We start from the raw sequence: 61,540 nt of genomic DNA on the forward strand, positions 1-61,540 counted from the left end.
ATGTGAAGTGTTCACCACAGGCTCATGGGTTAGGCTTGGTCCTCAGCTGGTGGCACCATTGAGAGGTAACTAGATCCCAAGTCTGCTAACTTCATTGATGAATTAATCCATTGGTGAGTTCATAGCTAAATGGGCTCTTAGGAGGTACAGTGTGATTGGAAGCAATAAGTCACTGCAGGGGACAGCCTGTCTTTGAAACATAACATCTTGCTTCTTGTCCCTCATGACTGGCTCTCTCTGTTGCCTGGTTGTCATGAGGTGAGCAACTTTCCTCCTCCATGCCTTCTGCCATGATGTTCTGTCTCACTGGAGGCTTCAGAGCCATGAAGGCAGTCAACCATGAATCACAATAAGTCCTTCCTCTTTTTAAGATATTCTATCACAATGACAGAATATGGATGAATACACTTCCTGACACCCAACCACCCCAAGAGCAAACCTTCTTACCCATTCAAGGAGGAAGATGGCTTTACTCGCATGTACTCATCAGCTCTGTTCCCTATGACTTCAACACTGCAGAAGGAAGTTCATGACCACACAGTAAATCAATGTCCTAGTTAAGTGTACATAGCACAGCCGGAGAAGAGAACATACAGCAGATGTCACCATTGTCTTCCAGACCTTTTTGAAGTGCCTGATGTGTATGAGCTGGTCATTCCAGAAACAGTTCTTTCTTGCCCACTGCTTGGAACTGAAGACTGAATAACCTGTGTGTAAGCCATTATAAAAGCAATTCAATGCTCAATTCCACAGCTAGAAGCTAAACATGAAGGCCTTTGTGCATAGGTAACAGCTCTTTCAGCAGGGGAAAAGATCTTCTGTCTATATTTTCACTGTAGGCTAGGGGTGACTGGAAAGGCCAGCTTCAGTGACCAGTTCCACAGAGGCTAATTTGTACAGTCATCGCCCACACTTGGAAGGCACACAGTGGAACATGGCTACATGGTCTTCCATTGCATTCAATCTTAATATCCTCATCCGTGAGCCAGCAGTTGCACTGAAGCTTGGCTGAAAAAAAATATAAAAGCTGGCGGCAGGGGAGTGGGGGTTGAGGGGGGACAGGAAAACCCCACACACATTCTTTCAATTTCTAAAGGGAAATTTGACTCGAGCTACAGAACAAAGGATGAAGAAATAGAAGTAAAAGGAAAATCAAAGAAAAAAAGTGATTTGGATTCAAGGGGATCAGATGTTTCATTTATTGCAGGTTGGAGACCTTCAATCAGTCAAATGAAAGGAACATTTGTATTAAAATGCCTAGGAGACAGAGAGAAAGCCTTGATCGAGTGGGAAGAGTTAAGTTACAGCAATCTTGCTGAGAGATATGAACCCACCTCCCAGCCTATCTGTTCCCAATATTGAAGGTTTTCTGTGTTTCAAACCTGAGATGAAAGGTAGTTGTTTTGACGTCTGGGTCTGGCAGCCAGACTCTGAAATTAGCAGCACTCTCGAAGTGCATGGAGCAGGGAAGTGGAGCCCAGGATGGGGTGAAAATGTCGTCGCTTTCTTAAAATGAAAAGATGCTAACAGAACATTGAGGGCCCAGGTTACTCATGCTGGTGGCAGTGGGAGGGTGGGGAGTGGGATGTGTTTATAAAAACTTCTTCTGCCAGATGGAAAGGAACAAGTGTAGGGCATTGCACTGGGGGTGGAAAGCGGGGCGGGGGACCCACAGTCCTTCTGCCCTTGCAATGGGAGCCTCCTGTTTGCTGGGGTTGTCCGTGTTTGGCTCATGCCACTACATTTGGTTCATAGAAGAAGTGTTCAATAGATAGAAGTTACAAGAGAGCGTTGATGAATAGTTGGGTGTACCCTTCTCTGTGGGACTCCACTTTATAAAATAAGGAGGTTAAAAGAGTTAGCCAGAGATCGAATGAGGACCGCGAATAGTTGGGCACCAAAGGGATAGAATTTGGTGACATGTAAGAATGTGGCATTATGTATTTACATTAAGCTGGCTGTGGGTGGCTCACATCTGTAATCCTAGCTACTCAGGAGGCTAAGGTCCGAGGATCACAGATTGAAGTTGGCCCGGGCAGAAAAGTCCATGGGTCTCTTATCTTCAATTCACCACCAAAAAGCCAGAAGTAGAATTGTGACTCAAGTGGTAAAGCACTAGCCCTGAGCAAAAAAGCTCAGGAACAGAGCCTAGACCCTGAATGATGGCAAAATAAATAATAATAATAATAACAACAACAATAAATATTTCAAGGGAGAAAGGAATCACTTGGAATCTCTTTTTAGCCTCTGCTTCCTTAAAGAGAAAGTCTCAGTGTAGTGCTAATGTGTCTTTTGTGCCTTTCCAGTATGTATTTCCAACGTTCTCTTTATAATGGTGAAGGAGGAGGCAGGCAGGCTTGTATCCTTCAGCAGGCAACAGAATCTGACTCAATTTCATGCCTGGTTTCTTTATTTCCTGTTTATTTTCATACTGACCTTCCTATTCAGAGAAAGTAATATTAGTTTTTTTGTTTGTAGAACTGATTCTGATAAGATGTCTTGGCCAGATAAATGTATACTGTAAAATGAGAATTGACCTGGAGAACCTATTAGCTAAGCAAGAGTTCCAAGATGAACTCCAAGGTCTCTGCTAGAAACCTTGACCATCTGAGGGTTTGCAGCTCTGGTTTGGGCAAACAGAACTGCAGTCACCAGCAGAGAACAAGCTGCTGCCCGAACCTAGGAAGAGATGGACTTGCTCATGCATTTGTTCTCCATAGTCTTTCCATAAATATTTGGAGATGCTCACTGATGTCACAGGTATGGCATAGAGTTCAGGCATCCAATGGAGTCTTGGGTCTTCCCATTGGATAAGGTGGGCTACTGCACTGGGAGAGTAAGGAAGGAGATTGGAGAAAATCAGTGTGTGTGTGTGTGTGTGTGTGTGTGTGTGTGGTGAAACCAGAGTTATTTATACCATAAAGACAGCACATAGGCCCCGGGAGTGTGGAGCATGTGTGAAGCCCCATGTTCAATCCCTAATACCCCCTAAAATGAAGTAAAATAACAAAAGAAAGATGGCACATAAGAATCACTATTACTTTCATAAAGAAATATGCCCTTGCTCATTCTTCTCCAAATACCAGACCAATCCGGCCTCATTGGGATGCCATGTTTCTTAAAGCCATGACCACACACTAACCCTCCTCCACAGAAGACCAGTAGAGCACATGTCATACTACCTAGCGACTGTCTTCTCACCTGGGGAGGGGGGGGTGGAAGAAGCTTGGGGAGTTGAGGAATGTGTATCAGAGCTGGAAGAGGAGTCCGTCCAATGACTTCAGATCTTCCGGCTCTCAAAAGAAGCAAGGACCTCAGTTCTACTCTTGAAATCTCCCAGCTTCCATGCGAACTGGAATTGATAACGAACTACATGGGGGGGAAATGCATGCTTTGGAAAAATGAGACGTGAGTCTGTTGGAAAATTCCAAGCTGGAGAGATGCCCTTAAAAGGGATCTGGTTTAAGGTTGTTGCGTGATCTGAGAAGAGCCTGTGAATTTCCCTGTGCTTTTATCTCTGCCAGTGAGAGTATAGAAGCAATATTATGTACTTTTCTTCAGCATATTAAACAATGGGTCAGTTGGGTGATATAAAGATTAAATCAGTGTGCCTGTCATAAAGGGAAAAGCGAAAGGGGTGGGGGAGAGAAAGAGAGAACATTAATGTTGAACTCGAGGTCCACAGAACAGGGGCTGCTAAGAGACAAGAATATGAAGAAAGGGATGGCAGAGAAGTTAGTAGCGCTGGATGGATAAGATGCCATTCCAGCCAGACCTCAAAAGACAGTAGGATATAGTTCTTCTTGGATGCCAAAGCACACTTGTACCCAATGCTCAGCACATCAGTCACATAAATTTTTTTGAGGGGGTCCGGTCATGGGGCCTGAACTCTGGGCCTGGGCGCTGTCCCTCAGCTCATCAGCTCAAGGCTAGCACTCTACCACTTGAGCCACAGTGCCACTTCCGGCTTTTTTCTTTTTTGCTTATGTGGTGCTAAGGACTCAAACCCAGGGCCTCATGCATGCAAGGCAATCGCTCTACCACTGAGCCACCTTCCCAGCCCCACATAAATCTTTATTGTCTATGGGCTGTACAAAGAGATCCTGGGAGAGCCAATACTGCATCTCTGTTTTGCATATTAGTGACATATCGACATATACACCCACACTCATCCATTTTCCCCATTTTTCCTCCTCCACTATCTGACTACCCAGGATACCTGATATTTTGGTGACAACTCGAACTCCACCTCTTCTTCATGCTACACATGGATTCACAGAAGTGAATCCAAGTCAGCTTTTTGCCCACTGCTCTAGCCTGCCACCCCCGACTCCGTTCAGCCTTTTCATCCACCAGGTGGACTTTGTCTTCTTTCTGTTCCTCTTCTCTCCCCTCTTCCAAATGGATCAATTGCTACTGGCAAAATTGACATCTGATGCCGTCATTCTCTGGTATTAGTCCTCCAGTGGTTTTCACTGACATGGGGGCAAAGTGGAGCTGGGTAATCACAGCCCATGAGCCCTGGGCCATCTGTCCTTCCTCCCTCTCCACCATTCACCAACACTCCCCGACAAACACGCTCACAGGCATGGCATATTGGCGACCACCAGGAACAGACTCGCCCTCCCTACCTCTGCAGCTGCCCCAGCTTTCTATCTCCCTTGCCACTTTTTTTTTTTTAGCTGTAAAACTCTGATCCAGCCTCTGGAAGCCTTCTCTGAATGTGCCCCTCTGACCCCTCAGGTAGGGGATGAGGGGGTCCATATGACACAGCAAGCATGAAAATGAGCTAGCTAGGTAGAGTCTGGAAAGTTCCAGAGGGAAAATCCCTTCTGCAAAGTCATTTTGCAAAGTCAAAACCCTTTCACCAGCACAGAGCATGGAGACTCCCTGAAAGGAAGAAAGGGAAAGCCATGTCACACATGGGAAAAAGGCCCAGGGCAGCAGAGAGGGAAAAGCCACAGTCGGCAGTAGGTGCTACGAGGTTCTGCAGGAAACTTGGATCAACTGGGAGGCTGGGCGTTTCTGGGAAGCATGTGGGCTGCAGCCCTGGCTGCCTGACTCTTGCTTCAGAAGGGCCAGGCAGCTACTTCCACCAAGGCTCAGCCAGCCACCCATCAGGCCTTGTGCCCAGCCAAGGTCAGGTTGGTTGATGTTTAGGGGTCCATACTGGTCACCTAAGATAGCAGTCCTTCCAGTAGGGTCACCTTCTTGTCTGCCTCAGACACCCAGACATCTTTCCAGTAGAACAAAGCCTCCAAGCATAGAAATCTATGTTTTTCTACAGACAAAGGGGTATTACAAATATCACCAGGAAGCTTGCTATTAACTATCCATTGTTATTTTAAAAAAATCACATTGTACCAAATAAACAAGACCATACATATATCTTTGACATATATGGATTCAAATCTAGCTCAATAATTTGAGACAAGAATATATGGCTCTTAAGTTCACACAGCTCTGCTCCTGTGTGTGTGTGTGTGTGTGTGTGTGTGTGTGTGTGTGTGTGTGTGTGTGTGTGTGTGTTTGTGTGTATGTTGATACTGTAGCGCCTAGGTGCTGTCCTTTAGCTTTCTTGCTCAAGGATGGCGTTCTACCACTTGAGCCACAGTTCCACTTCCAGCTTGTTGGTTGTTGGTTGGAGATATGAGTCTCACAAACTTTCCTTCCTGTAATGTCTTTGAATCATGATCCTCAGATCTCAGCCTCGAGAATATCTAGGATGACAGGTGTGAGTGAGCCTCTGGCACCCAGCAGCTCTGTCTCTGGCTGCCAGTGGTTCCTATGTGTCTAGTTAGATGGCCCTGTAGAAAAGGGCTTCAAGGGGCAATCACATTCCCAAATATTTCTCTCTGCATTCCTTTTCCATCTGCATTTTTTTAATAGAAGAGCAGCATCAATATTATCATGATTTCTTAGACATCAGCAAGGCTTGACTGCCCTGCACAATTGCACAGTCCAGGAAATGAAGTCCCAGAATGGAGATGACCTGTTCAGGGTCACAAGACAAGTCAGAATTCCCATCACCACCTCACGTGCTTTTGAATCTCACGCACACCCATGAGGGTATCTGTGTTTGTGTTTTCTCTGCTCAGTAAGCCAAATCCCACCAGGTTGCCAGATGTGCTGAGCTCAAGACAGCCGGAGGAAGTGGTTTAGGGCGATGAGAAGCAGCCGAGGCTGGACTGCAATCTGGTCTCCCATCAGCCTTGCCTTTCCGCCCACAGGAGATAAGAGGCCAGTGCAGAGGAAGCTGACGCACAGTCACGCGCCACAGGAATGATGGTCTTTGGCCTTTGTATCTGTGGGCTTGGCATGCCTCTCCCTCCCCTGGAGGGCATGTTAGGAGACTTGGGATCCCCATTCAGCTGTGTGTGAGGGAGAAGCTTCTCCCTGTGGTAAGTCCTGTCCCTCGCCCCCATCTCCCTTTCCATCTAGGAATATCCATTGAAAGAAGGCCCTGCATGCACTATGCACTTCTGCTCTGCGTCCACTCATCTCTGCACAGATGTGACTTGTGCATCTTTGGGGAAGCCATGGAAAGAGAGATCAATGCCTGACTCAAAGGCATAAAGCTCCATTGGTGCAATTATAGGCTGCTCAACTGGAGGGTCTCTTTGGTAAATGTCAGGTGACACTCTCTTGTGTCGGGAGGAGGGCTGACTACAGCTTCTGGTGAGGTTGGTTGAAGCACAAGAGGATTCCAGCTACCTGTTACTTGCTTGTCTCAAAAGTACCATTTATTGTTGTGTGATAAATGTCCCATGGACTTACGTCATTGCACACCTTTCCCCATTTTTACTTAAAAAAAAGCCACATTCACACACGTGTACTCTTATATAGATAGGATAGAGGAGGAGAAGGACGTTAGCTTCCTCCCAACACCAGCCACACCTCAAGATACACTTCATTGTCCCCATTTTTCAGATGAGGAAACCAAGGCTCCTCTCCATCACCGGCTTGCACTTTCTTGCTCTCCTGCCCATTCTTTTCCGGTGTCAGTGACACTTTCACAGCATCAGGATTGCTCCACTGTTTCCTGGCTGCACCGTGTGGCTGGGTGGATACCAGGGAGGGGCTGAAGGGCGATGCTTAGAGGAATATGAGGACTGTATCCCCTGGTAAGCCCTGGAAATTGGACAGGGCCACAGGGACCAGGCCTTGGAGCTAGTCCCTGGAGAGATGCAGCTTCCTCCTGCCGAACCAACCTGAACAGCTGCAGCATGTAGCAGGTTAGACAACTATCCTTGAATTGAAGGTCTTAGCTCAGTGTATGTCATGGGGCTCTCATGTGAGGCCTGTGAACTCCTTTATAGAGTAGCATGCATGATTTTCCAGCATTGTATGGAAACGTCCAAATGGTTCCCACGGACTTCTGAACATTGTGATAACACACACATGACCTAAAATTTGCCATCTCAGCTATTGCAAAATGCACAGTTCCAGGGCCGGAAGAAATCCACAGTGCCATGTGGCTGCCGTTACCATTCATCTCCAGAACTCTCGGGATTTTTTTTTTGGCCTCTGGAAAATTGGAGCTCTGACCTCATTCAACAGTGGCTCATGATTTCCTGCCATAACCCATCCACTCAGGAGGCTGAGATCTGAGGATCACGGTTGGAAGCTGGCCCAGGCAGAAAAGTCTATAAGACTAACTAGCAAAAAGTCAAAAGTAGAGGTGTGGCTCCAGAGGAAAATCACCATCCTTGAGTGACAAAGGCCAAGGGCATGCAAGCTAAGTTGAGTGTACAAGGCCCTGAGTTTAAGCCCCAGCACTGATACAAAAATAAATAAATAGATGAATGAACAAATAAAAAAAACACTGATCTAAATTGTTTAAATGGATAGAGTGGCATATGTGCTTTATTAAATAACCAGATATAGAGATAAGCCTAGTAGTCATTATAATTTCTAGATAGTAATGAGTCGGTTTTAATATATCATATTATAGCTAGAATGTGATATGAAAACATCTGGGATTTCTGTTGATACAGATGTTCCATGTCATGCTGAGAAACTTTAGATATGCTGCTAATATTCAGAATGGAAGTTAGCAAAAATCATGCGTATATATGAATATACATGTTCTTCTTATAGAATTCTTTCTATAAACTCTCTGGGAGTTTCTGCTCTGTGCAACCCAAGTTAAGAACCAGCTCCAGAGAAAGATTATTTCTGTTCTCCACCAAATTATTTCTTTCTTGGTGTAAAGGTGAGAGAAAGGCCAGATTCTCCCAGCTTCTACCTGGTCCCAGGTACTGACCCAGTAGCGAGGATCCTGCATTGATATGGGAATCCTCAACACCCTCCTCTCAGCCCGCACCCCAGCACTGCGTTTGGGCAGCAGCCTGTGAGAGGGAGTGATTAAAATAGAAGACAGGGCCTCTTTTGCTCTGAAAGCTATTTCAGCTATTCTGCTTGGTCTCACAGCTCATTTGTATTTGTTGTGCAACAAAGCACAGCCTGAAACACAGGAAACCGTCAACATGTCTCCACAGACAGCGAGAGCATAAGTAACAGGGGCAAAAGGCTCTCTTGCTCATAGTAGTTGCTTAATTTTTCTCATTTGCAAACAGGCTTTGGATGGCCAACCTGTAATTAAGATGCAGTTTTCCTTTCAAAAGCAATGTGTTGTAATAAATGCCATCTGGGCAAGGTTTGGGGTGCTCTAGAAATTACCACTGCAGCTGGAAAGCCAGGGAACTTGCAGCAGGCTAACCATGAAGACCTTCGGGAAGAGAATGGTTTCCACGTGCGCTGAGAGGAGGTCATGCTTCATGGACTATGTTTCTCCAGCTTCAAAGCCAAGCCACAAGACCAGTGCCCTGGTGTTGCCTTTTGGGGTGGAGAGAGGATAGACAGAGGGGAAAAAGTGAGCCAGGGAGCTTGGCTGAGATAACATCACATTCTAGCAGTCTATGGCTTTCGAATCAAGAAGCTACTGAGGTCGGATATTGGCTTTGAAAAAGGGGATCATAGAAAATAAAGTGTTTCCACAGATCAAAATTGTTTATTTTTATTATTTATTAACTGTTTGTAATGAGGCTTGAACTCTATCCCTGAGGTCTTTTGTGCAAGGCTAGCAGGCTACCACTTTGAGCCACAATGCCCCTTCCTGGTTTTCTGGTGGTTAATTGGACATAAGAGTCTCATAGACTTTCCTGTCTAGGATAGTTTTGAATTGTCCTCAGATCTCAGCCTCCTGAGTAGCTAGGATTACAGGTGTGAACCACCAGTGCCCAGCAAAATGTCTTGGTATTTTATGTGCTTTAGTAGTCCTTAATATTCTCCTTGGGGTTGCTGGATAAAACTACAAGATGTCCAGTGATATTAGAACAATGAATAATTTTTATATGAGTATGTCCCATGGAGTATGCTAAACACACATTTATTATTTGTTGTTTATCTGAAGTTCAAATGTGAATGTTTTATTTTTGTTTTATTTGAGGGTTCTCTTTAGTGGTACTGGGGATTGAACTCAGAGCCTCATGCTTGTTAGGCAGATACTCTGCCACTTAAGCCATACCTCCAGCCGTCTGAATGTCTTGTATGGTTATGTGTTAAATCTGGGACCTTGCCTCCCCATCTCCCTGACCCCCTCCCCCCATCAGTCAAAGTGGATTCTGGCATCTGTAGTCATCATAGCTTGGTAAAGAAGTGCTGTGCCAGCCTGGGATCTATGGAGGCAACATCACAGTCAGAATAATGTTAAAAAAAACATGAACTTTGGAGATGTAAAGTGACTTCCCACTCAGGCCTGCCTGAAGGCCTTTTTTGGAAAATTGACCTGGAAAAAGTTACTTGACTTTCCAGAGAGCCTTAGTTATGGTTCTCTGCAGAATGGAGTGACTGAAAACCGGAGCTAATACTCAGACATATCTGATGATACGTGCTGTATGGTCATTGTAAAAAAGAAAGCATTTCCCAGGCCAGTTAATAGATAGTTTCCCAGGTCCATTCCAGCAGCCACCTGCATCCCCTAGTCCTTCCCCCTCCCCACTCCAGTCCTTCACATTTCCACATTCAATGTGAATACTTGGCCCAGCCAAGGGCATTCAGGATGCTGTTCTAGTGGTTTGTCCATGTTCTTTCTGATCGGCTCAGTTCCTGTGTTTTATGTAATGCTTTAGAGAAATGTACAAAATTGTGTGGCACAGGATCTGCCCCACCTCTCACCCCCCGTACACACACAGAATAAATGGATGAATGTACAGGTATGCCATTTACAAGGAAGAGTCTAGGTACACAGCAAAGCTCTCTATCTTTCCTACCATTTTCCACTTCCCTTATAAGTTACAAACACTAATTTACAGGTTTTTAAGAATCCTGAAGACTGTCCTCCTTGTGGAGGAAACTGAAATCTGGTATAATTTACTGACTTATCTAAACAAGGCCATCTCCATGTACTGTGGCTTTGAGGGGCTACTAGAAGGATTATTTTTTCCCCAAAAGCATCCCTTTCATCCAATTGCCTGTGTACTAGTTGGAAGATGCTTGGTAAGGACTAACTAGCTGCTGGTAGAAACCAAACCATTTCCCTCCCAAGCATAATAAAATACAATATCCCACAATTTGATTGGCTTACTTTGGAAGATCAATGGCTAAGAAAATGAAGAAGGAAGCTGCTAGAAAAACAAGGGTTAAAATTCTTCCTCCCCCCCCCAACTATCAATAGTTATGATTTATTAATCACCAATTCTGGATCACCAAACAAGGAAAGAGTTTTCTCCTCAGATTCTAATTAGTTTCATTGTCATTTTTCCCCCTGAAATCTATTGTATTCAGCTCTACCCATCAACTGTCTGTTTTAATTACTTTTGCACCACATTCAAAGGTTTTGCATTTGTGCCTCTCTCTGTTTGATTTCAATTCCTTTTTTTGCAAATAAATAAATAACTATCAAAGCTAATGAGGCTCTGAAGATTTGAGATGTAAATATCATATGCAGATTCCTTTTTTTCAGGGAAGGGTGGTCCCAGTTCAACAGAAGGCCAAAAATAACACTTGAAAGTTTGATTAAGAAATCTCAGGCTCTCTCTGCCAGCCTTTCCTGTAGATAATCTTCCTGCTGGACATGTTGGTCACTTAATAATATAAAGAGCAAGGCCTGTTCCAAGAATAGATCCAAGGAGCATAAGGTAATGTCGGACTGCTGGTTAAGATGTCTCCAGTGGAGTGATTCAAACCTGTCTTCATCTTCCACATCGGTCTGTGCAAACATGCACAGACACTTTCCCACTCCCCGACTCACACACAAATGCACTCATATTCCTAGACACATACTCTCACAGGTACACATCCTATCAGACACCCAAACACAACTTGCAACCCAAGCCTTTTCACCCCATTCATATACAACCTCACAGATGCCCTACACGTGTTCATACGCATGCACCCATTTGCACATAGATTTGTGCACACATGCACGCACACACACATTCTTCCACATACTTAATGTATGCATGATGCTTTGGCCAGTCAGGATTTGCAGTGGTTTAAAATCTATGTCACATCCATCACATTCTCCAACATCCCCCCTCCCAAAGAGATCCCTGTAAGAAATCCTAGGACACCTCCCAACTCCCGTTCCTGGTGGGTGTATCAGAGGCTGTTATTAAACTGTATCCAAAGAGCTCTTGAATTGTGCAATCTGCTTTTGCTGGAGATCTTTGTATCCCTTACTGAGAAAGTCTGATTCATTTCCCAGAAATGTTCATCTGCTATTAATCTTTCAGGATATAGTTAGTGTTGTGATATTTTCAGATATTGTTTTTATGGGGGGGAAGGTGGGGAGGGGGATTGGGGGAGGGCGGATTTCAAGTGACTGTCCCCTGGCAGTTTCGGAGATTGCTCAGTGCTTATAAGCAGCTCAGAGCCCTGTGACAGCATTTCTATGCAAGGGACTTACAATCATGTTTCATTAATTCGACGTGAATGAAGCCTCATTTCTGGCCTTGAGGAGCTTAAGATTTATGTGAAATTAATAACAGAACAGATGTCTTCACAATTTGGTTCCTCTGGAAGGAAAAAAAAGAAAGAAAGAGAAAGAGAGAGGGGGAAAAAAAGGGAACCTGATTACTTTGAAAACTTCAATGCTTTAAAATGCAGACCAGGGGAGTTTTCACTCCAGGGTAAAAGAGTTATGCCTTGATATGGTCCACATCTCAGAACGAAGTGGAATTTAAATGTCAGATTTATATTAAATAGTCATATTCCCCATTATGACATATAATAAACAACCGCTTATTACTTTCATTAATAAGATGTGTTGGACATTTAAACTAAAGCTTCGAAGATAATGCCTGTACCTCGTGTGCAGGAAGTGCCAAGGGGGACACGGGGGAGACATGAGGGGGAAAATATGCAGGAAGCCTGCTTTTGAGCTTGGGTTCTGATAATTTAATCATGGAAGCCTCATAGGAAAACCAAATGCATCTGCTCACACAAAGCCCGCTACTTTATGAAGAAGTTGAGTCGGGTATGCCAGGGGCCCACATCCTCTCTTATTTTGCAGGACCTTTTAAATCTTATGTGTTTATTTGTTTGTTTACTTATTTCCACTTTTAACTCTTGCCTGAAACCCCAGATCTTTTTTTATCTAGGATTCTGTCCCTCTCATTATCTCTCTGGTGACAGTTTAACCCTCTCTCTGGCCCAAACACGACCCCCTGACACACACATAGTAGGGCTGATATTTTACTTGTCCAATTCCAAGAGGGGAAATGAGGTGGTAAGAGTGTCCAAGGAAGGTTGTGGAGGGCCGGGGAGGGAGCCCCCTCGAGTGGAACCTGAACTTCCCTCTCTCTGGCTATGCAAGAGGCTGCAGTAGACCCAGGGAAGGGATGGTAAATTAAGGCCCAAGGTTAACATACCAGCTCCCAGGTTTGATACCCCAAACCACTGTCATAACCTCTTTTCCCCTTTGGGCCTACTGTGTGTCTGGACCCTGCGCCCTGTTTCTTCTAACGGTGGGATTCCTGGATGCTCGATCTCTTCCTTTTATCCCTCTCCACCTGCCTCCTCTCATAACTGGATTGGTCAGGGGTTACCTGGCTTATTCACCAGGAGTTCTGCCCAGCCCAGTTCTTCATAAGAATGTGGCCCTGAGTGAGACCCAGGGCATGTTGGACCCTCTGATTCTTCATCTGGAAAGGGATAGAGCATCCTCTTCTAGGGCTTTTGTGGGAAGGGTAGGAGCTTGGCAGCTACTGTGAGTACAGTGGGCCCTGTGTCTCTGTGGGTTCCACATCCAGACTCAGCCAACCATGGATTGAAAACATTAGCTAACAACGGCATCAGGAATGATTGCACATGGGCAGTTTTTCTCTTGTCACGATTCCCTCAACAATATAGATAGCAAGTGTTCACATTGCATTAGGCATGATAAGCAATCCGGAGATGAAGGGGCAAAGTACAAGAGAGGATGTGCATAGGTAACGTGCAATAGAATTTTCTAGAAGGAACTTGCGCATCCACAGACTGTGGCATCAGAAGGAAGCCCTGGGACCACCCCTGCCAACAGAGACCAAGGGAAATGTGTTCACAGGTGGGAGATGATGAACAGTAGGTCAGAGAGAGACAGAGATACCACCTTGAATGCCAATACTAAGGTGGCCCTAGCTGGTCACCGCCCTGTCATCTTGTGTAGAAAGGCCTGACAACGTCCCTCTTCTTTTGGCTGATGCAGAAAGACAAGTCAATTTCAGGGGGGACCAGACCAGATGCAGAGGGTAGGTCCCGTCAGAGGTGGAGACAGCTTAGTGGATGGCTGGTCACCTCAGAGAGGCATAGGAACAACTCTGTGCAGCTAGACCAGGCCTTGGACTCTTGCAGAAAACCAGAGATGTAGCATTTTGCATCTCATCAAACAGGCTTTGAGCAAAAACTACTACAAGTCTGCAAAGCTTAATCTAGAACCCTGGGGAGTTAGATGAACTTCAGTATTAAGAAATTCTCTGATTTAAGAAAATGATAAGTGGGGTGCTGGTGGCTCACACCTGTAATCCTAGCTACTCAAGAGGCTGAGATCTGAGGATGGCAGTTTAAAACCAGCCGGGGGGAAGGAAAGTCTGTGAGACTCTTATCTCCAAGCTAATCAGGATTACTTAGATCGAAGTACTCTGCCAGCACCCCCAAGATTTAGTTTCTTTGTCCTGCTGCTTTTGGCTGTGTTGGTCTCATCCTCAGACAGATGATTGTCTCATGGTAACAAAAAGGCTGCCAGGAATTTCATCAGCCCTCATGTTTCTAGGACAGATCCCAGGGGAAATGTCTTCTCTTCTGGCCCAAAGGTCTCAATGGAGCCTCTCATGGGGTCCCCTTCCCATCCTGGAGCCACTCACAGCGTTCAAGGGTACATGCCCACTTGGGACCATGGAGTCTTCTTGAGCCCAACCTACCTGGACCTGATTTTAAAGGAGATGATTGAAGGAGGGTAAAACCACAGGTGTCTGCCACCCTGGTGAGTCAGAAGGGCTGATGGGAGAAGGAAGAGAGGAAGTGGGGCCTGGCAAAGTCACACAGCATGTCTCTGCCACACCACAGCTGCCATCAACTTGCTTGTCTGAAGTGACTACCCCATCCCCAGACAAGCCTTCCTTTACTGAGACTAGTGTAGAATTGGAAGTCAATACCGGCCATTGCTGTTATTGCTATGAGTTTAGTACTGTGCTGGATAGAGCATGTGAATGGTCAATAAAAGCACCAAGGTATTGGCTCTGTGTGTGTGTGTGGTGTGTGTGTGTGTGTGTACCAGTTCTAGGGGTTGAATTCGGGGCCTCTCACTCACTCGGCTTCTTGTTCATCTGGTACTCTACTCCTGGAACCACACCTCCAGCCCAGTTTTTTGCTAGTTAATTGGTGGTAGAGTTTTATGAACTTATTTTGCTGGTTTCACACTTGAATCCTCCAGACCTCAGCCTCCCTAGTAGGTATGATTACAGTATAGTAATTACAGTTATAGTAGGACTACAAGCATGAGCCACCCATGCCGGATTGAATTGGAATTTCTTTTTTTTTTTTTTGGGGTCCGGTCGTGGGACCTGAACTCTGGGCCTGGGCACTGTCCCTCAGCTCTTCAGCTCAAGGCTAGCGCTTTACCACCTGAGCCACAGCACCACTTCTGGCTTTTTTCTTTTTGCTTATGTGGTGCTGAGGAATCGAACCCAGGGCCTCATGCATGCAAGGCAAGTGCTCTGCCACTGAGCCACATTCCCAGCCACTGAATTGGAATTTCTAAGCAAGAACCAAATCCTGAATTCAACAAACCCTGATAGTTACTAATATTAATGTGCTCATTCTGACTCATATGACTTTCTCATCCTTTGCTGCCTCATTTACTTCTTTAAAAGTAAAGCAAACAAGAAACCCTTGAGTGTAATGAGGAGGAAAAAATTCTCATTTACAGATGAGAACACCGAGTCCCACTCCCTCCTCCATCACCAGAGAAACATCTATCAGAGATATATCAGAGGCGGTACAAACTATAGACGAGATAGAACCCGAGGCCTCGTTTGAAATTTTACTGATAAATGTTCATATATATGTATGCCACACACATGACTGGATCTGACAGCTTAGGAGGGAAAACCAGAGAGGCCTCAGGTCACCCAGCCCCCAGGATATGTCACGAGCACCCAGGCCACCACTCTTTAAACAATGTACAGACCAAGCTCTACTCTTTACCCATCTGCTGTGGGTTGCTCATGGCTTCCACTTCCTCCCCCTCCTCAAGGTTTGTGTATCAGAAGTTTGGTCTCCAGTGTAGAAGGTATTATGAGGCTGGGGAACTGGTATCTATACACAATGGAATTCTATGCCTCCATCAGACATTGCCCCATTTGTTAGGAAATGGAAAGACCTGGAAAAATTATATTAAGTGAAGGAAGCCAGGCCCAAAGAAACATAGGTCCCATGGTTTCCCTTATTTGCAATAACTAGTATATGTCTGAGACAAGCAGAAATGGTCAGATAAATTGATGTTAAGCAAAATGAACCCCAAGATAAGGATTCAAATGTTTTTGCTTTCTTGCAATTGTTTCTAACTTATTTATAAGATATTTCCTTGTTGCTTTGTATGTCCCCCCCCCACATTATAATCCCTGTTTTCACTGTATTTGATGCTGTTATAATTTGTGGAGAGAAAGGGAAAAAAACAAATCGTGTAAATAGGGATACAGGTGGACCCACTGCAACAATGAGATGTACAAGATGTTATGTCGAAAAACAAACTTTACAGCTTTGGTGCAGGGGGGAGGGGAGAGAGAGGGGGGGATGGAGGAGGGGAAAATGGGAAGGGATGGTAAGGGGAAACAAAGGAGGAGGCAACAATGCTTGATAAGAAATGTACTCATTACCTTGCCCATGTAATTGTAACCCCTCTGTACGGTATTTTCACAATAAAATTTTAAAAAAGAGAGAGAGAGAGAGATGAGAACTAGTGGGAGGTGCCAGTGATCCCTTGGGAAGGATCTGATGCTGGGGTCCAGGGATGAGCTTGTTTCCTCCAATGGGACTGTTATGAAAGATAGAGCCTTATCCCTAAATCTGGCTTCCTGCCCCACCATGTAACACCTCCCTCCCTCAGTTCCCATGGTATTGTTGTGAAATGATGAAAATGATGAGCTGCGTAAGCTCTTTTTTTAAAAAATAAGCACCAGCTGTGTCTTGTTACAGCAACTGGAAATGAACTAATACACACACCTCTAATATTTCTTTTTTTTTTTTTTTTTGGGTCCGGTCGTGGGACCTGAACTCTGGGCCTGGGCGCTGTCCCTCAGCTCTTAAGCTCAAGGCTAGTGCCCTACCACTTGAGCCACAGGGCCACTTCCGGATTTTTTCTTTTGCTTATGTGGTGCTGAGGAATCGAACCCAGGGCCTCAGGCATGCAAGGCAAGTGCTCTACCACTGAGCCACCTTCCCAGCCCACCTCTAATATTTCTATTCCCAGTTCTTCCTTCTTCCTTCATCCCCAATGCTATCATTCCACCACTAGCAACCTCTTCTCCTGCCCTCCACTTCCATCAGTCTCTCTTGTGAACAAGAGTTCTCTCTTCCATTCAATGAGTACGTACCCATCTCTTAGAAGGGACCTATCATGACTTTTATTTTACTGACCAGGAAACAGAGACTCAAAGAATCTAAGGAGCTGGTCCAAAAGTAGATGGCTAGGTCTAACCATCTCCTGCTGCCCTCTGGCCCAAATGGCTCATCCTTGTACACTCTTTCTGAAATCAGGAAGACTAGACTTCCAGCGTCTACTCTTGACAAAGGCAGTCAGAAGTGGTTCTTCCTGATTCCCCTTCAGGTTGAGTCCCATGCATTCATTCATTCTTTCATTCTTTCATTCATTCACTCAACACTATTTATTGAGCTACTACCATGTGTTAGTTTTCTTAGGCCAGAGTTTGTGAGGCGCTTGGAGGGCAGAGGAGAAAAGAAAAAGGAGAATAGTTCTTGTTAATTTAAGTATATTTATTCCAAAAGTATTGGCTCTTGGACTAGTAACAAAGGACTAACCACCACTGATGATAAAAATTAAGTTCAAGAATATCACTCCTAAATGCAATCTCTTGTCCAACTGTGATATTTACCAAGCAGATCAATAAAAACACTATGTCACTTTCCATGAATTACCTGTCCATAGTCTGAGCACATTTTTCTGCTTCATTTTATTATTGATTTACAGGAACTCTTTACATATTTAGTAACTTCGCCATTGGAGGGTATGAGCTACAAATATTTCCCACCTTTAATTAGCCTTTAGCATTGATATTTGGTAGGGGGGGCTATACAGTTTAATGAAGATTTTATTTATGGTAAAAAATGTACTCATTACCTGCCTTGTGTAACTGTAACCATTCTGTACATCATCTTTATAATACCAAAATAATTTTTAAAGAATTATTTGTGGCGATATTGACTTCTGGTATTTCATTCATAATTTGAAAAGTTCCATTCTGAGATTATTTTCAAGTGTCTCCATATTTTTTTAAATTCTTTTGTAATGTTTGGACACAGGGAAACATTGATCCATTTAGAAATTGATTTTGGTGGAAGTAGTTTCTCCAGACGAATACCCACTTTCCCCAAAATGTTTATCCAATGGGTCTTCTCTTCCCCAGATCATGGCGGCACCTCCTTTAGGTATTTCCTTACGTGGAAGTGATATAATGACTGCACACTGATCAGATCACTTGAGTCATTTTGGGCCAAGTTGAGATGATACAGATAGAAGATGTTGTTAAATAACAAGAATCACACACACACACACACACACACACACACACACACACACACACACACACACACACACACACACACACACACACACACCAGAAAAGAACGTCAAACAGAAAATAATGAATGTAGAGTATGGTGAGAATATTTCACACGGTGTACTTCTTGACTATCTTCAGTATTCAGATTCTAAGAAAAGAGAAATACAATGGAATAACAAAACAAGACCTGCCCGCCTTGTAAGCACAAGCTTGTGTCGTAAGAGTTGAAGTTTTCACGTGGAATAGAGTTCCTCGTATGCCCAGATGCAGCTCAGTACATCCTCCAAGGTGGAGGCCAGGCTAGCAGCAGCAAACTCTCACCTCACTCTCCTCCAGAGCTCACCTCGCCCCTGCAAGCAGCCATCCCCACTTCTGGATCTGCTTTATAAGATCAAGGTATTCTGGGGACCCTGGTCCCCACAGGCCAAGGCCTGGGTGCTCTGTAATCTTCTTACAGCAAAATCCTCTGAGCAAAATTATAATTTGATATGGCTGCATTTAGCCAGTAGAAACTCCTAAAACCGTCTTAACCGTCGTAATGCGTTGTGAACGGGCATCGCTAAGAACCGGGGCACAGAGGAGAAACTCAGGCTTCCATTCATCCCCAGCTTTATACTAGGGCAGCATATTAAAGTGATTTCCACGGCACAGCACCGGTCCCCAAAGAGGGTTCCAGTCTTAATTAAAATGTCAATGAAATACAAAAGTGCAGGGGGACATTCCCCCCGAAAGCAGTTCCTCCTCACTTCCAGAAGGCTGGCTGCTGCTTCCTTTCCAGCTGCCTGTGGGATCCCTCAGAAGAGACACCCCAGCCCCCTTCTCTTCTGCCCGCCAGAGCTCCTGTCCAGGCTATGGACCAGACCCCTGCCTCCCCAGGAAATCTGGAGGGAGTAGGCTGCAAAAACCTGTGAAGGCCTCTCTGTCTCCAGCTCAGGCTGGAGGGAGACTGAGGCATAGCCTGGAGCTGCCAACAGGTGGGGTAGAAGGATGGAGGGGTGAAAAACACCAGCCTCAGGTGAGCCTAGCACAGAATGCTGAGTAACTAGAGAGGCCACGGTTTTCTTCAGCTCTGCAGTGGTAAACGCAAAGGCCTCCAGGGCCAGACAGGAGATCTAACTGTGGGTGAAGGGAGGCCTTGGAGGGGCTCGGCTTCAACAGGGTTTACATGTGGAAGGTGAGCTCATGTCTCCTGACTTTTTCCAAAAAGAACCAGAAATCTGCATTTTTAAGCTGTAAGGTCTGTCGAGTTTGTAACTGGTGACACAGTAAATGTTAAAAACTTTCCCTGGGTTAACCCTATGATAACAGAAGTGACGCCGGTATGTGCGTGAACTCTAGCCTCAGTCCTGCTAAGGGGCTGTCAAGCCTTGTCCTGTCTTCTATTTCAATATCTGTCTCTCAATCCACACATGCATGTGTTCATCCATCCACCCATCATCCACCCACCTACCAGCCATCCATTCCTCCAGTATCCATTCAACCAGTATCCATCCGTTCATCCACCCACCAGCTATCCATTCATCCACCTTCTAGCCATCCATTTACCTACCCACCTACCATCCATCCTTTCATCTATCACTCAACCATCATCCGTCTATCTATCCATCCATCCATCCACCATCCATCCATCCATCCATCTATCCACCATCCATCCATCTGCTAATCTACCCACCTACCAGCCATTTATTCCTCCATTTATTCACCATACAACCACCCATTCATCCATCCATCCATCCGTCCATCCATCCATCTGCCTATCCATCCTTCTCTCCATTCTTGTATTTACTCATCCAGCCTCTCATCTACATGTTTATCGGTGCACTCATCCATCGATTGCATATTCATCAATGCCTCCAGGTGCAAAATAATGTGATAGGGACAGATATAAATCTAATACCGCATCTAACCTCTTGTCCAGCTTTATTTTTGTTCCTATTCTTGTCTTCAGACTGGGGAAAAGATCGTTTAAAATAACATTATGTGGATATTTTTAAAACACAGGCCATTGATCAGAGTTAAGTTGTTTAGACATACCTTAGCCTCTAACCTGCATGTGATCCTGAGCATTAACCCTCCCTTCTTCCCACACCATGGGCTGCAGAGTCTTTATCAGGCGGTAGTCCACCACAGTGATCATCTCTTCTCTTCTTCCTCCTACTTTGTGTGTGTGACAATACTGGGGATTGAACTCAGGATCTCCAACTTGTGAGCACTTTGCCACGTACAACACGCACCTAGTCCTTTTGGCTTTATTTTTCAAACAGGTTGCTGGGGTTTTTGTTTGTTTTGTTTTGTTTTGCTTTGTTTTCTTGGTTTGGTTTTGATTTGGTTTCAATTTGGTTTTTGGTTTTGGCCTCGTCCAATCCAGATCCTCCTACCTATCCCTCCTGGGTAGCTGGGATGGTAGCTGGGATGGCAGGCAGGAATCACCATACCACACATAGCTTGCTTATAGAAGTGGAGTCTCACTCCCTTTTTGCCCAAAGGGCCTCATGGCATGATCCTCCCACTTTCTGCCTCTCAAGTGGATGACAGATATGATCTACTGTGCCTGGTCCTTGTGTTTGACTTCTCATTCAAGTTTCCCCTTTCAGGTCATAGAAACTCCAATTTCCTGGGCCTCAGGACAAGGAACAAATCTGGAAGAGCATTCTTGCTGAGGGTGGCATGGGGGGTCAGCGTCTTCTCTACCATTCTAGAAATCTCATCTGTGAGGAAGCATTCACTTTTTGAGGCCTAAGTCAAGAACACACTCACTCATGAGTGCACCCAGCCTCAACCGTGGGCTAAGCAATGAAGAATTAGCTTGTGTGTGTGTCTAGAGTTTGCAAAGATCACAATACAACTCTTTAGTTCTGTACCCAGAACTCAGAATGCTGCTGAGAGGCCACAAATGCCTGCTTCCTCTGTGTCTGGCTCTGATTTCAAGGTTCCCCTAGACTCTGGATACATCTCCTTCCTTGGCCTCTAAGACTGCGCATATGTGCATACCTTGTGCATGGTTTAGTGATGTGGGGCCTTTTAGGATCTTGTTTTCTGATCACCCAGCCAGGGCCTTCAGTCAACTGCTCTGTGTAATTTATGACTCTGTGTGTCATCTCCAGCAGATAATTCAACCATAATTTGACATTTGTGTCTTTTCAAGTAATTGAACATTCGCCTTTCAGGTGGTAATTGGGGGAGGCAGGAGTGTTCCCTTTCAGGGGAGGAGGAGAAACACAAGGCATGTCTGGCTTTGCTCGGCCTTGGTTTAAGCCCACTGCTGAGAAATAGCATGCATTTCCTTCATCCTAGCTTCTGATCAATTGTGGAAGATATGTTTCTTATCCCCAAACTAACCAAACGTATTCAACAGATTATACAGTACTGTTACCATCACAGCATTGCCCGGATAGATAATCCACAAAACAAGCTTCAGATTTCTTCCTTTTAAAAAAAAAATGAGAATTTAATTAGAAGGAGTAATGTGTGCTGGAGAATTTTAATTATGAAAAGTTATGTTCTGTGGGTCTGAAAAGAGGAATTATATTTCAAAGGCTTACTGCGATGGGATTAAAGGGCCCAATTTATTAGTTGTAGATGTATGACTACCGCTTCTCTGCTTGAAACACACACACACACACACACACACACACACTCACCTCCTAGTCTAGCTGGATTTAGTACGTATAATCCTTTCGACAAGAACCGTTATTTTGCACGGAAAGCTAACCGCTCCATTAATTTGTTTGTGAGACAGAGACAGGCAACTAATCTCTGTCTGCTGATCCCTGAACGGCGATCATTTCAGGTAGTACTTTGTGGGCAGGTTTGAAACCTTCTCTCCCATTCCTGCAACAAGATTCAGAAGCGGGAATGAACGAAGCATACAATTATCATTGTCTCCTGAAGAGGGTGCTGTGGCGCTCTCCCCTCTGAGCTAGCTTTGTCCAGGCGGGCAGTACTTGCTGGACATCTGGTGTTGGTGATGGCTCCCTACTAAGAATGTTCTATGCATTGCCTCACCAGAGTCTCTCATAACAATGTCTTAGTGGAGATATCTATCTGGGGAAACTGAGGCACTCCTTTCCAGCTGGCCTCCAGGACAGGCTCTCCTGCTAGACCAAGCCCCAGCAGGTTGACCTTGGCCTTGCCATTTGTGGCTCTTACAGGTAAAAGGATGGCTGGTGGCTGCTTCCTTCCCCTGGTCTTCTAAGACCATCTCCTTTCTCTCCCTTGCAGGCCACAATGGAACCAGATCCACAATTCCACCCCCAGGCATCGCAAGAGGGACATGGAGGGACCACTGGGGGGACTGGGAGGTGGCTGGGGTGGGCCTGGGCAGACGGATGCATGAGAGGCACAGACAAGCTATAGAGGGACAAGAGCCATGCAGGCTGCCCAGAAACGAGGGCAAAAGGGCAGAGAGCAGCCTGGGTGGCCTGGTCCTGGGTCCTGGACATCTCCCCCCTCAGTCCTTCCCTCTGGCTGATCCAGTGGTGGCTTCTTCCCCTCCCCTAACAGAGGCTGCTCCCCACCCTCCTGCTGAGGGCTCTGTACCCCCCCCCCCCGGGAAGCTGGGGCCATGCTGGGCTCCTGCCTCACTGTTACTATGTCTCCACGCAAGAGCCCAGCCAGTAAGGCTGTGGAGCCCCATATGGGGCATTTCCTCAAACCTGGCTTCCCTTATCCAAGACCCAAAAGGCTAAGAGTTACCTTAGTGCCTTCTGCGGCTGCCTCATAGCAGAGGCTTACGCCAAGACACACAGACTCTGCCTAGGATGGCCTGGCTCCTTACCAAGATTCTTCTAGAAGCTGTTCCCTCATGCAGTCTGTAAGATGAAGGCCTCAGTTCAAACCCCAGCTCTCACCTTGAGTCACGTGGCAGCTGTGACATTGCATGTGCTATTTGTCGCCACGTGCTATTTGCTGCCACGTGCCTCAGTTTCCTCATCTGTCAAACAGGGAAGATAACCTGACCTGACATAGCAAGTGTCCTTTGAATGGATGAAGGGATATACTTATTAAAGGCTAACACCCAGCAGCATTCTGGTGGCTCACGCCTGTAATCTTAGCAACTCAGGAGCTGAGATCTGAGGATCATGGGTCAAAGCCAGCCCAGGCAGGAGAGTCCATGAAACTCCTATCTCCAAGAAACCACCAAAAAAGCCAGAAGTGAAACTGTGATTCACATGGTAAAGTGCTAACCTTGAGCAATAGAAACAAAAACAAAAAAAACCTAAGGGATAGTGTCCAGGCCTTGCGTGTGCTTGCATGCGCGCACACAACACACACACACACACACACACACACACACACACACACACACACAGTCAACGCCCCATCAGGATACCAATGGTTTTACGTTTATAAGTTTCTCAGGAACCAAGTTTGGAACCAGCCTCAGCAGACAAATCCATGAGACTCTTATCTCCAAATAACCAGCAAAAGTGCTGGATTGGAGGGATGGCTCAAGTGGTAGAGCACCAAAGATGAGAGCAAAAAAAGCAAGCAAGATCTCCGAGCCCTTGAGGGCCTGAGCTCAGGCCCTGGCATGAGCACCAGGCACACGTGGCACGGCCAGGCAGGGAAAGGATCAGCCGGTACTTACAGGAAGAGATTGACAGATTCTTAGAAAATCAGGACCCAGTGCTTGTTGCTGGGTGCAGGGATTGGGGTCACCAGCTGGCTCTGGTGTTTCTGATGCTTCTGAATCCAAGAAGAGGCACTTGGTGACCCCGGCTGGGCTTGACCCCTAGCTGCCCCCCCCCCACAGATGCCCTGACTGCCCCCTCCTTCCTTCACATTGATTCTTTAGGCAGATTGCATGGGGGGTGGGAACAAAGGCTCAGGGACAGAAAACCACCTCCATGGCCTGCTGGAGGAGCCCAGGGAGGCCAAGGTTCTTGCCAGCAGCCAGGCCTGCCTCAGTGCACCTGCTGACCTGCTGCCCATCCCAAATGCATCACCTTTCACCTCTCTGGGGCCTTGGGATGTTAGGGCCCCAGAAGCCAACTCAGGCTATCTAAGCCAAAGGGGGCTGATGGGAAGAATGTCAAGGCCGGTGGCAAAGCCAGACAGTTGGGACAGACACCCCGGTGGGAACACAAGGCTGGGAGATCCATCTATACGTATGTCAGTCAAGACCCTGCAAGCTCCCACTGGCTGAGCTTGGGTTATAGCCCCGCCCTTGCAGGGTAACAGGGCGAAGGAAGGCTAAGACCTCAAGGACCCACAAGGTTTCAGAAGAGGGCAGTTTTGGAGGGGCCATGCTAGGTGACCCACAGACGCCTCCACCCACCCGGCTTCTGCCACAATGGCTTTCGCTCCCGTCCTCAACGACAGTGGGGCTGCTCCCACCTCAGGGCCTTTACACTTGCTGTTCTCTTCATGTGGAACTCCTTCCCTGCCCCCTCCCGGGTTCTGCACGTGTGTGATTCCCTTTCTTCCCTTTCTTCCGTGTCTCAGATCTAAAGTCGCCTCCTCCAAGAAGCCCTCCTCAATCACGAATTCTCAATTTCCCCCCATCAGATAATCTCGGTGCATTCTCCATGGATCTTCCATCTAAAACCATCCCATTTGTTCCATTTATGGGTAGAGCCTGCCTCTTCCTATTGACAGGTAAGCACCACGAGAGAACAAACCACACTCACGGCTCCATTTCCTGTGCCCTGTACAAGGCTTCCAAAACATCTACCAACAAATAAACAGGGAGAGAGGGGGGGAGAGAGAGAGGGGAGATAGAGAGAGGGGGAGGGAGAGACAGAGACAGAGAGACAGAAACAGACAGACAGAGAGAGAGAGAGAGAGAGAGAGAGAGAGAGCCCGTGCCTTGGCCAAGGATGCCCAGAGAGACAGCCGATGAGCCCTGCATGCTTGGTTCACGAGGCTGACCCCAGGCAGATTTCCTAGATCACTCATTGTGCAGCCTCGGGTGAGTTTCTTCACCTCTCTGTGCCTCACTTGCCTAATATGTAAAGGGAGAACTGTGCAAACTCCTTCTCAGGGTATGTTTGGAGGATCTGAGGGACCAGCACATATGAAGTGCTTTGAGGAGAACCTGACAATATCATAGCAAATTCAAACTGTTATTACGGTAAACTTGTCAGGTGTGATTGACAGGTGAGCACCCGATCCTACCTTCACTGCAGCCCAAAGGAAAGGCGGGCGTCAGCTATAACAGACAAATAGGAACGCTGAGTGACCCACAGCCAGCAGGTCCCATGCCGAGGACCCCCTTTCTCTTTAAATCAGAAAAGAGAGCTCAATCTGAAGTGCCTCCGTTCATGAGAAGAGGGTTCATTTGTCCTGGAGCTACCTGGGACATGCGTCCCAAAATACAAACTTCCCCAGAGTGAAGACTGTGCGTTTGGAATTAAATTCTAAGGATGCAAACTGACTCTTGCTCTAAGGTGGAGTCCAACCTGGCAGAGTGTGAGTGTGCACTTCCACCACTAGATGGAGCTACGAGGCCGGAGAAACGTCGGACCCAGGTTGTTCCGAGCCCCAGGGTTGCTGCTCCATCAGTGGCCACCAGATGGTGCAGCCTGCCTGTGTCTTAGAGAATTGGTGCTGAGGATGCACTCCTGTGGATCTCCACTTGTTTCTAAGACCCCTGGAAGAAGCTTTGTCGCCAAGGCGAGTGGTGGACATCAACCCCACACCCACAGAGCTCCATATGGCTGTGGGCTTGGCACCTGCTCCCGGTGAGAGGCCTTGCACCCAGTAGGTGTTCACACACTGGACTGATGGGTAATGCATCATCAGTTACTGAGTGTTGACTGTATGCATGTCAGACATGGTGTTGTGTGTTTAGGCACGGATATAACCGGGTGGCCTGACTCCTGGGGTCATCTGACACAATAACCACATCAGAAGTCACACCAAATCACACTGGAAGTCACAGTGGGAGATGCATCAAGGGCTCTGAATCAAGGAGGGCTTTCAGGTGGCGAATTTTGAGCCCTGGATTGGCCACTGGGCCCAGAGAAGCCTACAGGCCATGAGGGGCAGCAGGATACTGGGCTGCAGGGAGGCAGAAGGCAGAGAGGCCAAGGGAGCTGGGAGGACAGAAGATCCAGCAGCCAATGATTTAGCAGCATCTTTAAGGAAAAGAACCCAGTCCTGGCCCCACACTGGTGGCTCCCGCCTACAATCCTAGCTACTCAGGAGGCTGAGATCTAAGGATCATGCTTCAGAGTCAACCCAGGCCAGAAAGTCTGTGAGACTCTTATCTTCAATTAACCACCAGAAAACCAGAAGTGGGGCTGTGGCTTTAAGTGGTAGTGTACTAGCCTTGAGAGAAAAAGCTCAGGGACAGTACCCAGGCCCCAAGTTCAAGCCCCATGACTGATTAAATAAGAGAAAGAACCGAGCACTGTACTGATTTGCTGTGTCCTTAGTGAAGCAGCTTAACCTCTCTGAGCTCACTTCTTCTAGGCTCACTTCTAGTATCCCCAGGTTCATTGGGAGGAATGGGGGAGGGGGGCGGGGGAAGTACTGCCCCAGGTTCTGGCTCTAAAGCAACCTCTTGAGATATCTTTCCCTTACTGCCTGGCCCAGGCTCTGGTCCTCTGTGCCTCAGTTTCCCCATCTCACTAGGATGACTTTGGAGGGCAGAGTGCAAGGACTGTAGAACCAGAGAACCCCATGAATCTGGTGCTGAGGGAAGTCCATGGCCTCAAGCGGGTCAGTCTCCCCACCGCTGACTCCTCAACCAGGAAGCAGCATGCTGGGGCCACGCCCTCTTCAGAGAATCCCCTGGGAACAGCTCCCAGCCCCGGCCTGGTGCAGTGCTTGCAGTCCGTCTCCCTTCCAGCATGAATGTTATGCCACAGGGGGGCAGCACTGGCCACTGGTGCTGACTGGTCTTTGGTTTGTGGCCTCCACTTGCCTGAGCATCTCACCTTGGGCCTGGACTCTCATCCTCCACCACATGTGGCCTCCCATACTACAAGAAGGTCAGCCTGAAGAATCCCGACCAGTGGCACCTGCTGCCCCATGGAGCCCATGCTCACTTTGACACCGCGCTGCCTGCCTCGTGAGGCCCAGGGAGGAAGCTCAACCCCGAGGAGAACAGGAAATGGGTTCTCTGCCTGGCTTGGTGGCAACTCTCTACTCTTGCCCTTCCAGGGGGCGTGCAGGGGTGACCTGTCCTGGACATCCCACCAATGATGCAGGCACCTTGATGTACCTCTGGTGAAACTGTTTTTTAAGGAAAAGCTCACTAAGCTGGAAAATCCAAGGCTGGGTTTGTTTCAGGCATGGCTGGATCCAGGGTCTCCAAGATGCTGTCTTCTGCTTACCTCACCATGAACTCATACATAGAGACTGCCATGGGCTCCCATGCCCATTCCCTGAGATTCTTCCTTCCACCCTGGGGACTACCCTGCCTTCAACACCTCCAGTTACTAGGCTGGTCCTTCCATCTCCCCACGTTTAGAGGAGAATCATTCATTAACTCAACCATTTATTGAGCTAACAAATACTTAATGAGCACCTTTGACTGGTGAAACTCAATTCTTGGTACTGGGGACACAGGTGACATTCATTCTAGCATGAGAGTCAATAAAGAAGTAAGGAATTAAAGTAACGAGATCGTTTTTGAAATAACTATAGCTACCAGAAATGAAATAACACACGAGCAAATCCTTTGTGGGGATGGACAATCAAAAAGGATTTCAAGGAGACAGCAGCATTTAAGCAATTCTTTCTTAAAGAGAAGGCCCCACAGATGCCAGGTGAGATGGCTCACCATTGTAATCCTAGCTTCTCAGGAGGCTGAGATCTGAGGATCTCAGATCTTTGATGCCAGCCCTGGCAAGAAAGTCAGTGAGATTCTTACCTCCAATTAACCACCAAAAAGCCAGAAGTGAAGCTGTGGCTCAAGTGATAGAGAGCTAGCCTTGAGCAAAAGAGCTCAGTGATAGCACCCAGGCCTTGAGTTCAAGCACAAGAAGAAGGAGAAGGAGAAATAGAAGGAGAAGGAGAAGGAGAAGAAGAGAAAGAAGACCCAGAGAGCACCTCCAAACCACACAGGGAAGGGCAGAGAGGCCCAGGCTTAACGAGCCATGGGGGTTGGGGTGCTGGGAGAGGAGGAGTCCTCCAGGCGGTGTCTGCCCCCAGATGCTTCCCTATCTCCCTTCCTTAGTATGTCCAGCCAGTGGCTTGGAGCTGGGGTCAGCCCACTGGTAGCCCGCAGGAGATCAGAGAGGGAGGAGCAGAATGGAGTCTCTCTGGCTGCTGCCTTGAAGCCCAGCTCTGCACAATCCTCGTGCCTCTGACCCTGGCTCCCCAGCACTCTTGACTTTGCCAGGGTGCCACCATGTGCCTTGTCAGTGAGTGCTTTTCCACCCTTCCTCCTGCTGGAGGGAGGGAAGGAGAGAGGTCACCCCTCACCCTGGGCTCCTGACCAGAGGAGAGCACCACCGGTGGGGTCTCAGAGGCCTTCAGCCATTGCTGATGGCTGAGTTCCACCCTAGGAGCCAGCATTTGGCAGTGCCTCTAGAGGCTGCAACTCCTGACTTGGGAGGACCAGGGCTGGGATCCAGGCTAGAAACCCTCATCTACCTAGGACACCCCAGCCCTGGGGAAGGCCTGGCCACCACTCCCAGAGAGCAGCATGCCTGGCACCCTTCGGGACCCCTGCAAGGGCTCTTCCAATGAACCTGGGATCAGAAGAAAGGAGGGCAGGGCCTGAGGCAAAAGGTCAGACCTGCCCTGGCTCCTCTGGGCATCCCACTGGGTCAGGTAGGACTCAAGTGGCAAGTGACAGAAACTTAATCTAAACAAGCTGCAGCAAAAGTTTAGGCTGGGGCTTCCCCTCCCTTTACACACACACACACACACACACACACACACACACACACATACACACACACTTTGGTTGCTTTATTTTCTTTGTTTGACTCTAAGCTTAGGCATCCTCTGGCCTCCAGAGTTTCCACTCTACCTCAGGCCAAGCTCATTCCCAGGGAGAAGGGCAGGTGCCCCTGGGTGGCCCCAGGCAAAGCCTCCAGAAGGAGCTCTCTTCTGCTTCTCAGTCCCCCACCACCAGGGGATTTAGACCTGTTTTTCATTCAGGTGTGGGTCAGCAGCCATGGTGGGGCCAGGAGGCAGGCCACAGACCCAGAGTTGTGGACAGTTGATTCCCCATGGGTAAACCAAGGCACAGCTACTGAAAGCAGGTCCGGGTCTGGGGAAGACCTCCCCAAGCCCTGACTTCTCTGTGTAGGGGATTGCACTGCCATTTTGAACAAGAGCCCTGTATGGTCTTAACACCACATTGTCTCTCTGGCCTGCTTTTTCTACTCCTTCCCAGCTTTGGTCAGACTCTAAGCACAGCAAGCACTGAAGGCTGCCTCTAGAACCAGATGGAAGCCTGCCGCTCTACAGGGAGCAAGCTGCCCCCCACCCCCAGCAAGGGGAGCCCCCCTGCTGAACTAGGCCCCAGACACTATCAGCCAGACCATGGTTTCTCCAAGACAGCATGACTGTGGATGTTCCAGTACTGGCTTTTCTTCCATCCTTGTAAAATCCTGACATTCTTATCAGCACCCTAAGGACCCGGCTTAGGGTGTGAGTCCTAAGGATTTGTTTTCTCTGCTCATTAAATAATTGAAAGGCAGGAAAGCAGTCCATATAGAGTTAATTTATTGCAAAGGAAAGGAAAGCTGTCTGCCAGAGAGAGGCCCAAAGAGGAGTCCAATGGAGTCCTGACAGAGAACAGCATTTATAGTCTGGGCCTTTCCCATAGCTCCTCCCCTAAGCTCTGCACTGTTTGGTTGATGGCTGGTGCATGTCTCACCTGGCTCTTTTCATTGGTTGAGTGGACACCCAAGGCATCATGGGAAGAAGCATTTTAGTGGGAATGCACAGCATTATGGGAAGCATTTGAGCAGAAGCCTGAGGCATTATTGGAGCAAGAAGCACCATGTTATCTGTTACTTGTTTTGTTTACCACTTTTGAATCCCTATCTACCTAACAGTCACCCCTTCTCTCTCTCATTCATGTCACACTATAATTTTTTTTCTTTTGGCCTAGTCCCTGTATCTCCTCAGTGGACTCTTGAGGTGGCAAGTGGTTGACTCAGTCTTGTGGCCTCTGGTCTAGGACTCAGATAACAACTCTGTCTTCTGAACAATATGAACTCTACGCTAATTCTCTTGAAGCCCAGGACCCTGAAAAATGCTCAATAAAGTATTCCTAAATTGGGCAGTGGTGGTTCTTGCTTATAATCCTAGCTACTCAGGAGGGTGAGAGCTAGGGGATTGTGGTTTTGAGGCAAGGTCAATTAGGAAAAATGAGACATGATAAACAGCTGCCAGGATTTCAAAAATTCAATCTTAAAGAAAATACAGGAAATATTTGTAAGGGTTGGAGAAAGGAGACCACCATGCAGTTCAAGCAGAAGGGAGTCTATTAGGAGACTCAAATAACCAGCCTACACCAGATGTGGGTGTGCAGAGCCTGCATCAAATGCAGATGTGCACAGCATAAGACGTAGCATGTACAAGCTCAACCAATGGTGCAGAGAGATTATATAGGGAAAGGTGAGGAGGAGGTGTGGCTACAGTGGATGCAGAAGTAACCTCAGAGCCTTGGGACCTCCCACTGCCTTCAGGTGTGCCAGTTACCTGGCTTACAGCTGCTGGGCAGGGCCTTCTAGGGGAGTGCTCCAAGCACTGAAGAGTACAAAGGGAAGGGGCTGTTTTTCCTGGGAAGACTAACATTCAGCCTTTTGATAGCTATAAAAGGGTGCTGACTTCCTCTGGCCACTTCGCCACTTCCTCCTGACAAGGGACATTAACATTAGGGGTAGAAGGCAGGGATGTTTTCAGATCCAGGAGAAGGCAGCAGCAACAGTTCCTTGGTGGGAAATGTGCATATATATCTTTGGATAAAATCTGAAAGAAGTCTTATGAGGCAGGGCTGAACAATAAGAAAAGAAAAAAAAAACATTATTAGAGGGCCTACAAACAGCAGAGGGAAATGCAGTCATCTGTTCAGGGATGACTTGGCTAGTTCCTGTCTCCTGTGTTCTAGGCAGCCCTGGAGGTGTTGCATCAAGTCCCTGACTACTCCTGACTGATGAACATCTGGTGATGAGTAGGGAAGAGCATGGTGGACTGGTTAAGAACAACCAATCAGAAGCTTGGGCTGGTTAAGGGCCCAGTGGGAGGCCTTGATCATTTCCTGTATGATATTTGTCTGGACTATAAAGTATGAGTGGGAGAGAAATAGCAGATAATGGATATAAATTCCTGCCCAGTTAGAAGATGGACAGATATGGGCATTAGAAAAGGCATGCTTATGAGCTATTTTCTCTTGACCTCCTGGCTCTGGTTTGTTTTGAAAGGGAAAGCACAAAGTGACTCCATTTAGGATCTGACACTATCCCCTCTTATCTGGGAAGTTTTTTCCAACTGCCTCTGGGTGGACCCTTGTTGCCAGAACTAGCTCTGTCCTGTTGGGTCCACAAGGCCTCTTCTTCTTGCTGGGATGATATGTAAACTGCCTTGGATACAGAGCTGACAGTCATTTCTAACTTAATTAGTATTGTAATATGCTATATTCAGATTGTTTAATCAGTTGCTGTCTCAAATCTGCCATCATGACCACTACTGAGTTCTATTATTACAGATTGGATCCTCTGCAGCATTTACATTCAGACTCACAGAGGGATAATTTGTACACATGTTTATTGGTCAAATTTAACTTCTGTTCTTAACAAATGCCAGGTAAGCCCTGCTTAAAAATAATTATTTCTGGGGGCTGGGAAGGTGGGTCAGTGGTAGAGTGCTTGCCTTGCATGCATGAGGCCCTGGGTTCAATTCCTCAGCACCACATAAGCAGAAAAAACCGGAAGTGGTGCTGTGGCTTAGTGGTAGAGCACTAGCCTTGAGCTGAAGAGCTGTGGGACAGCACCCAGGCCCAGAGTTCAGACCCCATGACCAATAAAAAGAAATTATTTCTATTGATCTATTGTCACTTCAATTAGAAATAAGAAAGGTTCTTCCGGCAAAAGCTCTCATTTAATATGTCAGTCACACACCTCCCTCCAATGTGGAACATGCCATCAGTCAACTGGAACATGCCTAGACCCACCCGGACAGAGCTATTCCTGACAACAAGGGTCCACCCAGAGGCAGTTGGAAAAAAACTTCCCAGATAAGAGGGGATAGTGTCAGATCCTAAATGGAGTCACTTTGTGCTTTCCCTTTCAAAACAAACCAGAGCCAGGAGGTCAAGAGAAAATAGCTCATAAGCATGCCTTTCTAATGCCCATATCTGTCCATCTTCTAACTGGGCAGGAATTTATATCCATTATCTGCTATTTCTCTCCCACTCATACTTTATAGTCCAGACAAATATCATACAGGAAATGATCAAGGCCTCCCACTGGGCCCTTAACCAGCCCAAGCTTCTGATTGGTTGTTCTTAACCAGTCCACCATGCTCTTCCCTACTCATCACCAGATGTTCATCAGTCAGGAGTAGTCAGGGACTTGATGCAACACCTCCAGGGCTGCCTAGAACACAGGAGACAGGAACTAGCCAAGTCATCCCTGAACAGATGACTGCACTTCCCTCTGCTGTTTGTAGGCCCTCTAATAATGTTTTTTTTTTTTCTTTTCTTATTGTTCAGCCCTGCCTCATAAGACTTCTTTCAGATTTTATCCAAAGATATATATGCACATTTCCCACCAAGGAACTGTTGCTGCTGCCTTCTCCTGGATCTGAAAACATCCCTGCCTTCTACCCCTAATGTTAATGTCCCTTGTCAGGAGGAAGTGGCGAAGTGGCCAGAGAAAGTCAGCACCCTTTTATAGCTATCAAAAGGCTGAATGTTAGTCTTCCCAGGAAAAACAGCCCCTTCCCTTTGTACTCTTCAGTGCTTGGAGCACTCCCCTAGAAGGCCCTGCCCAGCAGCTGTAAGCCAGGTAACTGGCACACTCTCTTTCACTTGAACTGTGTGTTGTTCTCCTTTCCACAGCCTTTACATCTAGTTGCTGGATCCCCTCCACTTCTCTTTCCGAGGGTCAATCCACCTCCTGGCTGCCCCTCCTGGAACCCAAACTGCCAAAGGAGTCCCATGTTGGACCTCTCACCTTTACCACTGCCAGCTGCACATTCTCCATACAATCTCCTATGTCTGGCCCTCTCTCTACATGCTGCATGCTACTCTACCCTTCTCTGCATACCTACATCTGGTGCAGGTCCGCAGTTCGGCTCTCCCAATAAATTCTTCTGCCTGAAACACATGGTCTCCTTTCAGTAACCTTTATAATACACATCCATCTACTTCCCTTAAGATTAAGGGACCAAAGTCATTTTAGAGGAAAATGAGGCAGGATAAATTAGGGAAAATGAAGTCTGGTAAAGGCAACTCAGATACAAGATAGTTAAAAAAAAAAGCACTATCTGTGCTCCAAAGAGAGATAACAGGATGCATTCCTTCCTGAGAGACAAAAATTCTCACCCCAAAAATGAACATATGTTTGGCAGGATGTAACCCTTCCTGAGAGAAATGCTCCCCCAAAGTAATGAAAGGGAAGACCCCAAACATAAATAGCCAGAATGGTAAATAAGATCCAGGAACTTAGAAAGTATAACAGCACCAAGAGTGATTGAGAGCACAGATAAACACCTATCTTTTCCTGTCTTTAAGTCAGACCCCCTGCCCTTATTATACAAACACCCTGGGGGACAAAGAGCTGTGTGACTCTCCTTTAGAGAGCCCATACTGCATGTCTGTTAGCTTGCATGCCCAACTTGCTTGTTGCTTGCTTATCTGCCTAGTCAATAAAGCTCTGCCAAGTTTCCTTACCATCGTGACTAGTCCAGAAATTCCTATTCTGTGATTGAAGTCAAGGATCTTAAGAGTCTCTACTTTTAGAGGAAAACTTCACAACTCTTTACCTGCATCTGGTCACAGCTTGAAGACAAATGAAGCAGAAACGTCTTCCAGACTTCACATCCAATTAACTAGCAAAAAGCTAATCTGGAAGGCATGGCTCAAGTAGGAAAGTGAGCAAGAAAGCTGAATAAGAGCAGAAGGCCCTAGTTGAAGCCCTGGTACTACCAGTGATGATGATGATACTTCTTGAATGAGTGCCTGGGTCCTTTACCGGGGCTTCAGTAGCAAAGCACTGTGAACAAACTAGATGGCTTCAAACAATTGACATTCAAGCTGGTACAATACCAGAGGCAGGATGCTCAAATTAATGCATGCACAGGGCGATGCTCTGCTTGAAGACTTCACAGGAGTATTCCTGGTTTGGCAGCTGCATTGCTCCAATCTCTGTCTCTTTAGTCACATGGGTTTCTTCCATGTCCAAATTTTCATCATCTTCTGAGAACTCCAGTTACTGGGAAAAGTCAGGCTTCTGCTAAAAGGAGCTCATCTTAGCTTGATTATACTGACAGACTTTATTTCCAAAAGAGGACATATCATGAGGTTAGGACTCAATGTGTTTCTCAGTGCTGCGTCTACCCATTTCTTGGCTGTGTCTTTTTCTGTGTATGGATTGTCTGAATGATGCTGTAGTAACAAACCTATCTCTAGGTCTCAGTGATTTATTAGTTTGCTTTTCACAAACCATATTTACCACTAGATCCTGCCCTTGCTCCCTTTGAAGCTGGGATGCGTGGCCACTGTCACTGCTCTATGGGCCATGGAAGCCTCTTCTCCTGGAGTGCTTTGTCTGTACCTATTGTCTTTTCTAAATGAGAACAACACACCCTCTGGACACCAGTGCCCTTGGAATGGCGAATTGCCAAGGTTGAGAAGAGGCGCAGGCAAAGCTGCTTGTGTTCTGCCAAGGAGTCCGAATGATGTGGTGTTGTTTAAGCTCTATGTCTTAGAAAACCTTTCCAGAAAAGGTCAAAACTCTAACCAGGCAAGTGATGCAAACCAGCCCAAAGTGACAGAAGCGAGTTCCATAGCAGGCACTGGAGAGAGGTGGGGACAGTGGCAAACTTCACCCAAATGGAGCAGCCACTTCAAGGCAGCTGGCGGGGGTCATGTGGGAACTGGCACTCAGTGTTGCCAGATTTGAGGGATTTTTTTTTTCTTTTATTTTAAGAAAACCAGAATGTCTGATTTTTACATAAAGCTTCCCAAATTTCAAAATGCTGTTCAGGCTGGATTCAGCCCACAAAAGGCCACGAGTTTGCAACCCAGCTTTTAGTGAGATAACTTTTTCCATTTTCACTCCCTGCTTTTTGCTCTCCAACTTGGCTTTCTAGCTGTCCACAAGACATGGCCTTGAGCCAAATGGGGCTCAAGACTGTCCCCCTCCCCACCTGACTTCGGATGTACCCTCCCCCAGACATCCAAAGCTTCTCACTGGGAGGTTCAGCTCCCTCCTGTGGGGCCAGGTCCTTCCCAAGAGGTTCCACTCTCCACTGACTAGCCAGCCAGCCACAGCCTGCCGGGCAAGCCCATACTTGCCTGAAGTCCATGGAGACCAGATCTGCACTGCAGAGATTTTAGTGTCTGAGAATAGACAGTCCCCTGCCCCAAGGTCAAATTGCTGCTGATTCTCTCAGCCCCATGACCTTATGCTTCATATTGGTCCCTGAGGACCCCAGGCTCATCTCCCCCCTTCCCAGCTGTCCCTACTGACCTGGCCTTCCATCCATCTCCCTCACCTTTCAGGTAGAGAGAGCTTCCTCTCCCAGAGCCTCGGGCTGCAAACACTTCCCCCAAGCGCACCCCCTCTTTAGCTCCCCAAGGGTCAGCCCAGAGATCACCTCTTCCAAGAATCCTTCCCAGACTAGAATGCCTTTACTAAGTTAGAGGATGAGGTCCCCCACATCCCACCTACTGGTTGTTCCTGAGGGAAGGAGGGGCCATTCTTAAGGGAAAGATACCCTGAATGTTGTGTTCCTCACAGGAAGGGAGGAAGGGAGGGAGGGAGAAAGAGGGAGGAGAAAGGGAGGAAGGAGGGAGAAAGAGGGGGGTGGAGGAGGAAACAAAGGAAGGAAAGAAGAGAGGTAGAGAAGAACAGAAGGAAGAGGGAGGGAAGAAGGGATAAAGGAAGAAAGTGAAGGATGGAGGGAGAAAAGGAAGGAAGAAAAGTAAGAAGGAAGGAAGGAAGGAAGGAAAGAAGGAAGGAAGGAAGAGAGGGAGGGGGAAAGAAGAAAGGAAGACAATAAAAGGAATAGAAGCAGGGATGAAGGAAGGCAGGAATAGAAGTAGGGAGGAAGGAAGGGAAGAGGGAAGGTAACAAGGACTAAGGGAAGAAAAAAAGGAAGGGAGGGAGGGAAGGGACAGAAGGAAAGGATGGTAGATAGGTGGAAGGAAGAAGGAAGAGGAGGAGGGCAGGAAGGAAGTCCACCAGATACTCCCTTTGGTAGCCCTCTCAGTCTCTCTCCATCTCACCTCTATCTCCAAGGCTCTCCAAGGCCAGGAATCTAAAATCTCAGACCAACCATGCATCAAAGCTCCTGATCATGTGTTTCTGACCACCGCTCTCCCAGCCCTGCCCTCTGACCCAGGGAGCGCGCAGAGGTCCTCACCCCAGGCCGACCCTCCAAGTACTGCTTTCCCGAAATCACTCTGTCCAGGCCAGCCCGCGGGGCGTCCTCGGCTGTGTGCCTGGAGTGTGTGTGTGGAGGGGGCTCCAGGCCAGGCTAGTGAGGCCAGGCTAGAGGCCTGGGGTCGCTGGAGGTGGGGGAAGAAGGTGGAGACAGAAATCCGAGAAGAAAGGAGAGGGAGGGCCCGAGGCAGGGGTGGGAGGGGGGCACGTGGGGAGGGCGGAGCCGTCGGCGCCCTCCGGCCCAACCGGCCACATCTGGCGGCTCCCCCCTCCCCCCCGCCCTTGTTTCCGCTGCCCGCAGACTTCCTCCGGCGGCGGCTGGGGCTGGAAATATACAAAGGGATCGCCGGGACCTGCCGGGGAGCGACTGGAGCGCGGGCGCCCACCATGAGCCGCTGAGCCCCGTCGAGTCCCCGCCACCCAGCCAGCGGGATCCTTGGGACGCGGCGGGCGCCGAGCTCAGAGCCAGCGCCAGGCAGGCGGCGAAGGCCACCGCGGGGGGCCCCCCCAGCACCGAGCCGCCGACCCCCGCGAGAGAGGCGCAGAGCCCCGCAGCGCGGCCATGGAGGCGCCCGTGGCCCGCGGAACGCTGGCGCGCGCCCTGCGCGCCCTCTGCGTTTTGGGGTGCCTGTTGGGCCGCGCCGCCACCGCGCCTTCTCCCATCATCAAGTTCCCCGGCGATGTCGCCCCCAAAACGGACAAAGAGCTGGCGGTGGTGAGTTGCTACGCTGGCTGCTTCAGCGAGCCAAGTTCAGACCAACTTTGGAGAAGGACGGGGCCACTGCCGTCCTTGTTGGGGCACATGGCGTGGGGACGGGGCTTCCTCAACACCTCCGGGGCAGGGATGGGGGCTTGCAGGCCGATGTGGGGCGGGGGCAGGCGGAGATCGTTTTCTGTAAGTGGAGGGAAGGAGTCTGTGCTTGGATAAACAACTTGGCAAACTTCGGAAGACCCACTGAGCCCACGGGGTGCTTTGGCCAAGGTAGGGGAAGGCATTTGGGTGAATAAGGAGGACCTTGTGCAGGGTCTGGGGGATTTGGTAAATGGAGAGCTTTGTAAAAGACCTTTGGACACATCTGGAGAGCTGGCATCGGATTCCTGAACTAGAGAACCCACAGGCCTTTAGGCAAACAACTTAAGGGGTCTCTTCACAGTAGGGACTTGGGGAAGGGGAGGCCGGGGCTTCAGCCCATCACTTGCATAAACTTTTCCACGTATGAGGCTGTGCAGAGAAAAGCTTGGCAAACTTTTGGGAACCTCTGGCACTCATCTGGAGAGGGGCCCTCAGTAAGCAGCTGGAGGGGACCAGGACTTGGAGCCAAGGAGGGAAAGCAGAAAGCTCATCTTTTCCAAACCGGCTTAATGTGCAAGCTGGTCAGCAGGTCAAGGGTGAGCCCCGGAAAGTTTCCTCGAACTTCCTAAGAACTGTCTGAGGACGAGGAGAGAGAGGCAGGGGCAGGACCAGGAAGGCCCTGGCGCGTGGGGCGGGGGCGGACTGAGCCTGGTCTGGGGTCGGCCAGCGGCCAGAGAGCCCTCCTCCCTCCTGGGCCAGGCTCCAGGGCTGAGGTTCAGATGTTGTTTTGAGAAGGAGGCGCAGCATGCACGCCTGACTCTGAGGGAAACCCTGGCCTGGCCCGGCCCGGCCCGCAGTGTTGCATAAGCCAGGCCGAGAGGCCACTGAAAAGCTGTACCCTCAAAGATGTGCTGCCAGATCCTAGGCCGCCTCATCTTCATGGCTTCATCCACTCTAGAAATCCAGTTCCCTCCAGCCAGCATTGTCCCCAGCCTGTCCAGAACCTGGCTCCAGGGTTCTCCAGGGACCCCTTCACTACAGAACCCAGGCCTGCCCGCTTACTTTGTGGCTAGATGGATTGGGAGATCTCTGGACAGGCTGAGGGACCCACTTATTTCCAAGGATCTGTCATAGTAATGGGGGGGGGGGGCGTTGGCAGGGAAAGTGGAGTTTTGTAGTTTTGTCACCTGAGTGTTCCCCCCCTACCCCCCCTCTACAGCCTGAGGAAATCCATTGTTGCCTACAGACCTCACATTAGGGGCTTAAGGAGGAGGGAGGGGGTTTCATATTTCAATTATTTGGCCTCAAATCCCAGAGTAAGAGCACCAACCGTTCAGGGTTGTCAACCTGGAGCAACTGCTTTACTTTCTTCTGCAAATAGTGGGTAATGGTAATATTACTGGTAAATAATGGGTAATAATGATACCTATCTGAGGGTAATCTTAGACACTTGGAAGGGTGCCTGGCACTTGATAATCAACATAAGCTATTGTCACTATATTTTATATCCACTTTTCTGCCTTTCCTGACTACCCCTAACAAGTCTGGGGCTTCAATCATGTGATCTGGCTCCTCTCAGCATTCCAATACAGCTCTTTTCTCTTATTTAACACTGTGCTTCTTTGGGACCCCTCAGCTTTCCTGCATTGGGAATTGAACCTAGCTACATGGAAGGTACCAAAACAATACATGCTGTAATGAATAAATCAAGTTGGTTGGCTGATGTCCTACCTACAAGGATGTATTTGATTTTGGTCCCATTTTGGACAAGAGCCCTTGGAGGACTGGAACACTTTATAGAAATGGCAGGACCAGCCAGGTGCCTGTGGCTCATGCCTGTAATCTTAGCTAATCAGGAGGCTGAGATTTGAGGATTATGATTTGAAGTCAGTCTGGGCTGCCTCAGAAAAAAAACTGAAGTGGCATTGTGGCTCAAGTGGTAGAATGCTAGCCTTGAGCAAAAAAGGAGCTCAGGGATAGCACTCAGGCCCAGAGTTTAAGCCCCAGGACTGACAAAACAGCAGCAACAAAAAGAAATGGCAGAGCCAGGATTTGGACCTAGGTCTGCTGCCAGAGCTCATATACACAACCTTTGAAGCAACAAATAAGCCAAGCAACCTCCCCAGCTGCTGGGTGGCTAAATGCAACCACAGCAGTAAAGGGAAGGATGTTGGAGCACTATGGCTCTAGCCTGGGCTCTGGAGCTACAGTTCCAGTGTCTAATCTAGATCATTTCTCAACCTATCTGTGCTTCAGTTTCTCCCTCAGTAGGCAGTAATAATTTTTATATGCACTTTGAGTTATCATGGGCAATAAATAAGTTAACGTGTACTGACAGGGTAACTATGTTTCTCAGCTAGTGGAAGACAGAACTGGTTTGGGAGCCTAAGACGACTCCTAGATTCATTCTATCCTGTGTGGATTAGGGGTTGTGTGGGGACAGGATATAGCAGCCAACTTTAGTCAATGCTGTGCCCTTCCATTGCGAGTCCTTAGTCTGCATTTGTTCCTTCCAGCAATACCTGAACACCTACTACGGCTGCCCCAAGGAGAGCTGTAACCTGTTTGTGCTGAAGGACACCCTCAAGAAGATGCAGAAGTTCTTTGGGCTGCCCCAGACAGGTGAACTTGATCAGAACACCATTGAGACCATGCGGAAGCCACGCTGCGGTAACCCAGATGTGGCCAACTACAACTTCTTCCCCCGAAAGCCCAAGTGGGACAAGAACCAACTCACATACAGGTGCTGGGGCCTGGCTGGGGGGGAGGGACATGACTCACCCAATGCCTTGCCTTGGCCCCACTCTGGACAACTGGACATCTGTAGGAGTTTGGTGAATGGAGGCAGACAGAGCTGGACTTGAGTCCCACTCTCCCTAACCATGGAGCATTGGGCTTCTTGCTTGTCAGCACTCTCAGCATTGGCTTTCCAGTCCGCAAATTGGGGCTAAAATTTTCTTCCTTGTAGGATGTTCGAATAGAAATAAAGGTTTTCCATAATGATCAGCATATAGCCAAGAGCACAATAAATGTCAGCTATGGTTATTGTTAGGTGGGTTGTTGGAGCAGGCAGAGGAAGCTTGATTGGTTGCTAATTGGATGCTTATATTATAAAGTTGTAGCAGTTATAATTGGGCTAAGTGCTCTGCTCTGCATAACTGATACTAGATTCCAAGGGTAAAGTCTCTGTCCTGCTCCATAATGCACTGCTTATTCCCCTTTCTTGACACCTTCCCCTCCTCCCCATGCCAGACTGAAGTGAGAGCTGAGAATATTGGCTGGGTCTAACATTCCATGAAAGCTGAAGGCATTCTGGAAGAGCTCTTCTCGATGGGCTATGCTCACCATGCACACATACCTGCACAAACATGCGTGCATGCTCACCTGCAACCCATGCAATGCTCATGCACACTTTTCACACATACTCCAATTGCATTGCACACACACACATACTCTTGTATATTGTTCAAGTACATTTATATGCATGCGTGCACAATCACATGCATTTTTGTCTTCTCTAGGATCATTGGCTACACACCTGACCTCGACCCAGAGACGGTAGATGATGCCTTTGCTCGGGCCTTCCAAGTGTGGAGTGATGTAACCCCTCTACGGTTTGCTCGCATCCATGACGGAGAGGCTGACATCATGATTAACTTTGGTCGCTGGGGTAAGCAGAAGAGGTGCTGGTAGGGATTGTATGGATATTAGAGAGACATGCCTAGAGTAGTGAGTATAGACACTGTTGGTGGCTTAGACAGGGGCAGCAGGTTCCAGTGGAGAGAGTAGATGTGAGGGCCGAGGATGTGCTATGGTGTGACCTGGAGGAAGTGCAGACTTGAAGTGAGAAGCCTACTGTTCCAAATGGGGGCCACTAAGTGTGCATGCCTGTTTAAATCAGTTTCTAAGCTGAGTGCTGGTGGCTCACACCTGTAATCTTCAGTGCTCAGGAGACCAAGATCTAAGGATCAAAGTTCAAAGCCAGCCAAGGTAAATAAAAAAGTCCATGAGACTTTTTTTTTTTTTGTCAGTTGTGGGACTTGAACTCTGGGCCTGAGCACTGTCCCTCAGCTCTTCAGCTCAAGGCTAGCACGCTACCACTTGAGCTACAGCGCCACTTCCGGTTTTCTGGTGGTTTATTGGAGATAAGAGTTTCACGGACTTTCCTGCCCGGGCTGGCTTTGAACCACTATCCTCAGATCTCAGCCTCCTGAGTAGCTAATATTACAGGCGTGAGCCACCGGTGCCCAGCTCTGTGAGACTCTTATCTCCAATTAACCACCAAAAAGCCCGTAAAGGGGTTGTGGCTTAAGTGGTAGAGTGTCAGCCTTGAGAAAATAGCCAAGATTGCTATGCCTTGAGTTCAAGCTCCAGTACTGGCAACACACACACACACACACACACACACACACACACACACACACACACACACACACACACACACTCAATTTCTCAGTCACATTGGCCACTTTCTAATTGCTTAACAGCCACACAAAGTGTATGTGTGTCATCACAGAAAGTTCTGCTGGCTAATGGGTAGACCCTGAGGATCTATGACAGGAGAGTGAATGGGTCAGACACACTTGAAGCAGTGTAGACATGATAGGAAGGGGCACAGATCCTGGGCCACCATGTCCAGCCTGTTGTGAATGCTGGCAGGAACATAGACACGGAGGTAGGTGGTGTAGTATGGCAATGAGGGTAGAGGGCGGAGGCCCAGGAAGCAATGTAGACAGGAGAGTAGGTGGTCAGGCCTCATAGCACAGTAGACTTAAGGAGTAGCGTGGTGGGTGTGGATGATAGTGAGGCTTAGGTCAGGGAAGCTGGTCGGCGGTATTGACAAGAGGTAGGTGGAATAGACACCGTAGAGATGTGAGTAGCGGTGTAGACAGTACAGGTGAAGTGCAGACAGATGGAGCATGTGAACCTGAGGGACAGTGTAAGCCACAGGACTGTAATGATCAATCAGAAAATCTCCACTGACTCCCTGCCTTCCCTCCTGGACAACTCCAATAAGATGGGAAAGGGGACAGGAATCGGGCTATGGGTTTCTGGGAACAGCCACCATGGTTGGAAGCTGAGCCCCAGTGTGTTTTCAGAACATGGAGATGGATACCCCTTCGATGGCAAGGATGGGCTCCTGGCTCATGCCTTTGCTCCAGGAACTGGTGTTGGAGGAGACTCTCACTTCGATGATGATGAACTCTGGACTCTGGGGGAAGGGCAAGGTAAGAGAGTACCTTCGGCATGACTCAGCCTCTCCTCTCCTGCTCCTACCTTCCTGATCCCACAGCCACACAGACCCTGGCTCCCCTCGCTGCCAGTGTTGAGCCCTTCTACCTGCTCTATGGGACCAGGGTGATGGGAAGGGGATGGGAAGTCGCTCCCCTGGGTGGAACAGCATCCTAGTCCCTGAAGAGAGGCCTAGGGCGCTCAGAGCCCACCCTCGTGTGCCCCACAGTGGTCCGTGTGAAGTATGGGAATGCAGATGGCGAGTACTGTAAGTTCCCCTTCCTGTTCAATGGTCGGGAATACAACAGCTGCACCGACACCGGCCGCAAAGATGGCTTCCTCTGGTGCTCCACTACCTACAACTTCGACAAGGATGGCAAGTACGGCTTTTGTCCCCACGAAGGTGAGCATGGCCCTGGCCTCCATTTTCTCTCCTAGTCTCTGAGCCTCCTTGGGCTCCCACCACACCCGCATCCTCCACCCATCACAGGCCAGCATCGCCCAGGGCCCAGCCGTGCCTGACCCTCAGCCACTGTGCTAGCCACACGTCACATGGTGGCAAGACACATCCTGGAAATGGACAGCTAGGCAGTTTTTATCACTTTCATGGGATACAGATAAAACAGCCATGAGGTTACTTACAGCACCACCATTGTGGATGTGGACTTTTTTGACTTAAAGGTCACTTCCTTCCTATTTACTTAAGTGACTTGGTCCTTTTGCATCTCACCGTTATCAGGAATGCTGGTGAAACCATGGGTTTGAGGTGTTGTTGATTTTTTTTTTTCTAACATATATGAAATGAACTGAGAATTATTAAAATGCCCAATGGCTCTCTTTAGGACCACTTTGTATTCTTCAACCAAGATCAAGATTTCAAGGGCAGGAAGAGAAGTCTGGGTATGGATAGAAAGTCAGTGGGAAGGAGAGGCAGGATTTAGCCCAAACTAGTACCCCACTTGGCTGGGGAATTCCAGCCCTTGTACTGATCCTGATGGCAACATTAGTGGTGAGTGTGCATGCGAGTGCATGTGCGTGTGTGTGTGTGCGCACGCATGCACATGCACAAGAGAGAGAGTGAGAGAGAAAGAGAGAGAGAGAATGCTAGAGAGAGAGGTCATGGGAGCAAGGCCACCAGCCTCTCAGGGCTCTGTCTTTTGTGCTCCAGGCTGTCTAACTTGGGTGTTTATCCTTCTGTTTACAATAGAGGCACCAGACTCCTCTCAGTATTTGTGTGTTTCACAATGTTTGCAACTTTGTTTTTTTCAGAGATTTCTACCATCCAGGGCAATAAAAGTTTAATTTTTTTTAAAAAAATGTCCCTGACACAATTTATAGTCAATCCATCATAAAATACTAGTATAAGAGCTTTGTACAAGATTGCATCCTGATATCTGATGGCTATCTAGAAATCAAGCCAAGAAGAATTTAAGAAGAATGGGAGAAAAAGCATTAAAAAAAAATCTTAATACCTTCTGCCTCAACTCATAAAAGCCCTTCAGTCTCTCTAGATTAAAGAGTCTCCCATCTTTTTTTTTTTGGGTCCAGTCGTGGGGCCTGAACTCTGGGCCTGGGCACTGTCCCTCAGCTCTTCAGCTCAAGGCTAGCGCTCTATCACTTGAGCCACAGCGCCACTTCCGGCCTTTTTCTTTTTGCTTATGTGGTGCTGAGGAATCGAACCCAGGGCCTCAAGCAAGCAAGGCAAGTGCTCTACCACTGAGCCACCTTCCCAGCCCCCTGAGTCTCCCATCTTTTAGGCAGTAATTGTGTATATTTGTTACCCTCTCTTGTCCCTATTGCAACTGAACATGGGGCATCAAGGAAAGAAACAAAGGCTTAATAATACCTTCCTGTTTACGCTTTGGGTTTGATGCTGGGATGAGCCCAAGGCCCCAGGCATGCAAGACTACCCTCAGCTGCATTCCTAACCCTGTTTATGCTTTTCTTACGGAAGCTGAACTTGGTATTGAGTAAGCCTTTCAGCTATTGACCATCAGTAAGTCAGAAGTCTTAGATGAAAGTGTTTCCTGTATCTTGCATTTCCCAGTAGGGAGTTAGAGGTCATCACCCTTCTGGAAGTCAGCCCCTGTGATGGGAACAGTGTGCACTGAGAGGAGGTGTGGAAACAGTTACATTTTGTAAGTTTGGAAGGTTTGTTTCCCTGACATTGGCTGTTGGCCATTGGCCAGGTATAAGTACGCACCCACTGCGTACTGCACGCATTTGTTTGGGCTGCAGTGTGGGTGCTCATTACTCAGCCCCTCCTGACCGCTCAGTCATGCCTGTTCCTTCTCCTCCTGGGAAGACTGGGATCCAGGAGTGGGTCCCAGAGGAGCAGCTTCCTGGGTGGCAGCTGATGGGAGGCCAGGGAAGGAGTGTGGCCTTGGTTGAAGTTCATGCCTTTCTTCTCCCCACTTGGAAGTCACCAAGGTCTCTGGACTCAGTTTTGTCTCATCCTTGGCCCATGGTTCCTGGCACTCCAGGACTAAGTCTCTTGCTGGGGGAAGGACAGAGCAGTTAGGAGAGGGGCCTCGTGTCCTGGTGAAAGGCCAGGTCCTGGGCTCCATGCTGGCTGTGGTGGAGTTAACAGGGCTGGTGAGGTCACCTCTGGCGCCGTCCTGCACAGATGGTCCTTGTTACGTACTTGTGGTTTTGCTAGTTGGCAATTCCAGAGATGAACCATTTTGTATTTGGGGTGGGTGAGGGGACAGGGGAACGGGGGTTGGGGGGGGGGAACATAAGACAGACCAGCTAGATCTTTTCTCCCTTCTTCCCCAAGCTGTCTCTAGTCCCGACTCCTGACCTGGACAGGTCAAAGGGTCCTGGAATGTGTATTTGAAAGGTCCCTCAGAGATACCTCCTGCCCCTCCCTTCTCCTCTTCTCCTATTCTCCCCTCCTGTCCTCTTCCAGAAATCTAAGCAGGGTGTCCTGAAATGATCCTGGGAGAGAGAGGGAGAGAGAGAGAGAGAGAGGATTTGAAGTTTTCAGCTACAACCTTCTCTTACCCTCATTTATTTGACCGCAAGCAGTTCTGGAAGCAGCTTTCTCTGAGCCTCAGTTTCCCTGGGTAACACAAGGGAGACTTTGCAGGTCTTCTCATGATACTATTTTGAGCAATCCCATTGGTGTGAGCAATGACCAGGCAGAGTGGACAGGGACTGGGGCAGGGATCTGGGGGTCCCTGCTGTGTGTGATTTCAGGCCGGATGGTCTCCCCAGGGTCCCAGGGGAGGATCCAGGTGGGCTAGGAAGCAGGCCTCCTCCAGGAGCTCAGAGAAGCAGCCCTTACCAACCAATGGAACATGTTCTGATATTTTAGCGGGGCCATACGTTGACCAGTGTAAGCAGGTGGCCAGCCAGCCCTCGCTCAGTGCCATCTTCCCCCCCCCCCCCCTCTTCTCATCCCAGCTCTGTTCACCATGGGTGGCAATGCGGACGGACAGCCCTGCAAGTTCCCCTTCCGCTTCCAGGGTACTTCCTACAACAGCTGCACCACTGAAGGCCGCACGGATGGCTACCGCTGGTGTGGCACCACTGAAGACTATGATCGTGACAAGAAGTATGGCTTCTGCCCCGAGACTGGTAGGCGGTGCCACCTCCCCTGTCCTGTAGGACCCTCCATCCTAATGCCTGACAGACAACCCCTGCCCCTTCCAGCCCCCCTTTTCTCCTCCACACCCAGCACCGGGGTGCCTGGTCCCTCACCTCAGCCACAGGACACTGGGTTTCAGCCTCAGCTTTTAGACTTCATAATCTCTGCAAGCCTGCCTCAGTTTCCCCGACACAGTGGAAGTAGGTGGCCTGGATGGTGCATGCAGGGTTACTCGTGTGTGTGTGTGTGTGTGTGTGTGTGTGTGTGTGTGTGTGTGTGTGTGTGTGAAAACGCTTCATTCGGTGCCAGGATGGAGCAGGTACTGAGCAAGTGTAGGTTGTCACCATTGCACCCTTACAGATGGTGGCAGTGGTTCCTGTGCTGCCGCTTAACCCGCATCCCTCTTCCCACAGCCATGTCCACCGTGGGTGGGAACTCAGAAGGTGCCCCCTGCGTCTTCCCCTTCACCTTCCTGGGCAACAAACACGAGAGCTGCACCAGCGCCGGCCGCAGCGATGGGAAGTTGTGGTGTGGGACCACTTCCACCTACGATGATGACCGGAAATGGGGCTTCTGCCCGGATCAAGGTATAGCACCTGGGCTTTGGACAGAGGTGAGGGATACATCCCACATCTGCTTGGAAGCTTTGAGGCTCCTCCCACCTCCAGCTCATACACTCACACACACACACACACACACACACACACACACACAGAGGCAGGGACAGAGTACCCCACAGACCTGCCCATCAAGCAGAGACCCTGCCCAGCATCAGTGAGTACAGGGGCCCTGCTTTGATACTACCCATGCAGGCAGGGCTACAACTCCAAAATACATCCATATACCCCAATCCTAGGTGGACACACCCTCCTGGTTTCCATGTTTGCACTGTAGGTGCTTCTCCTGGCAAGCTGTTACTACAAAAATGTGCCCTTTGCTTTAGTCTTACCCTGATACAGAGATGCCCTCAAGTATCTGGGCAGGCAGTGGGTGAGAGGGAGCAAGAAATAACCCAACACTGAGCCCTACGCTAACCCAACCCATCAGCTCTGTCATCTGCCCAGGAGAACAGGGATTCCTCATCTGTGCTGGATGCCCATGACACAATCACTAGGCCTACTCTCTGCCCTCCAGGCTTTGAATTGGCTAAGGGAGTAACCAGGATGGCTCAGGAACTTACTGTGGCCAGTGTCCTTAGCCACACACACATGTGGGCACCCTCTTGTCTGTAAGGCCCAGGGACATTAGGCTTAAAGGTCTCAGGCAATCGATGGTCAGGTGAGGGGCAGCCCAGGGCCTGCCAGGATGAGGTCAGCCTTTTCTCCATGCTATTTTTAGGTTTATGCACATTCAGATGAATGTGGTGAACGCCACCTTGGTTTTAGGCTCCTTTACATAGAACGGATATTCGTTTCCTTTGCCTGCTGGACTGGTGGCTTACAACAAGAAGTGACCCCTTCCTGCTTCTGGAGAGCTACAATCCAGATGTTAATAGGGCTGTGCTGCTCCTATAGGCTCCTGTTTCCTCCTCCCTCTATCTGTGCCTTATTTTTATGCCTCCTTTCTTAAAAGCATGTTTGTCATATTGGATTGAGGGCCCACTCTAGTATGTCATCTATTTAACTTCCATCTGAATTGCATCTGCAAAAGACCTTATACCTGGAGCTAAGACTTGAATTTTTTTTTTTTTTTTCTTTTACTGGGGTTTGAACTCAGGTCCTCAAGCTTACGATGCTAGCATTCTACCATGTAAGCCATACTTCCTATAGGCCTGCTTTTTGCTGGTTACTTTTTGGAGATGGTACTTAGCCACCTTTTTTGATCGAGTCAGCTCCAATCTGCAATCTTCTAGGACTCAGTCTCCTGAGTTGCTTAGATTACAGTAGGCATGGGCCACCAGCGCCTGTCTTTTCTGGAAAGCCATAATTCAGTCCACTGAAGGTGCGTGATGTGGAGTTTGTCTGCTGCCTGTGGCTGAGCCTACACATCCAGTCCAAGTAGGGATAGTTTTTAAGTTTTCCTGGAGGACAGAAGTGTTGGAGCCATGCCACCAGCCTGTCCCTTACCTCTTTGGAGACCCTGAGAAGCAGGTTTCTTCTTTTATTTATAGAGAGACACAGACAGCCAGGAAGCTGGATTTTTAACAAATGGAGCCTTGGGAAGTGGACTGTCAGATGTTTCTATTCTTTCTCTTTTAAGACATGGCTGCCTGCTCTGGGAAGGGGAAAGAGACTTAACTCTACTTAAAAGCAACAGGCATAGTGCATCAATCCCAGAATTCCCAGGATGAGGAAAAAGCCACACATGTGCCAATCCCCATGGTTTAACCCCACTGGGGATGAGGGGGTAGGTATCCCCAGGTGTCCCTCATTGGAGCCACGTCCCAACTCATGTCCTCTCTCTCCTGTCTTCTGCCCTGTCCCTGCGGTGGCCTCCAGGGTACAGCCTGTTCCTGGTGGCAGCTCATGAGTTTGGCCACGCCATGGGACTGGAGCACTCGCAAGACCCAGGGGCTCTGATGGCGCCCATTTACACCTACACCAAGAACTTCCGCCTGTCCCACGATGACATCAAGGGCATCCAGGAGCTCTACGGTAAACCCCAGCTCCGAGGGGCCCTGGGGAGGCCCAGGGAGCGGGAACCATTGAAGGCCCTGTAGCCTGGAATGCCAGAGACAAGAGAAGGAGGCAGGCAGGAATGGCGATCCGGGCCTTGGAGCAATGCTCCAAGGAGATGCTGGCATGACCCTGGCCTTCCCTCTTGTCTCCCATTTCTAGAGCTCTCCATATCTAGATAAGTCAACAGTCCTGAGGAAGGTCACCTTTCTGGCTCAAGGTCACCCAGGGTAAAGCAACCAGGTGGGGTTTAGGGTATAGGAGAGGTGGCTGACTACAAGGCAGGATTTTCCATGGCGTGGGGGTAAACCTTGCTAAGACAGGAGAAAAGTCTCCTCTTTTATTTTAATATGTAATGTGAGAGCAAATTCCTGGAGCCAATGCTGTGTTTATTACTGATGCTTGCAGTGAGACTAGAGTGAAAAGTCAGTCCATTTCTCTTGTCAGTTGGGGTGCTTGAACTCAAGGCCTGGGTACTGTCCTTGAGCTCTTTTGCTTAAGGCTAACACTCTACCACTTTGAGCCACAGCACCACTTCTGGTTTTCTGATGGTTAATTGGAGGTAAGAGTCTCACAGACCTTCCTGCTTGGCTGGCATTGAACCGTGGTACTCAGATATTAGCTTCCTGAGGAACTAGGATTATAGATGTGAGCCAATAGCACCCGGCAGTACATTTCTTTATAAAGAAAGCACTTCTGCAGTAGTCCTACTGGCATTTAGACCACTCAGAATAGTGATAGTTACCGCTCATTAAGCATCAAAATCAAAAAGTCATACTAGGGTTCAAAGTGATAAAGCATTAGCCTTGAACACAAAGACTCAGAGACTGCCTAGGCCCTGAGTAAGTCCTAGGACAGACACAGAGTGGCACAGAGGCTTGTGTTGGGAAACCCAGGAACACAGAAAGAATCTAATTCACGCTCTGCCTCCTCTGCAAGAGACTGAGGAAGTCTTTACCTCCCAGGATGCAGGAATGACCCTTGAGGGGTTCCATACCATATAGCTGGTCAGATGAGAGACCTCTTGATTGCCCTGGCTTTTGTGGGCAGAAGAACTGAAACTTGGGGTTGAAGCTTTTGGGTGATCCACATTTCTTAGCCTGTTATCTGTGCAATGAGAATGGTAAAGCTGGGGATAGAGTGGTGTTGGATCCAGGGCGCATCTGTGAGGAGCACTCACACAGAAAGAGGGATTATAATACTGTGTTTTCTCCTCACTCCTGTCCGAGCCCAGGCATCTTTGTTACTGAACTTACGTGAAGTCTGAAGGCTCTTCCTTCTGACTATAACACGTTGGGTGGGCAGCCCTAGGAGAACCTAGGAGCTGGGGAGAATCTTAAGGCCTGGTGTTCCCCTTCCCTAGGAGCCTCTCCTGACACCGACGTTGATGTGGGCACTGGCCCCACACCCACGCTGGGACCTGTCACTCCTGAACTCTGCGAAAAGGACATTATCTTTGATGGCATCTCTCAGATCCGTGGTGAGATCTTCTTCTTCAAAGACCGGTAAGCTCAGGAGCTGGCTGTGTGTCCTTCCTCTTGTCCTCTGCCCCTTCTCTGTTGTTCTCGTGGCCTGAAGACCCCATTGGGGGTTTTAGTTTCCTGTGGGTCTTCTCTGGCTGACTTCCTAACATGTTTCTTTGGCTTTTTCATATTCTGTGGGTCTACTAGGAATCCAGGCTTCTGGATGCAGTCGGGGACAGGGGACACTGCCCAGTTCTCCTTCTCCTAGGGTTGTGGGGACTCATGGCAGGTGACAGTGTAAGCGACCAAATTAAACCACACAAGCACATTAAAAGCTTCTATTTGTATTGTGTCTAAGAACATTTCAGGAGCTAAAGCAGATCACATGGCCAAGCCCAATGTCTACTCTAAAGGGTGGACTGTAGGGTCACAGCGCCACAAAAGACAAGACAATTTCTAAAGTAGGATGGAAGAAAGGACTGGGGGAAATTGAAGCCAGTCTCCCATTGTCCCATTGACCTTGACTGCAAATGGCCAAATTGTTCTAGGTGGAGATTGGCTGAATTATCAAGCTACAACATGAGAAGGGCCCACTCATTTGATCAAGGACTGAGACTTGTGCTAATGCCATAGCCCCATGCCTAATGGCCAACAGTGTCAAGAATCTCATTAAAAGACCCATCCCTCTATCCCTACTTTCATCTGTCCATCATCAGTTCACCCACCTACTCATCATCAATCCATTGTTCCTTATTGATCCGTCAGTCATCCGTTATCCAGCCAGCCATTCATCCATTCAGAGTGTGGTTAAGGGAATGCATTCTGGAGTTGGAATTCTAAGCCTACTATGTGCAGGTGGTGTGATCATCAACAAATGAGCGAGGTTGTTCTTCGTGCCTCTGTTTCTGTGTCTCTAAACTGGGGCTAATATTCCAAGCCATCAAATGGAGCAGTTATAAGTAGCAGATGAGTGCATTGCTTAGAACAATGCTTGACACAGAGTGGGTATATTTAACCCACTAGCAAGTTGCTGCTCCAATACTGATGATTTTGAGAGACTTAGAGGAGAGAGAATACAATGTAGACAGAAGTAATCAGAGCAGGCTTTCCTGGTAGAGATGTAAATGAGGAGCAAGGGGGAACTCTGCCCTTTCTCCATCCTTCTTCAAACTCCTCCAAATTTCATCTCCCTTCTCACATCACTTGGATCTTTCGGGGTGGGCTTAGGGTGGGTGGTTAGAGTTGTAGAGTGACTCAAGGTGTGGTTTCCTGTGTCTCTTTCCTGTCCCCAGGTTCATTTGGCGGACAGGGACAACGACACCAGGGGAGAAGCCCATGGGCCCCCTGCTGGTGGCCACATTCTGGCCTGAGCTCCCAGAAAAGATTGATGCTGTGTACGAAGCCCCTCAGGAGGAGAAGGCCGTGTTCTTTGCAGGTGTGTGGGACTGTCCTGCTGGCTCTCGCTGGGCTCTGCCTGGCCAAACTGCAGTTCTGAGCCACTTGTGGGCACTCTTGTCTTTTAGGGATCCACCCTTGCAACACCAGTGCCCAAAGCATGGGCTGTATGGAGATTGGGCTAGATGTTCAGCACCAAATAATAGCTCAACCCACAGAGGAAATATTTCCCTTTTTCTGCTTTGATCAGTCTTCTGATTTGTTTTTGCTGAAGAAAACCAAAATTCTCCTTTTAGTATTCACATATTCCTAAAACATCTTCTCCAAGTTAGAGTTTTTCATCAGCAATTCTTGTTGCTTTAGTTAAAGGAAAACAAAATTGATTTGGTGGTACTGGGGTTGAACTCAGGGCTTCATGCTTGCAAGTCAGAAGCTCTGCCAACTAAGCAACTCTTCCAGCTGTTTTTACTTTTGTTATTTTTCAATTAAGTTCTTGTGTTTTTTCCCCAGAACCAGCTTCAGACTAAGATTCTCCTACTTACATTTCACATATAAATGAAATTACAGTCATAAGCCACTATGCCTGGTATTTTAGTTAGCATTTTGAATAAATTAATTGCTTTTTAAAGATTGTAAATTAAAAACACTTAAATTTTAACTTTTAAAACATTAAAAAATTGGGAATGTGGCTTAGTGAGAGAGTGCTTGCCTGGCATGCATGAAGCCCTGGGTTCAATTCCTCAGTACCACATACACAGAAAAAGCAGGAAGTGGCACTGTGGCTCAAGTGGTAGAGTGCTAGCCTTGAGCTGAAGAGGCAAAGAAGCCCAGAGACAGCACCCAGACCTTGAATTCAAGCCCAAGAACCATAAAAAAGTTTAAAAGGTTTAAAATTTGAACTTGAAACTTTAAAATTTCACATAACCTTATTTTAACAGAGGTTATTAATTATGATGAGTGAAATTTCAAACCAGGACAGAAGCAGATTTTTCAGTACAGGTATTTAGATAAGCAAAATAAATGTTTAAGAAATTTGTTTTGGGGGCTGGGAAGGTGACTCAGTGGTAGAGTGCTTGCCTTGCATGCCTGAGGCCCTGGGTTCCATTCCTCAGCACCACATAAGCAAAAAGATAAAAGCCAGAAGTGGCACTGTGGCTCAAGTGGTAGAGTGCCAGCCTTGAGCTGAAGAGCTGAGGGACAGTGCCCAGCCCCAGAGTTCAGGCCCCATGACTGGACCCCCCAAAATATATATATATATATATAAAGAAATTTGTTTTTGAAGATTTAGAAATGAACTAATTAAAAAATAGGAAGTTTATAATACTCTTTGGGGTCTCTAGAAGTGGGAAAAAATCAGAAATCATTGATCATGCAGGGTGCTTGTGGCTAGATTTTGGGAAGCTGTCTATTCAACATTTATTTGAACACATACAATGTGCTGACCTTTTCTGGGATGTAGCCCCATACTCTTTTGGGAACAGAATATTCAGGGAGAGACAGATCAGTAGGCTATTCTGAGGGTGTGAGAGGTGGCTGAGAGCCAGCCCTGTGAGGTGGGTCTCTGGGAAGATACCACTGCCTTATGGGACGTTGTATCACAGCCAGCCTGCTCCTGTGTTCTCCGTCCATCCCATGGTGAACAGGTGGCCACAATCCTGGCCACTTCAGCACAGCCACTAACACGTTCTGTGCTTTATTCCCCACCCCCCCCCATTCCAGGGAATGAGTACTGGGTCTATTCTGCCAGTACCCTGGAGCGAGGGTACCCCAAGCCTCTGACCAGCCTGGGGTTGCCCCCTGATCTCCAGCGAGTGGACGCTGCCTTTAACTGGAGCAAGAACAAGAAGACATATATTTTCGCAGGAGACAAATTCTGGAGGTAAGGGAGGCTGGGAGGCAGGATGGCTGAATAGGTGTCTGTGTAGGTCAGCACATGCTAGAGCTTGACGCCTCCTGGGTCAGGCTTTGAGGTTGGTAAGCTGTGGGTGCTCTCCTCTGATCTCTCTTCTGAGAAACTGTTAACTGCTGGTAGAATTGTTTATTCCTTCCTCTTGGTTCTGAAGCTGATCTGTCAGGAGACTCATAGCAGAGGGGCTGGAAAAGGCAGAGTGGCTGTCTCTGTGGACAGTTGTTACATTTCTCCTTTGCACAGGTGGATGCTTGGCTGTAGGAAGGTTAAGTGCTTAGCTTAGAGTCACCCAGCCAGGTAATGGAAGATTGGGCTTTGACCCCTGGTGTTCAGGCTCTCAGAGGGCAAGCCAGCTTTCACTGTACTGTACTTGATGCTGTGGAGTCAGGGAGATGGAAGGGAATGGAGGCTAGAACTGGAGGAGACTCCGTGAAGAAAACTGAGAGAGGCTACAAGGCTGCTCACAGCAACCAGCCTTGAAATTAGGCCCACTGACAATGGTCACAGACAGGTAGAGAAGTTGGGAAGTAGGTAGCTCTGTTCTAGGCCATTTAAAGGGAGGGGTTCAGTTGTGAGAGACCATGGACAAGAGCCCATTACCCAGGAGCCTCTGGGGAGAGGCAGCCAAAACCTCAGAGATTCAATCTTGACTCTGCACACATTCCAGACGAGGCAACTGAGCCCCAGAGAAATGAACTAACAGGGATAAGTTGTGTGACTCTGTGTGTTGGCATAGAGCGGGGATGACAGTTGCTTCTAGCCTCTTCCCAGTGCCCTGCCATTGTACCCAACAGTCATTTAACCAGCGGAAGGAAGAGTGTCTTTCCATCCTTTCCCTTCTGCCGTTCCTGTCCATGTTCCTTCTGTGGCCGCCTCTCCATCTGGGCACTTAGAGGACACTACTGAGGCCGTAGTCTGCTGTCCCCAACTTCCTGCTTCCCCCAAGCCCCTGTGTCCTTCCCACTCCTCTCCTCTTGCCACCACCCCGCCTCCCACTGCCCTGATTTAGAAGCTACTTATGTCCCAGGCCTGCTAGTGTCAAGGTAGAATTCTGGACACATGGCTAAGCCACTTAGCAGCCTAAGCTGATTGAATATCACCAGCTTCAAGAAAGAAAAGCAGTCATCCAGGAAACTACAGAGCAGGCCTTCTGCCCACAAGAGTCCAGAGCATCCCAGGGCATGCTCACACCCAGAGAAAGGCATCTCAGATCTCCCAGGCCCTCCACGGCTCCAGATCGCAGAACCATGGCAATGGCAATGTTAGGTTCAAAAGTGTCTCCCCTGCAGTGTGGGAAGGACTTTGACAGTCACTGTCTCTCACACAGATCCCGTGTGTGTATACACAGGAATAAATGTGTCCCTCTGAGTCTACCCATGCATATTTAACTTCTCTGTGCTGGGCGCTGAGCTGTGTGCTGGGGAGACAGTAGATGGACAATGGTTCTGCTTTGCCCTTGTGGAACTTCCGGCGGAGTGAAGGAGACAGACTCTCCCACGTTTGAATCAGTAATGTGACTGTCCCCACAGGCTGTGCCCAGCCCCAGGCTGAGGCTGCACATGTCACCTGGATTTCTCTTCTAAGGTAGATACTGTCATCAGGGTCACTTTGCAGATCAAGGACGTGGCAGCCAAAGTGGGTCAAGGACACTCGTAGAAAATCTGGGATACCAATGGCTGTGTTTTTACACCTGGTCGACACTGTACCCCTTACTGCTACAGATGAGAAGCTTCATGAAGCCTTTTAGAGCAGTCAGTGTGTTAGCTTAGGGGTACCACTGTTCAAAATGATGGAGACAGGCATGAGATGAAGCGTATCCCTGTCAGAGCCCCTATCACACCACTACACTGTGTTCATCCTGAGAACATGTCAGTTCCCTTCTCTGAGCCCAGTCTCATTTCGACAGAGGGGTGATTGAGGGATGTCCTCCCCTACCTGCTTGGGGTAGGATGAGGAAAAGCCATGACATCTCCTCCGTGCCATCATAATTCAGAATGATGTTGTCTAAGGGATTGGTGGAGGTGAGGTATATGGGGGTATGGTGTTTCAAGCCAGGAAACATGATTCTGCCAGCCCTGAGTGTGAGGAAGGAGATTCTGCAAGTAGTTTTCTGATCTGACTAGAGTTAGGAAGGCTTTTTTGGTAGTTCCTGGGGAGGTTGGGCTGAGGGCAGATCCCTATAGAAGGATGCCTCGGGAAAAGCTACTGTTAGGGTCCATGGTGGAAGTGGTAGGGCTGACCATGAGGAAGAATAGAATCAGCTAGGAGGCACTACAAAAAGAAAAGCTTGGCCATTTCCAGATATGTCCAGACATATTTGGTCGTTTACTAAAAGATCCACAGGTACTTTGTGAGAGCTCATTAAATAATTGTAGTGTAAGGAACAGATTGAGGCTACACAGAGAAGCCAAGGAATCCTGACAATAGGATATAAGGTTTTTTTAGCTGCTGGGCATGGTAGTGCACATCTGTAATCCTAGCTATTCAAAAGGAAGAAGTAGGATGATCACGGGTCAAAGCCAGCCTGAGCAAAAGTTAGTGGAATGCCTTCATCTGATAAACAACCTAAAAGCCAAAGGACTGGAGTCTGGCTGTAGTGCCAGAGTTCTGCTTAGCAAGTGCAAAGACCCCGATTTCATCTCCTATAAAATGTTCTCCCAAACATAACATAAAACAGTAGAGGTGTCATGAGCCTGGGGAAGCATGCCAGCTAAGTTATTTACTTGAATTAAAGGGAGTGCCCAGGTTCCCAACATGCAGCTGCAGGCAGGACTGAGATGGCAGGTAGGCTGCCCTCTGACTCACAGGCCTTGGGCTCATACCTGCCATACTGCATTGCAACCTCATTCCCCCAGCCATTGTCATCTTCCAGCTGTAGCCTGTCATCTCCCCTTGACAGATGAAACAGTCACCATTTGTTCAAACCACACAGAGAAAAATCTGTCGGGCAGGTCCCTGTTCCTGGATGCCTGGTCCAGTGCCTCCTAGACTTCAGCAGGGATCCGAGTTTACAAGGAACTAACATTTCCCGAATACTAATGACCAGACATGGGAACAGACACTGCGCATGTATACTCAGGCAGAAATCATAGGATTGTTTGTACACAGCTACCCTACATCATGTAATTAGTAAGTAGTGGTGTTGGGAGTCAGACCTAAGTTGGACTCTGGGCCCTCCCACTACTGCCATAGGCCTCCCTGACAGGCTAGGTCTAGTTTCCCAGCCCCACCCAGGGTCATCATCTGGGCTCTCTACTCCACGATGAGGGAGACCAGCAGGTACACCGAGTCCCTTCCCTTACAGATACAATGAGGTGAAGAAGAAGATGGATCCTGGCTTTCCCAAGCTCATCGCAGATGCCTGGAATGCCATCCCTGATAACCTGGATGCTGTCGTGGATCTTCAGGGCAGTGGTGAGCTAGCTACCCAGTCCTCTCTCTGCTTTCTAGCAGTCCCACCTCCCCGACCCCCCCCCCCCCCTGCATACACTCCTTCATTGTGTAGGACAGGCACTGCTGCACTCGGAAAACAAACCAGCCCTTTCAGCCAGTGCTGGGAAGGCATCCAGACCCTCTGGCCCCTGCTCACCCAAACCAGGCTCCAAGGCGGTAAGACCTAGAAAGGCCCCTTGCAGCTGCAGAGCCTGGAGCCAGGACTGAGGAGGGGGCAGGAGGCCCCCAGAGGGTGAAGAACATGGCCTGGTGCCTGAATTTGTTCTGAGGCTTGATCCAGGCCCTATAGGGTTTTCAGGAGGCCTTGAGACCACTTCCCATTAGCAGAAAGATGGTTGTTTGAGACAAAGCAAACTTTGTCAGGCTCGGTTGCTTGTGTGGCAAATCTTCTCCACTCAGCTCTGGGCCCCTTTGCTGAGTGAACCACCTCCAGTATTATCTCTAAGGAATGGAATTCAGAATTTGAAAACCATATTCCTGAGGAGGTTGCTGAGAGCTCTCTAGGGCCCTGGAAACGAGGTCAACTTGTGTTTTTAAAGATTTCAATCTGATCCCACAAAGATTGTTTTGAATCTCCACCATCTGCTAAAAGCACAGAGCTCCAAACTCCAGTGGCTAAAAGTTTCACATATGCAAGCCAAAGACAAGAAAACGCATAGCAGGTGGTAGGTTAAGAATTATCTTCAACCAAACATCTACTGAGCACCTACTACATACATGGTTTTAAATAAAAAGGATCATATATGCCAGGAGAAATTCAAAGTCCAAAGCATTTAGGAGCCAGGTAAGAAGATGGTAGGGTATGGAGGGGTTTGTAATGAGATAGGGCGTACAAGGCTCACTAATTGGGCACTTGCTTCTCAGCTTCTGATGATTCAGTACCCTCTGAAATAATCAGGACCTAATCTTCCTGCATACCCCTGTATATTGTTACTAAAAAGAAGCCAGAGCTGGGCACTAGTGGCTCACACTTATAATCCTAGCTACTCAGGATGCTGAGATTTGAGGATCATGGTCCAAAGCTGGGTAGGGCAGGAAATCTATGAGACTCTTATCTACAGTTCACTACTAATTAACTCCAGGAAGGGAGCCGTGGCTCAAAGTGGTAAAGTGCTAGCCTTGAGCGCAAAAATTCAGGGACAGCACCCAGATCCTGAGTTCAAGTCCCAGGACTAGCACAAAAAGAAAAAAAAACCCTCAGAGTTCTGTAAAGTCCTGTAACATTTTCAGATGTTTATATGTTAAAACGTAAAAATAAAAGCCATCTGTAGGGTTGATAGGGCTAGAAGCCTGCTGATTTCCTACCTCTGGTGTATGCAAAGTGCTGGACTCAGTGATTGTGCTAAGTACAGAACTGTTACTAACGGCACTATAACCTCACCACTAACAGCATCTATAACCTCACTTAGTCTCACCCAAGCCTCAAAGGTTGTATGTTTATCCTTGTTTTAGAGGAGTGAGTGCAAACAGTCTAAGAGATCTGATTTATAGATTTCCCTTCAGCTTCTTTGCTATTCCAGGCAGATCTGCAGGCTCCCCAGAACCTTCTGTGTGCTAGGAAGTCAGGATGGGGTGGTCACAGCTCTCTTTCTCCTCTGTCCCTAGGTCACAGCTTCTTCTTCAAGGGTGCTTATTATCTGAAGTTGGAGAACCGAAGTCTGAAGAGCGTGAAGTTTGGAAGCATCAAGTCGGACTGGCTGGGCTGCTGAGCTGGCGTGGCTACCACAGGCCTTTTCTTGCCCCATTCCCCTGACAAACCAGGCCCAGAGTACCAGGGTCAGATAAGGAAGGAGGGGGCCTTGCATCCTGCCCTCAGCTCTATAGTTAACCAGTCTTCTCACCCTCACCTGGTAATTTAAGATTCCAGAGAGTGGCTCCTCCTTCCTGTGCCCAAGAAAGGTGCTGACTGTACCCGATCCCCGGTGCTCCTTCCCTGGAGCTCCCGCCTCTCCCAAAAAGATGTTTCCAGATTCTCAATGCAGCCCTGCTTCGGGCTGCCCTGGTGCTGCCCCCACTTCAGACTTTCCTCCCTGCACAACCTTCTGTGGCTCACAGCACCCTTGGAGCCAACAGAGACTGTCTCAATAGGGCACTGGTGGCCCAATAGCCCAATAGCAAGGGGCAGTGGGATATACAGGCATAACCAGGTGGCATTGGCCAACTCCTGGATTCTCACTTGCTGGCTGCCTAGGACCTTCCATACATTAGCAGTTTGCTTTGTGTGCACTTTGTTATTTGTCTTTTGATCTTTTTATTTTTATGGCGTTTCCCGGACAGAAGGACTCAGGTTGTCTGAAGTCATCGCGCAACACATCTCAGCCCACATAGGGATGGCTCCCTTGTTCACTCTGGAGAGTCACTTCCTCCACTGGATGGAGGAAACCCAAGCCATGTGCAGCCCTCTCCGCCTCTCCCTTCCACAGTTCCCCATGGGAAATGGCAACACATGTAAATAAAGACACTAATTGAGTGGCAGGGTTTGGCATCTGTTTTAGGGCATTTTTCTCGCCCCAGCCAGAAGAGAAAACCTTAAAAGATGGATTCCCTGCTCTCTGCAGGGTACAGATAATGTCGAAATAAGCAGCTAGAGACCATCAGCCCCTCCCATCCATCAGTAGGGAAGAGCTGGACACAGCAGTAGTCAATCCTGTTGCCTTAGTTACAGGAACTGGTCAAGATTTGCTTTCTTGGAATCTCTTTCTTTTTTCGTTAACAATTCTAGCAGTTCTAATTATGGTCCTACAGCAGTACATGTCCATCAGGCCCCTTTTCTTAGCTGGGCTTACCCTGTGCCAGATACTTGGCATACATCATTTACTTTTAGCCTTTATATCCCCTTAAGAAGTTGCTCTAGAGCCAGATGTAGCAGTCCAAGCCTGTAATCCTAGTTACTTAGTAGCTAGAGAGTGGGAGGACTATGGTTTTGACACCAACCTGGATATAAAGATTCATGAGACTTGGAACTGGAGGTATGGCTCCAGTGATAGAAGGTAAGCAAAGGCTCAGTCCTGAGTTCAAGCCCAGGTACTGAAACATAAAAAGGAAAAAGCTCATGAGAATCCATCTCAACTGATAGCTGCGGGAAGTGGTGAGAAGCTGTTGTCTGCAGTGATGTGGAGAAGCACAAGTAGGAAGAGGGCAGTCTAGCCTAGCCCAGACATAAAGTGAGACCCTATACCAAGGAGGTATGGGTCGATTAGTAAGGAGAGCCTTCCTTGCAAATATGAGACCCTGAGTTCAATCTCTAGTACCACTGGGAGGAAAAATGTGGTTAGCTGCATCTCACTGATGAAGAGACTAGGCCTAGAGAATCCTAGTGGTTTTCTAGGGTTTGCCCAGCATCAGAGAGCTGTTAGGTAAAACAGAACTGGAGTCAAGGTCAGAGGTAAAACAACTGGAGTCAAGGTCAAGGCTGACCAAAGGCTTCAGTCTTACCCAGCATCCTTGACAGCAGCATGACCTTGCTCTGAAATCTCCCTAAGTAGACACATGGGGGAGAATAATGTGAGCTTGCTTCTTCCTGTCATACATCTTACTTCTAGTCCCCTCCTGCTTTGAAATTAAAACCTAGGTTTATTCAGAGGTACCTGTTACTGATAGTCTGATGGTCCATTCCTTCAGGGCTTTGGCAGAGCTGGGAAAGGAAGTGGGGTGATACCTGGGACTGAGTCATCTTTTCTCTATAGCTTGCCCACTGGTTCTGGTTCTAGGGCTCTGGAAGGCAGGTGTCTGAATAAAGAGCCACAGTGTAGACAATCTTCGAAGGTTATGAAGACTCCTAAGGCTGGGAAACTTCTATCATGGCTGTACCACACTTCTACTGGAAATTCTGTGTTATGCTGAGAGAAAATTCTATCTGATCCCCAACATACTGTTTCTAGAGTGCTTTTCTATGAACATTTACTCATGCATTGCTTGACTTAATTATTGCTGCGATCCTATTGGTAGGCATAATCTTTCAGAGGAGGCAACAGGCTCAGCGAAGTTAAGTAAATTAGGCTGAGGCAGGATGGAAAGATTCTGGGATTTGGTAGTGGGTAAATTTGGAGAAGTAGCTGTCCTAGAGCCCATTTCAGAGGGTCCTGGCTTCCGCATGCTCTGAGCAGACTGATCGCTAAAGATGAGCGGTCCCCTTCCTTCAGGGCCCCATCAACTGGTTTCAGATCCTGGCAAAACCCTTATTTCTCCCTTCCCCAGCTTCCTACCCATCAGGCCCTAATACTTCCTCAGGGTGAAATGGAGCCACACTGCCTACATTGTTTCCCTTTTCGGTGTTGGGTTCC

General features: G+C 48.2%; 1 protein-coding gene across 1 annotated transcript; it reads left to right on the forward strand.

The window, feature by feature from the left end:
* Positions 1–37,153: 37,153 nt before the first annotated feature.
* Mmp2 (matrix metallopeptidase 2) lies at positions 37,154–59,732 on the forward strand. Its single transcript, XM_042689982.1, has 13 exons — positions 37,154–37,520; positions 40,115–40,341; positions 41,120–41,268; positions 42,698–42,826; positions 43,060–43,233; positions 46,239–46,412; positions 46,836–47,009; positions 48,861–49,016; positions 50,401–50,542; positions 51,793–51,935; positions 53,615–53,774; positions 57,109–57,218; positions 58,863–59,732. Exons 1-13 carry the CDS (start codon positions 37,368–37,370, stop codon positions 58,964–58,966), a joined length of 1,995 nt encoding a protein of 664 aa, XP_042545916.1. The 5' UTR covers positions 37,154–37,367; the 3' UTR covers positions 58,967–59,732.
* Positions 59,733–61,540: the final 1,808 nt, after the last annotated feature.

The sequence above is a fragment of the Dipodomys spectabilis genome, unplaced genomic scaffold (genome assembly GCF_019054845.1).
Source record: "Dipodomys spectabilis isolate Male_0828 unplaced genomic scaffold, ASM1905484v1 ptg000130l, whole genome shotgun sequence".
Lineage (NCBI taxonomy): Eukaryota > Metazoa > Chordata > Mammalia > Rodentia > Heteromyidae > Dipodomys > Dipodomys spectabilis.

Excerpts from the sequence above, each read along its gene's own strand:
- Mmp2 (XM_042689982.1), top strand. The coding sequence starts at position 37,368 with ATGGAGGCGCCCGTGGCCCGCGGAACGCTGGCGCGCGCCCTGCGCGCC. Across the intron at positions 50,543-51,792 it reads ATCTTCTTCTTCAAAGACCG|GTTCATTTGGCGGACAGGGA; the intron begins GTAAGCTCAGGA and ends TCCTGTCCCCAG. Across the intron at positions 57,219-58,862 it reads CGTGGATCTTCAGGGCAGTG|GTCACAGCTTCTTCTTCAAG; the intron begins GTGAGCTAGCTA and ends CTCTGTCCCTAG.